The sequence below is a fragment of the Orbicella franksi genome, chromosome 1 (genome assembly GCF_964199315.1).
Source record: "Orbicella franksi chromosome 1, jaOrbFran1.1, whole genome shotgun sequence".
Classification (NCBI taxonomy): Eukaryota; Metazoa; Cnidaria; class Anthozoa; order Scleractinia; family Merulinidae; genus Orbicella; species Orbicella franksi.
In genome coordinates this window covers 2,047,684-2,119,557 of record NC_138145.1, presented here as the reverse complement: position 1 = coordinate 2,119,557, position 71,874 = coordinate 2,047,684, and the positions used below count along the sequence as shown (strand labels likewise).

Sequence of the window (71,874 nt, the reverse complement as noted above, 5' to 3'; positions counted from 1 at the left end):
TTTTTGTGAGTTTTGAGCTTGTGGGCCGAAATAGAGCCCCACTTCACTTTAAGACTGAAGGAGTAGCCGACACCGCCTTAAGCGCACCGTGATTTTGACCAACTTCGGCTCAATTTGCCGGAACTTGGGGGATATTTTCCAGTCCCGGGGATTCTAAACTAACTCCTGATTGTCTTGGTTTTCAGTGAAATGGACACAGCGAAACTTTTTGAACGCTCACTCTCGAGCTTCTGGACCGAAATATAGCCCCACTTTTCTTTAAGACTGAAAGAGTAGCCGAGACCGTCTTGCGCAAATCGTGATTTTGACCAACTTCGGGTCGGTTTCCCGGAACTTGGGGGATATATTCCATTTCCGTGGGCTCTAAACTAACTCCTGATGGCCTTGGTTTTCAGTGAAATGGACAAAGGAAAGCTTTTTGATCACTCTCTTTGTAGCTTCTGGGTCGAAATAGAATCCCACTTCACTTTCAGACTGAAATAGTAGCCGAGACTGCCTCACGCGCATGGTGAGTTAGACCAAGTTCAGCTCGATTTCACGCAACTTTTGGGATATTTTACAGTCCGGGGGACTCTAAACTAACTCTGGATGGCCTTGGTTTGCACTGAAATGCGCACAGCATAACTTTTTGAACGCCCACTTTGGAGCTTCTGAGCCGAAATATAGCCCCACTTCACTTTAAGACTGAAAGAGTAGCCGAGATCGCCTTACGCGCATCGTGATTTTGACCATTTTCGGATCGATTTCTCGGAACTTGCGGGATGTTTTCTAGTCCCGGGGACTCTAAAATAACTCCTGATCGCCTTGCTTTGCATTGAAATGGACAGAGCAAAACTTTTTGAACGCTCACTTTCGAGCTTTTGGGCCGAAATATAGCCACACTTAACTTTAACACTGAAACAGTAGCCGAGACCGCATTTCGCGCATCGTGATTTTGATCAACTTCGGCTCGCTTTCCCGGAACTTGGGGAGTGTTTTCCAGTCCCGGGGACCCGAAACTAACTTTTGATAGCTTTGGTTTGCAGTGAAATGCACACAGCAAAACTTTTTGAACGCTCACTTTGGAGCTTCTGGGCCGAAATATAGCCCCACTTCACTTTAAGACTGAAAGAGTAGCCGAGATCGCTTTACGCGCATCGTGATTTTGACCATTTTGGGATCGATTTCTCGGAACTTGGGGGATATTTTCTAGTCCCAGGGACTCTAAACTAACTCCTGATCGCCTTGCTTTGCATTGAAATAAACACAGGGAAACTTTTTGAACGCTTACTTTCAAGCTCCTGGGCAGGAATAAAGCCTCACTTCACTTTAAGACTAAAACAGTTAGCGAGACCGCCTAACGCGCACCGTGATTTTGACCAACTTCGGCTAAATTTCCCTGAATTTGCGGGATATTTTCCAGTCCCGAGGACTCTTAAGTAACCCATGATGGCCTTCGTTTGCATTGAAATGGATACAGCAAAACTTTTTGAACGCTCACTTTTGAGCTTCTGGGCCGAAATATAGCCCCACTTCACTTTAAGACTGAAAGACTAGCCAAGACCGTCTTGCGCGCATCGTGATTTTGACCAACGTCTTCTCGATTTTCCGGAACTTGGGAAATATATTGCAGTCCCGCGGACTCTAAACTAACTCCTGATGGCCTTGGTTTGCAGTGAAATGGACACAGCAAATTTTTTGCAGCGCTCACTTTGGAGCTTCTGGGCCGAAATAGAGCCCCACTTCACTTTAAGACTGAAAGAGTAGCCGAGGTCGCCTTAGGCGCATCGTGATTTTGAGCAACTTCGGCTTGAGTTGCCAGAACTTAAAAGATATTTTTGCAGTCCCGGGGACTCTAAACTAACTCATGATGGCCTTGGGTTTCAGTGAAATTCAGAGAGGAAAACTTTTTGAACGCTCACTTTCGAGCTTCTGGACCGAAATATAGCCCCACTTCACTTTAAGACTGAAAGAGTAGCCCAGACCACCTTACGCGAATCGTTATTTTGACCAACTTCGTCTCGATTTCGCGGAACTTGGGGGATATTTTCCAGTTCCGGGCACTGTAAACTACTTCCTGAGGGCCTTACTTTGCAGTGAAATGGGCACAGCATAACTTTTTGAACGCTCACTTTCGAGCTTCTGGGCCGAAATATACAGCCACGTCACTTTAAGACTAAAAGAGTAGCCGAGACTGCTCTACGCGCATCGTGATTTTGAAAAACTTTGGCTCGATTTCCCGGAACTTGGGGGATATTTTGATGTCCCGGAGACTTTAAACTATCTCCTGATGTGGCTTGGTTCGCGGTGAAATGGACAAAGCAAAACTTTTTGAACTTTCACTTTCGAGCTTCTGGGCCGAAATATACAGCCACGTCACTTTAAGACTGAAAGAGTAGCCGAGACTGCTTTACGCGCATCGTGATTTTGACAAACTTTGGCTCGATTTCCCGGAACTTGGGGGATATTTTGATGTCCCGGCGACTTTAAACTATCTCCTGATGTGGCTTGGTTCGCGGTGAAATGGACAAAGCAAAACTTTTTCAACTTTCACTTTCGAGCTTCTGGGCCGAAATATAGCCCGAGTTCACTTTAAGAATGAAAGAATAGCCGAGACCGCCTTACAAGCATCGTGATGTTGACGAACTTTGGCTCGATTTCCCGGGAAATGGGTAATATTTTCCGGTACCGGGGACTCTAAACTAACTCCTGATTGCCTTGGTTTGCATTGAAATGGAGAATGCAAAACTTCTTCAACGCTCCCCTTCGGGCTTCTGAACCGAAATATAGCCCCACTTCAGTTTAAGACTGAAAGAGTAGCCGACACCGTCTTACGCGCATGGTGATTTTGACCAACTTCGGCTCGATTTCCCGAAACTTCGGGGATATATTCAAGTCCCAAGGACTCTAAACTAACCCCTGATGGCCTTGGTCTGCAGTGAAATGGACACAGCAAATTTCTTTGAACGCTTACTTTCGAAATTCTGGGCCGAAATATAGCCCCACTTCACTTTAAGACTGAAATAGTAGCCGAGACCGCCTTAGACGCATCGTGATTTTGACCAACTTCGGCTTGAGTTGGCAGAACTTAAGGGATATTTTCCAGTCACGTGGACTCTAAACTAACTCATGATGGCCTTGCTTTTCAGTTAAATTCAGAGAGCAAAACTTTTTGAACGCCTCACTTTCGAGCTTCTGGGCCGAAATATACAGCCACGTCACTTTGAGACTAAAAGAGTAGCCGAGACTCCTTTACGCGCATCGTGATTTTGACAAACTTCGGCTCGATTTCCCGGGACTTGGGGGATATTTTGATGTCCCGGACACTGTAAACAATCTGCTGATGTGGCTTGGTTTGCGGTGAAATGGACACAGCAAAACTCTTTGAACTTTCACTTTCTAGCTTCTCGGCCGAAATATAGCCCCAGTTCACTTTAAGAATGAAAGAGTGGCCGAGACCGCCTTACGCGCATCGTGATTTTGACAAAATTCGGCTCAATTTCCCCGAACTTGGGCGATATTTTCCAGTCCCGAGGAGTCTAAAGTAACTCCTAATGGCCTTGGTTTGCAGTGAAATGAACACAGCAAAACTTTTCGAACTTTCACTTTCTAGGTTCTGGGCCGAAATATAGCCCTACTTCACTTTAAGACTCAAAGAGTAGCCGAGACCGCCTTACGCGCATCGTGATTTTGACAAAATTCGGCTCGATTTCCCCGAACTTGGGCGATATTTTCCAGTCCCGAGGAGTCTAAACTAACTCCTGATGGCCTTGGTTTGCAGTGAAATGAACACAGTAACACTTTTTGAAGGCTTATTTTCGAGCTTCTGGGATGAAATATAGCCCCACTTCACTTTAAGACTGAAAGAGTAGGCGAGACCGCCTTACGCGCATCGTGATTTTGAGCAATTTCCGCTGGATTTTCTAGAATTTTGGCGATATTTTCAAGTCCCGGGGAGTCTAAATTAACTCCAGATGGCCTTGGTTTGCAGTGAAATGGACGCAGGAAAGCTTTTTGAACGCTCAATTTCGACCTTTTGGGACGAAATACAACCGTACTTCACTTTAAGACTGAAATAGTAGCCGAGACCGCCTTACGAGCATCGTGATTTTGACCAAGTTCACCTCGATTTCCCGGAACTTGGGGGATCTTTTCCAGTCCGGGGGACTTTAAACTAACTCCTTTTGGCCTTGGTTTGCAGTTAAATGCAGAAAGCGTAACTTTTTAAAGGGTCACTTTCGAGCTTCTGGGCCGAAATATAGCCCCACTTTACTTTAAGACTGAAAGAGTAGCCCAGACCGTCTTACGCGCATCGTGATTTTGACAAACTTCCGTTCGATTTCCCGGAACTTCGGGGATATATTCCAGTCCCGGAGACTCTAAACTAACTGCTGATGGCCTTGGTTTGCAGTGAAATAGACACAGTAATTTTTTTGGAGCTTTGAGCTTGTGGGCCGAAATATAGGCCTACTTCACTTTAAGACTGAAAGAGTAGCCGAGACCGCCTTACGCGCACCGTAATTTTGACCAACCTCGGCTCGATTTCTCGGAAGTTGACGAACATTTTCAATTCCCGGGGAAGCTAAAATTACTTCCGATGGCCTTAGTTTGCAGTTAAATGGACACAGCAAAACTTTTTGAACGCTCACTTTCGAGCTTATGGGTCGAAATATAGCCCCACTTAACTTTAAGACTGAAAGAGTAGCCGAGACCGCCTTACGCGCATCGTGATTTTGGGATACTTCGGCTCGATTTCCCGCAAATAGGGGGATATTTTCCAGTCCCGGGGACTCTAAACTAACTCCTGATTGCCTTGGTTCCTAGTGAAATGGACACAGGAACACTTTTTGAACGCGCACTTTCGAGCTTGCTGGCCGAAATATAGCCCTACTTCTTTTTAAGACTGAAAGAGTAGGCGGGAGCGCCTTACGCGCATTGTGATTTGAGGATCTTCGACTGGATCTTGCGAGACTTGGGAGATATTTTCCAGTCCCAGAGTCTCTAAACTCACTCCTGATTGTCTTAGATGTGAGTGAAATAGAGACAAAAATTTTTGAAACCTTACTTTCGAGCTTCTGGAGTTAAATCTAAGCCCACTTTACCTTAAGACTGAAAGAGTAGCCGCGACCCCCTTAAGCGCATCGTGATTTTGACTACCTTCGGTTGGATTTGCCGTAACTTGGGGGATATTTCCAGTCCCTTGGACGCTAAACTAAGTCGTGATGGCCTTGTTTTGCAGTGAAATAGACACAGCAAAACTTTTTAAGCACTCAGTTTGGAGCTTCTGGGCCGAAATATTGCCCCACTTCACTTTAAGACTGAAAGAGTAACCGAGACGGCCGTATGGGCGTCGCGATTTTCATCAACTTCGGTTAAATTTTCCGGAGCTTGGAGGATATTTTCCAGTCCCGGGGACTCTAAACTGACCCCCGACGTCCTTGGTCTGCAGTAAAATGGACACAGCAAAACTTTTTAAAAGCTCACTTTTGAGCTTGTGGGCGGAAATATTGCCCCAGTTCACTTTAAGAATGAAAGAGTAACAAGGACCACCTTACGCGCATAGTGATTTTGACCAACTTTGGCTCGATTTCCCGGGAAATGGGGGATATTTTCCGGTACCGGAGACTCTAAACTAACTCCTGATTGCCTTGGTTTGCAGTGAAGTTGACACAGCACAACTTTTTGAACGCTCAGGTTTGAGCTTCTGGGCCGAAGCATAGCCCTACTTCACTTTAAGACTGAAAGACTAGCCGAGACCGCCTTACGCGCATCGTGATTTTGGGCTACTTCGGCTCGATTTCCCGGAACTTGGGAGATAATTCCCAGTCCCGGGCACTCTAAACTAATTCCTGATGGCCTTGGTTTTCAGTGAAATGGACACAGCCAAACTTTTTGAACGTTCACTTTCGAGCTTCTGCGCCGAAATATAGCCCCACTTCACTTTAAGACTGAAAGCGTAGCCGAGACCGCCTTACGCGCATGGTAATTTTGTCGAAATTCGGCTTGATTTCCTGGGACTTGGGGGATATTTTTTCCAGTCCCGGAAGCTCTAAACTAACTCCTGAATGCCTTGGTTTTTAGTGAAATGGACACAGGTAAAAGGGGCGCACGCTAGGTTTCCAGGTTGTAGGCCGAAATATAGCCCCACTCTATTTTAAGACTGAAAGTGTACACGAAACCGCCTTAAGCGCATCGACATTTTTAGCCACTATGGCTCGATCTGCCAAAACTTGGGGGATATTTTCCAGTCCCGGGGACTCTACCCTAACTCTTGATGGCCTTAGTTTTCAGTAAAATGGTCACAGGTAACAGGAGCGCACGCTCGGTGTCGAGCTTCCAGGCCGAAATGTAGTCCCAGTTCATTTTAAGACTGAAAGAGTAAACGAAACTGCCGTACGCTTATCGTAGTTTTAAGAAAGTATGGCTCAATTTGCCGAAACTTGGAGGATAGCTTCCAGTCTCGAGGATTCTAAACTATCTCCTGATGGACTTAGTTCTTAGTGAAATGGACACAGGTAAAAGGAGAGCACGCTCGGTGTCGAGCTTGGAGAACCGAAATGTAGCCCCACTCCATTTTCGGAGTAAACGAGTAGCCGAGACCGCCTTACGGGCATCGTGATTTTGAGCATCTTTGGCTCGATTTGCCGGAATTCGGGCAATATTTTCCAGTCCCGAGGACTCTATGCTAACTCCTGATGAACTTAGTTTTCAGTGATATGTACACAGGCAAAAGGAGCGCACGCTCGGTGTTGAGCTTCTCGGCCGAAATATAGCCCCACCTCATTTTAAGACTGAAAGAGTAGCCGAGACCGCCTTACGCGCATCGTGATTTTGAGCAACTTTGGCTCGATCTGCCAGAATTTGGGAAATATTTTCCAGTCCCAAGGACTCTAAAGTAACTCCTGATGGCCTAAGATGTCAGTGAAATGGACACAGGTAAAATTAGCGCACGCCCGGTCTCGGGCTTCTAGGTCGAAATATAGCCCCCCTTAATTTTAAGACTGAAAGAGTAGCCGAGAGCGCCTTACGCGCATCGTGATTTTGGGCCACTTTTGCTCGATTTCCCGGAAGTTGGCGAATAATTTAAAGTCCCGGGGACGCTAAACTAACTCCCGATGACCTTGGTTTGCAGTTTAATGAACACAGCAAAACATTCTGAACGCTCATCTTCGAGCTTCAGGGCCGAAATATAGCCTTACTTAAATTTAAGACTGAAAGAATAGCCGAGAGCCCGTTACGCGCATCGTAATTTTGATCAACTTCGGCGCCATTTCCTGGAACTTGGGGAATATTTTCCAGTCCCGGGGACTCCAAACTAACTCCTGATGGCCCTGGTTTTCAGTGAAATGGACACAGCAAAACTTTTTGAACGTTCACTTTCGAGCTTGTGGGCCTAACTATAGCCACACTTCACTTAAAGACTGAAACTGTAGCCGAGACCGCGTTACGCGCATCGTGATTTTGATGAACTTCTGCTCGCTTTCCTAGAACTTGGGGAATATTTTCCCGTCCCGGCGACTCTAAACTAACTCTTGATGGCCATGGTTTGCAGTGAAATTCCCACAGTTTTTGAACGCACAGTTTCGAGCTTCTAGGCCGAAATATAGTCCCACATCACTTACGACTTAAAGAGTAGCCGAGACCGGCGTGCGCGCATCGTGATTTTGACCAACTTTGGGGTCGATATTCCGGAACTTGGGGGATATTTTCCAGTCCCAGGGACTCTAAATTAACTCTTGATGGCCTTGGTTTGCAGTGAAATGGAGACAGCAAAACTTTTTGAACGCTCACCTTCAAGCTTCTGGGCCGAAATATAGCCCACTTTACTTTAATACTGAAAAAGTAGCCGAGACCGCCTTACGCGCATCGTGATTTTGACAAACTTCGGGTGGATTTCCCGGAACTTGGGGGATATTTTCCAGTCCCTTGGACGCTAAACTAGGTGCCGATGGCCTTGTTTTGCAGTGAAATGGACACAGCAAAGCTTTTTGAACGCTCACTTTCGAGCTTGTGGGCCGAAATATAGCCATACTTTACTTTAAGACTGAAACAGTAGCCGAGACCACGTTTCGCGCATCGTGATTTTGATCAACTTCGGCTCGATTTCCCGGAACTTGCCAAATATTTTCCAGTCCCGGGCACTCTAAACTAACTCGTGCTGGTCTTGGTTTGCAGTGAAACGGAAACAGAAAAAGTTTTTGAACGCATACTTTCGAGCTTCTGGACCGAAATAGAACCTCACTTCACTTGAAGACTGAAGGAGTAGCCGAGACCGCCTTACGTGCATCGTGATTTTGAGCAACTTCGGCTGGATTTGCCGGAACTAAGGGGATATATTCCAGTTCTGAGGACTCTAAACTAATTCCTGATGGCCTTGGTTTGCAGTAAAATGGACCCAGCAAAACTTTTTGAACGCTCAATTTCGAGCTTCTGGGCCAAAATATAGCCCCCCATTAATTTAACACTGAAAGAGTAGCCGAGACTGCCTTACGCGCATCGTGATTTTGACAAACTTCGGGTTGATTTCCCGGAACTGGGGGGATATTTACCAGTCCCGGGGACTCTCACCTAACTCCTGCTTGTCTTGCTTTGCAATGAAATGGACACAGCGAAAGTTTTTGAACGCTCACTTTCGAGGTTGTGGGACGAAATAGAGCCCCATTTTACTTTAAGACTGAAAGAGTAGGCGAGACCGTCTTGAGCGAATCGTGATTTTGACCAATTTCCCGTTTATATCCCGAAACTTGGGGGATATATTCCAGTCAAAGGGACTCTAAAGTAACTCCTGCTGGCCTTGGTTTTCAGTGAAATGGACAGAGCACAACTTTGGAGCTTCTGGGCAGAAATATAGCCCCACTTTACTTTAAGATTGAAAGAGTAGATGAAACCGCCTTACGCGCATCGTATTTTTGACGAACTTTGAATGGATTTCCCGGAACTTGGGGGATATTTTGCAGTCCCTTGGACGCTAAACTAAGTCCTGATGCCCTTGTTTTGAAGTAAAATGGACACAACAAAACTTTTTGAACGCTCACTTTCGAGCTTGTGGGCCGAAATATAGCCACACTTTACTTTAAAACTGAAACAGTAGCCGAGACCACGTTACGCGCATCATGAATTTGATCAACTTCGGCTCGATTTGCCGGGACTTGGAGGATATTCTCCAGTCCCGGGGACTCTAAACTAACTTCTGATGGCCTTGGTTTGCAGTGAAATGGACAGAGCAAAACTTTTTAAACGCTCACTTTTGAGCTTCTGGGCCGAAATATTGCCCCACTTCACTTTAAGACTGAAAGAGTAGCCGAGACGGTCTTACGCGCATCGTGATTTTGACCAACGTCTTCTCGATTTTCCGGAACTTGGTAAATACATTCCACTCCCGGGGACTCTAAACTAACTCCTGATAGCCTTGGTTTGCAGTGAAATAGACACAGTAATTTTTTTTGAGCTGTGAGCTTGTGGGCCGAAATAGAGTCCCACTTCACTTTAAGACTGAAGGAGTAGCCGACACCGCCTTAAGCGCACCGTGATTTTGACCAACTTCGGCTCGATTTGCCGGAACTTGGGGGATATTTTCCAGTCCCGGGGACTCTAAACTAACTCCTGATTGTCTTGGTTTTCAGTGAAATGGACACAGCGAAACTTTCTGAACGCTCACTCTCGAGCTTCTGGACCGAAATATAGCCCCACTTTACTTTAAGACTGAAAAAGTAGCCGAGACGACCTTACGCGCATTGTAATTTTGACAAACTTCGGGTGGATCTCCCGGAACTCTGGGAACATTTTCCAGTCCCTTGGAGGCTAAACTAAGTCCTGATGGCCTTGTTTTGCAGTGAAATGGACAGAGCAAAACTTTTTGAACGCTCACTTTCGAGCTTGTGGGCCGAAATATAGCCACACTTTACTTTAAGACTGAAACAGTAGCCGAGTCCGCGTTTAGCGCATCGTGATTTAGATCAACTTCGGCTCGCTTTCCCGGAACTTGGGGAATATTTTCCAGTCTCGGGGACGCTAAAATAACATTTCATCGCTTTGATTTCCAGTGAAATGCACACAGCAAAATTTTTTGAACGCTCACTTTCGAGCTTCTGGACAGAAATATAGCCCCACTTCACGTTAAGACTGAAAGGGTAGCCGAGACCGCTTTGGGAGCATCGTGATTTTGACCAACTTCAGCTCGATTTACCGGAACTTGGGGAATATTTTCCAGTCCCGGACACTCTAAACGAACCCCTGATGGCCTTGTTTTGCAGTGAAATGGACACAGCAAAACTTTTTGAATGCTCACTTTCGAGCTTGTGGGCCGAAATATAGCCAGACTTTACTTTAAGACTGAAACAGTAGCCGAGACCGCATTTCGCGCATCGTGATTTTCATCAACTTCGGCTCGCTTTCCCGGAACTTGGGGAATATTTTCCTCTCCCGGGGACCCTAAACTAACTTTTGATCGCTTTCGTTTGCAATAAAATGCACACAGCAAACACTGAAAGTGTAGCCGAGACCGCTTTGGGAGCATCCTAATTTTGACCAACTTCAGCTCGATTTACCGGAACTTGGGGAATATTTTCCAGTCCCAGGGACGCTAAACTAAGTCGTGATGGCCTTGTTTTTCCGTCAAAGAACACAGAAACTTTATGAACGCTCACTTTCGGGCTTCTGGCCCGAAATATAGCCCCACTTCACTTTAAGACAGAAAGAGTAGCCGAGACCACTTTAGGGGCATCGTGATTTTGACCAACCTCGGCTAAATTTCCCGGACCTTGGGGCATATTTTCTTCTCCCGGGGACAATAAACTGACTCCTGATGGCCTTGGTTTGCAGTAAAATGAACACAGCAAAACGTTTTGAACGCTCACTTTCGGGCTTCTGGCCCGAAATATAGCCCCACTTCACTTTAAGACTGAAAGAGTAGCCGAGACTACCTTACGCAAATCGTGATTTTGACCAACTTCGGCTCGATTTCTTGGAAATTGGGGGATATTTTCCAGTCCCGGGGACTCTAAACTAACTCCTGATGGCTTTGCTTTGCAGTGAAATAAACACAGGGAATTTTTTTGAACGCTCACTTTCAAGCTCCTGGGCAGGAATAAAGCCTCACTTCACTTTAAGACTGAAACAGTAAGCGAGACCGCCTAACGCGCACCGTGATTTTGACCATTTTCGGCTAAATTTCAGTGAACTTGGGGGATATTTTCCAGTCCCGAGGACCCTAAAGTAACCCCTGATGGCCTTCGTTTGCATTGAAATGGATACAGCAAAACTTTTTGAACGCTCACTTTTGAGCTTCTGGGCCGAAATATAGCGCCACTTCAATTTAAGACTGAAAGAGTAGCCAAGACCGTCTTGCGCGCATCGTCTTCTCGATTTTCCGGAACTTGGGAAATATATTGCAGTCCCGGGGACTCTAAACTAACTCCTGATGGCCTTGGTTTGCAGTGAACTGGACACAGCAAATTTTGTGGAACGCTCACTTTGGAGCTTCTGTGCCGAAATAGAGCCCCACTTCACTTTAAGACTGAAAGAGTAGCCGAGGCCGCCTTAGGCGCATCGTGATTTTGACCAACTTCGGCTTGAGTTGCCAGAACTTAAAAGATATTTTCCAGTCCCGGGGACTCTAAACTAACTCATGATTGCCTTGGTTTTCAGTGAAATTCAGAGAGGAAAACTTTTTGAACGCTCACTTTCGAGCTTCTGGACCGAAATATAGCCCTACTTCACTTTAAGACTGAAAGAGTAGGCGAGACCACCCTACGCCAATCGTTATTTTGACCAACTTCGTCTCGATTTCGCGGAACTTGGGGGATATTTTCCAGTTCCGGGGACTGTAAACTACTTCCTGAGGGCCTTGCTTTGCAGTGAAATGGGCACAGCATAACGTTTTGAACGCTCACTTTCGAGCTTCTGGGCCGAAATATACAGCCACGTCACTTTAAGACTGAAAGAGTAGCCGAGACTGCTTTACGCGCATCGTGATTTTGACAAACTTCGGCTCGATTTCCCGGAACTTGGGGGATATTTTGATGTCCCGGAGACTTTAAACTATCTCCTGATGTGGCTTGGTTCGCGGTGAAATGGACACAGCAAAACGTTTTGAACTTTCACTTTCGAGCTTCTGGACCGAAATAGTGCCCGAGTTCACTTTAAGAATGAAAGAGTAGCCGAGACCGCCTTACGCGCACCGTGATTTTGACCAACTTTGGCTCGATTTTCCGGGAAATGGGGAATATTTTCCGGTACCGGGGACTCTAAAGTAACTCCTGATTGCCTTGGTTTGCATTGAAATGGAGAATGCAAAACTTTCTCAACGCTCCCCTTCGGGCTTCTGAGCCGAAATATAGCCCCACTTCAGTTTAAGACTGAAAGAGTAGCCGACACCGTCTTACGCGCATGGTGATTTTGACCAACTTCGGCTCGATTTCCCGAAACTTCGGGGATATATTCAAGTCCCAAGGACTCTAAACTAACCCCTGATGGTCTTGGTCTGCAGTGAAATGGACACAGCAAATTTTTTGAACGCGTACTTTCGAAATTCTGGGCCGAAATATAGCCCCACTTCACTTTAAGACTGAAATAGTAGCCGAGACCGCCTTACACGCATCGTGATTTTGACCAACTTCGGCTTGAGTTGGCAGAACTTAAGGGATATTTTCCAGTCCCGTGGACTCTAAACTAACTGATGATGGCCTTGGTTTTCAGTTAAATTGAGAGAGCAAACCTTTTTGAAAGCTCACTTTCGAGCTTCTGGGCCGAAATATGCAGCCACGTCACTTTAAGACTAAAAGAGTAGGCGAGACTGCTTTACGCGCATCGTGATTTTGACAAACTTCGGCTCGATTTCCCGGGACTTGGGGGATATTTTGATGTCCCGGACACTGTAAACAATCTGCTGATGTGGCTTGGTTTGCGGTGAAATGGACACAGCAAAACTTTTTGAACTTTCACTTTCTAGCTTCTGGCCCGAAATATAGCCCCAGTTCACTTTAAGAATGAAAGAGTAGCCGAGACCGCCTTACGCACATCGTGATTTTGACAAAATTCGGCTCGATTTCCCCGAACTTGGGCGATATTTTCCATTCCCGAGGAGTCTAAACTAACTCCTGATGGCCTTGGTTTGCAGTGAAATGAAAACAGGAAAACTTTTTGAACTTTCACTTTCTAGCTTCTCGGCCGAAATATAGCCCCAGTTCACTTTAAGAATGAAAGAGTAGCCGAGACCGTCTTACGCGCATCGTGATTTTGACAAAATTCGGCTCGATTTCCCCGAACTTGGGCGATATTTTTAAGTACCGAGGAGTCTAAACTAACTCCTGATGGCCTTGGTTTGCAGTGAAATGAACACAGTAACACTTTTTCAACGCTTATTTTCGAGCTTCTGGGATGAAATATAGCCCTACTTCACTTTAAGACTGAAAGAGTAGCCGAGACCGCCTTACGCGCATCGTGATTTTGAGCAACTTCTGCTCAATTTTCTAGAATTTTGGCGATATTTTCAAGTCCCGGGGACTCTAAACTAACTCCTGATGGCCTTTGTTTGCAGTGAAATGGACGCAGGAAAACTTTTTGAACGCTGAGTTTCGAGCTTCTGGGCCGAAATACAACCGTATTTCACTTTAAGACTGAAATAGTAGGCGAGACGGTCTTACGAGCATCGTAATTTTGACCAAGTTCACCTCGATTTCCCGGAATTTGGGGGATATTTTCCAGTCCGGGGGACTTTAAACTAACTCCTGAAGCGTAACTTTTTAAAGGGTCACTTTCGAGCTTCTGGGCCGAAATATAGCCCCACTTTACTTTAAGACTGAAAGAGTAGCCGAGACCGTCTTACGCGTATCGTGATTTTGCCCAACTTCCGTTTGATTTCCCGGAACTTCGGGGATATATTCCAGTCCCGGGGACTCTAAACTAACTGCTGATGGCCTTGGTTTGCAGTGAAATGGACACAGCAAAACTTTTTGAACGCTCACTTTTGAGCTTCTGGGTCGAAATATAGCCCCACTTAACTTTAAGACTGAAAGAGTAGCCGAGACCGTGTTACGCCCATCGTAATTTTGACGAACGTCTTCTCAATTTTCCGGAACTTGGAAAATACATTCCACTCCCGGGGACTCTAAACTAACTCCTGATAGCCTTGGTTTGCAGTGAAATAGACACAGTAATCTTTTTTGAGCTTTGAGATTGTGGGCCGAAATAGAGCCCCACTTCACTTTAAGACTGAAGGAGTAGCGGACACCGCCTTAAGCGCACCGTGATTTTGACCAACTTCGGCTCGCTTTCCCGGAACTTGGGGAATATTTTCCAGTCCCGGGGACTCTAAACTAACTTTTGATAGCTTTGGTTTGCAGTGAAATGCACACAGCAAAACTTTTTGAACGCTCACTTTGTAGCTTGTGGGCCGAAATATAGGCACACTTGACTTTAAGACTGAAACAGTAGCCGAGACCACGTTACGCGCATCATGAATTTGATCAACTTCGGCTCGATTTCCCGGGACTTGAGGGATATTTTCCAGTCCCGGGGACTCTAAACTAACTCCTGATGGCTTTGGTTTGCAGTGAAATGCACACAGCAAAACTTTTTGAACGCTCACTTTCTAGCTACTGGACAGAAATATAGCCCGACTTTACTTTAAGACTGAAAGAGTAGCCGAAACCAACTTACGTATATCGTAATTTTGACGAACTTCGAATGGATTTCCCGGAACTTGGGGTATATTTTCCAGTCCCTTGAACGCTAAACTACGTCCTGATGGCCTTGTTTTGAAGTGAAATGGACACAGCAAAACTTTTTGAACGCTCACTTTGTAGCTTGTGGGCCGAAATATAGGCACACTTGACTTTAAGACTGAAACAGTAGCCGAGACCACGTTACGCGCATCATGAATTTGATCAACTTCGGCTCGATTTCCCGGGACTTGGGGGATATTTTCCAGTCCCGGGGACTCTAAACTAACTCCTGATGGCTTTGGTTTGCATTGAAATGGACACAGCACAATTTTTTGAACGCACACTTTCGAGATTCTGGGCCGAAATATAGCCCCACTTCACTTAAGACTGAAAGAGTAGCCGAGACCGCCTTGCTCGCATCGTGAGTTTGACAAACTTCGGGTCGATATTCCGGAACTTGGGGGATATTTTCCAGTCCCAGGAACTCTAAACTAACTCCTGATGGCCTTGGTTTGCAGTGAAATGGACAGAGCAAAACTTTTTGAACGCTCACCTTCGAGCTTCCTGGCCGAAATAAAGCTCCACTTAACTTTAAGACTTAAAGAGTAACCGAGACCACCTTACGCGCATTGTGATTTTGAAAAACTTCGGGTGGATCTCCCGGAACTTGGTGAACATTTTCCAGTGCCTTGGACGCTAAACTACGTCCTGATGGCCTTGGTTTGCAGTGAAATGGACACAGCAAAACTTTTTGAATGCTCACTTTCGAGCTTGTGGGCCGAAATAGAGCCACACTTTACTTTAAGACTGAAACAGTAACCGAGACCGCATCTCGCGCATCGTGATTTTCATCAACTTCGGCTCGCTTTCCCGGAACTTGGGGAATATTTTCCACTCCCGGGGACCCTAAACTAACTTTGGAACGCTTTCGTTTGCAGTGAAATGCACACAGCAAAACTTTTTGAACGCTCACTTTCGAGCTTCTGGACAGATATATAGCGCCACTTCACTTTAAGACTGAAAGGGTACCCGAGACCGCTTTGGGAGCATCGTGATTTTGACCAACTTCAGCTCGATTTACCGGAACTTGGGGAATATTTTCCAGTCCCAGGGACGCTAGACTAACTCGTGATGGCCTTGTTTTTCAGTCAAAGAACACAGCAAAACTTTTTGAACGCTCACTTTCGGGCTTCTGGCCCGAAATATTGCCCCACTTCACTTTAAGACTGAAAGAGTAGCCGAGACTACCTTACGCAAATCGTGATTTTGACCGACTTCGGCTCGATTTCCCGGAAGTTGGGGGATATTTTCCAGTCCCGGGGACTCTAAACTAGCTCCTGATGGCTTTGGTTTGCAGTGAAATAAACACAGGGAAACTTTTTGAACGCTCACTTTTAAGCTCCTGCTCAGGAATAAAGCCTCACTTCACTTTAAGACTGAAACAGTAAGCGAGACCGCCTAACGCGCACCGTGATTTTGACCAACTTTGGCTCGATTTCCCGGGAAATGGGGAATATTTTCCGGTACCGGGGACTCTAAAATAACTCCTGTTTGCCTTGGTTTGCATTGATATGGAGAGAGCAAAACTTTCTCAACGCTCCCCTTCGGGCTTCTGAGCCGAAATATAGCCCCACTTCAGTTTCAGACTGAAAGAGTAGCCGACACCGTCTTACGCGCATGGTGATTTTGACCAACTTCGGCTCGATTTCCCGAAACTTCGGGGATATATTCAAGTCCCAAGGACTCTAAACTAACCCCTGATGGTCTTGGTCTGCAGTGAAATGGACACAGCTAATTTTTTTGAACGCTTACTTTCGAAATTCTGGGCCGAAATATAGCCCCACTTCACTTTAAGACTGAAATAGTAGCCGAGACCCACTTAGACGCATCGTGATTTTGACCAACTTCGGCTTGAGTTGCCAGAACTTAAGGGATATTTTCCAGACCCATGGACCCTAAACTAACTTATGATGGCCTTGGTTTTCAGTTAAATTGAGAGAGCAAACCTTTTTGAAAGCTCACTTTCGAGCTTCTGGGCCGAAATATACAGCCACGTCACTTTGAGACTAAAAGAGTAGCCGAGAATGCTCTACGCGCATCGTGATTTTGACAAACTTCGGCCCGATTTCCCGGGACTTGGGGGATATTTTGATGTCCCGGACACTGTTAGGAATCTGCTGATGAGGCTTGGTTTGCGGTGAAATGGACACAGCAAAACTTTTTGAACTTTCACTTTCTAGCTTCTGGCCCGAAATATAGCCCCAGTTAACTTTAAGAATGAAAGAGTAGCCGAGACCGCCTTACGCGCATCGTGATTTTGACAAAATTCGACTCGATTTCCCCAAACTTGGGCGATATTTTCCAGTCCCGAGGAGTCTAAACTAACTCCTGATGGCCTTGGTTTGCAGTGAAATGGACACAGTAACACTTTTTGAACGCTTACTTTCGAGCTTCTGGATGAAATATAGCCCCACTTCACTTTAAGACTGAAAGAGTAGCCAAGACCGCCTTACGAGCATCGTGATTTTGACCAAGTTCAGCTCGATTTCCCGGAACTTGGGGGATATTTTCCAGTCCGGGGGACTTTAAACTAACTCCTGATGGCCTTGGTTTGCAGTTAAATGAACAAAGCGTAACTTTTTAAAGGGTCACTTTCGAGCTTCTGGGCCGAAATAAAGCCCCACTTTACTTTAAGACTGAAAGAGTAGCCGAGACCGTCTGACGCGCATCGTGATTTTGACCAACTTCCGTTCGATTTCCCGGAACTTCGGGGATATATTCCAGTCCCGGGGACTCTAAACTAACTGCTGATGGCCTTGGTTTGCAGTGAAATGGACACAGCACATTTTTTTGAACGCTCACTTTCGAGCTTCTCGGCCGAAATATAGCCCTACTTCACTTTAAGACTGAAAGAGTAGCCGAGACCGCCTTACGCGCATCGTAATTTTGACCAACTTCGGCTCGATTTGCCGGAAGTTGGCGAATATTTTCAATTCCCGGGGAAGCTAAACTAACTTGCGATGGCCTTAGTTTGCAGCTAAATGGACACAGCAAAACTTTTTGAACGCTCACTTTCGAGCTTATGGGTCGAAATATAGGCCCAGTTAACTTTAAGACTGAAAGAGTAGCCGAGACCGCCTTACGCGTATCGTGATTTTGGGATACTTCGGCTCGTTTTCCCGCAAATAGGGGGATATTTTCCAGTCCCGGGGACTCTAAACTAACTCCTGATGGCCTTGGTTTCCAGTGAAATGGACACAGGAACACTTTTTGAACGCGCACTTTCGAGCTTGCTGGCCGAAATATAGCCCTACTTCTTTTTAAGACTGAAAGAGTAGGCGGGAGCGCCTTACGCGCATTGTGATTTTGAGGATCTTCGGCTCGATCTGGCGAAACTTGGGAGATATTTTCCAGTCCCAAAGTCTCTAAACTCACTCCTGATTGTCTAAGATGTGAGTGAAATGCAGACAAAATTTTTGAAGCCTTACTTTCGAGCTTCTGGAGTTAAATCTAAGCACACTTTACCTTAAGACTTAAAGAGTAGCCGGGACCCCCTTAAGCGCATCGTGATTTTGACTAACTTCGGTTGGATTTGCCGTAACTTGGGGGATATTTCCAGTCCCTTGGACGCTAAACTAAGTCGTGATGGCCTTGTTTTGCAGTGAAATGGACACAGCAAAACTTTTTAAACACTCAGTTTGGAGCTTCTGGGCCGAAATATTGCCCCACTTCACTTTAAGACTGAAAGAGTAGCCGAGACCGCCGTACGCGCGTCGTGATTTTGACCACCTTCGGTTAAAGTTCCCGGAGCTTGGGGATATTTTATAGTCCCGGGGACTCTAAACTGACCCCCGACGTCCTTTGTCTGCTGTAAAATGGACACAGCAAAACTTTTTGAACGCTCACTTTTGAGCTTCTGGGCCGAAATATAGCCCCACTTAACTTTAAGACTGAAAGAGTAGCCGAGACCGTCTTACGCGCATCGTGATTTTGACCAACGTCTTCTCGATTTTCCGGAACTTGCGAAATATATTGCAGTCCCGGGGACTCTAAACTAACTCCTGATGGCCTTGGTTTGCAGTGAAATAAACAAAGCAAAACTTTTTGAACTTTCACTTTCTAGCTTCTCGGCCGAAATATAGCCCCAGTTCACTTTAAGAATGAAAGAGTAGCCGAGACCGCCGTACGCGCGTCGTGATTTTGACCACCTTCGGTTAAAGTTCCCGGAGCTTGGGGGATATTTTCTAGTCCCGGGGACTCTAAACTGACCCCCGACGTCCTTTGTCTGCTGTAAAATGGACACAGCAAAACTTTTTGAACGCTCACTTTTGAGCTTCTGGGCCGAAATATAGCTCCACTTCACTTTAAGAGTGAAAGAGTAGCCGAGACCGCCTTACGCCCATCGTAATTTTGACCAACTTCGGCTCGATTTCCCGGAACTTGGGGGATATTTTCCAGTCCCGTGGACTCTAAAGTAACTCCTGATGGCCTTGCTCTGGAGTGAAATGGACACAGCACAACTTTTTGAACGCTCACTTTTGAGCTTCTGGGCCGAAATATAGCTCCACTTCACTTTAAGAGTGAAAGAGTAGCCGAGACCGCCTTACGCCCATCGTAATTTTGACCAACTTCGGCTCGATTTCCCGGAACTTGGGGGATATTTTCCAGTCCCGTGGACTCTAAAGTAACTCCTAATGGCCTTGCTCTGGAGTGAAATGGACACAGCACAACTTTTTGAACGCTCTCTTTCGAGCTTCTGGGCGGAAATATTGCCCCAGTTGACTTTAAGAATGAAAGAGTAACCGGGACCGCCTTACGCGCATTGTGATTTTGACCAACTTTGGCTCGATTTCCCGGGATATGGGGGATATTTTCCGGTACCGGGGACTCTAAACTAACTCCTGATTGGCTTGGTTTGCAGTGAAGTGGACACAGCACAACTTTTTGAACGCTCACGTTTGAGCTTCTGGGCCGAAGCATAGCCCTACTTCACTTTAAGACTGAAAGACTAGCCGAGAGCGCCTTACGCGCATCGTGATTTTGGGCTACTTCGGCTCGATTTCCCGGAACTTGGGAGATAATTCCCAGTCCCGGGCACTCTAAACTAATTCCTGATGGCCTTGGTTTTCAGTGAAATGGACACAGCCAAACTCTTTGAACGTTCACTTTCGAGCTCCTGGGCCGAAATATAGCCCCACTTGACTTTAAGACTGAAAGCGTAGCCGGGACCGCCTTACGCGCATGGTAATTTTGTCGAACTTCGGCTTTATCTCCTGGGACTTGGGGGATATTTTCCAGTCCCGGAAGCTCTAAACTAACTCCTGAATGCCTTGGTTTTTAGTGAAATGGACACAGTTGAAAGGGGCGCATGCTAGGTTTCCAGGTTGTAGGCCGAAATATAGCCCCACTTTATTTTAAGACTGAAAGTGTACACGAAACCGCCTTAAGCGCATCGAAATTTTTAGCCACTATGGCTCGATCTTGATGGCCTTAGTTTTCAGTAAAATGGTCACAGGTAACAGGAGCGCACGCTCGGTGTCGAGCTTCTAGGCCGAAATGTAGCCCCAGTTCATTTTAAGACTGAAAGAGTAAACGAAACTGCCGTACGCTTATCGTAATTTTAAGAAAGTATGGCTCAATTTGCCGAAACTTGGAGGATAGCTTGCAGTCTCGAGGATTCTAAACTATCTCCTGATGGACTTAGTTCTTAGTGAAATGGACACAGGTAAAAGGAGAGCACGCTCGGTGTCGAGCTTGTAGAACCGAAATATAGCCCCACTTCATTTTCGGAGTAAACGAGTAGCCGAGACCGCCTTACGGGCATCGTGATTTTGAGCATCTTTGGCTCGATTTGCCGGAATTCGGAGAACATTTTCCAGTCCCGAGGACTCTATGCTAACTCCTGATGAACTTAGTTTTCAGTGATATGTACACAGGCAAAAGGAGCGCACGCTCGGTGTTGAGCTTCTTGGCCGAAATATAGCCTCACTTCATTTTAAGACTGAAAGAGTAGCCGAGACCGCCTTACGCGCATCGTGATTTCGAGCAACTTTGGTTCGATCTGCCAGAATTTGGGAAATATTTTCCAGTCCCAAGGACTCTAAAGTAACTCCTGATGGCCTAAGATGTCAGTGAAATGGACACAGATAAAATTAGCGCACGCCCGGTCTCGAGCTTCTAGGTCGAAATATAGCCCCCCTTAATTTTAAGACTGAAAGAGTAGCCGAGACTGCCTTACGGGCATCGTGATTTTGGGCCACTTTTGCTCGATTTCCCGGAGGTTGGTGAATAATTTAAAGTCCGGGGGACGCTAAACTAACTCCCGATGACCTTGGTTTGCAGTTTAATGAACACAGCAAAACATTCTGAACGTTCATCTTCGAGTTTCACGGCCGTAATATAGCCCTACTTAAATTTAAGACTGAAAGAATAGCCGAGAGTTCGTTACGTGCATCGTAATTTTCATCAACTTCGGCGCCATTTCCTGGAATTTGGAGAATATTTTCCAGTCCCGGGGACTCTAAACTAACTCCTGATGGCCTTGGTTTGCAGTGAAATGGACACAGCAAAACTTTTTGAACGCTCACTTTCGAGCTTGTGGGCGTAAATATAGCCACACTTCACTTTAAGACTGAAACTGTAGCCGAGACCGCGTTACGCGCATCGTGATTTTGATTAACTTCTGCTCGCTTTCCTGGAACTTGGGGAATATTTTCTAGTCCCGGGGACTCTAAAATAACTCCTGATGGCCATGGTTTGCAGTGAAATTCACACAGCACAAGTTTTTGAATGCACACTTTCGCGGTTCTAGGCCGAAATATATTCCCACATCACTTACGACTTAAAGGGTAGCCGAGACCGGCGTGCGCGCATCGTGATTTTCACCAACTTCGGCTCGATATTCCGGAACTTGGGGGATATTTTCCAGTCCCAGGGACTCTAAACTAACTCTTGATGGCCTTGGTTTGCAGTGAAATGGAGACAGCAAAACGTTTTGAACGGTCACCTTCAAGCTTCTGGGCCGAAATATAGCCCACTTTACTTTAATACTGAAAAAGTAGCCGAGACTGCCTTACGCGCATCGTGATTTTGACAAACTTCGGGTGGATTTCCTGGAACTTGGGGGATATTTTCCAGTCCCGGGGACTCTCAACTAACTCCTGCTTGTCTTGGTTTGCAGTGAAATGGACACAGCGAAAGTTTTTGAACGCTCACTCTCGAGCTTCTGGGCCGAAATAGAGCCCCATTTTACTTTAAGACTGAAAGAGTAGGCGAGACCGTCTTGAGCGAATCGTGATTTTGACCAATTTGGCGTTTATTTCCCGAAACTTGGGGGATATATTCCAGTCAAAGGGACTCTAAAGTAACTCCTGATGGCCTTGGTTTTCAGTGAAATGGACAGAGCACAACTTTGGAGCTTCTGGACAGAAATATAGCCCCACTTTACTTTAAGACTGAAAGAGTAGATGAGACCGCCTTACGCGCATCGTAATTTTGACGAGCTTCGAATGGATTTTCCGGAACTTGGGGGATATTTTACAGTCCCTTCGACGCTAAACTAAGTCCTGATGGCCTTGTTTTAAAGTAAAATGGAGACAACAAAACTTTTCGAATAGTCAGTTTCGAGCTTGTGGGCCGAAATATAGCCACACTTTACTTTAAAACTGAAACAGTAGCCGAGACCACGTTACGCCCATCATGAATTTGATCAACTTCGGCTCGATTTCCCAGGACTTCGGGGATATTCTTCAGTCCCGGAGACTCTAAACTAACATCTGATGGCCCTGATTTGCACTAAAAGTGAGAGAGCAAAACATTTTAAACACTCACTTTCGAGCTTCTGGGCCGAAATATTGCCCCACTTCACTTTAAGACTGAAAGAGTAGCCGAGACCACCTTACGCACATCGTGATTTTGACCAACTTCGGCTCGATTTACCGGAACTTGGGGGATATTTTCCAGTCCCGAAGACTCTTAAGTAACCCCTGATGGCCTTGGTTTGCATTGAAATGGATACAGCAAAACTTTTTGAACGCTCACTTTTGAGCTTCTGGGCCGAAATATAGCCCCACTTCACTTTAAGACTGAAAGAGTAGCCGAGACCGTCTTACGCGCATCGTGATTTTGACCAACGTCTTCTCGATTTTCCGAAACTTGGGAAATACATTCCACTCCCGGGGACTGTAAACTAGCTCCTGATAGCCTTGGTTTGCAGTGAAATAGACAGAATTTTTTTTGAGCTTTGAGCTTGTGGGCCGAAATAGAGCCCCACTTCACCTTAAGACTGAAGGAGTAGCCGATACCGCCTTAAGCGCACCGTGATTTTGAACAACTTCGGCTCGATTTGCCGGAACTTGGGGGATGTTTTCCAGTCCCGGGGACTCTAAACTAACTTCTGATTGTCTTGGTTTTCAGTGAAATGGACACAGCGAAACTTTTTGAACGCTCACTCTCGAGCTTCTGGACCGAAATATAGCCCCACTTTACTTTAAGACTGAAAGAGTAGCCGAGGCCGTCTTGCGCAAATCGTGATTTTGACCAACTTCGGGTCGGTTTCCCGGAACTTGGGGGATATATTCCATTTCCGCGAGCTCTAAACTAACTCCTGATGGCCTTGGTTTTCAGTGAAATGGACAAAGGAAAGCTTTTTGAACACTCTCTTTGTAGCTTCTGGGCCGAAATAGAATCCCACTTCACTTTCAGACTGAAATAGTAGCCGAGACCGCCTCACGCGCATCGTGAGTTAGACCAAGTTCAGCTCGATTTCACGCAACTTTTGGGATATTTTCCAGTCCGGGGGACTCTAAACTAACTCCTGATGGCCTTGGTTTGCAGTGAAATGGACAGAGCAAAACTTTTTGAACGCCCACTTTGGAGCTTCTGGGCCGAAATAAAGCCCCACTTTACTTTAAGACTTAAAGAGTAACCGAGACCACCTTACGCGCATTGTGATTTTGACAAACTTCGGGTGGATCTCCCGGAACTTGGGGAACATTTTCCAGTCCCTTGGACGCTAACGTATGTCCTGATGGCCTTGTTTTGCAGTGAAATGGACACAGCAAAACTTTTTGAACACTCACTTTCGAGCTTGTGGGCCGAAATCTAGCCATACTTTACTTTAAGACTGAAACAGTAGCCGAGACCGCATTTCGCGCATCGTGATTTTGATCAACTTCGGCTCGCTTTCCCGGAACTTGGGGAATATTTTCCAGTCCCGGGGACTCTAAACTAAGTTTCGATCGCTTTGGTTTGCAGTGAAATGCACACAGCAAAACTTTTTGAACGCTCACTTTCGAGCTTCTGGACAGATATATAGCGCCACTTCACTTTAAGACTGAAAGGGTACCCGAGACCGCTTTGGGAGCATCGTGATTTTGACCAACTTCAGCTCGATTTACCGGAACTTGGGGAATATTTTCCAGTCCCAGGGACGCTAGACTAACTCGTGATGGCCTTGTTTTTCAGTCAAAGAACACAGCAAAACTTTTTGAACGCTCACTTTCGGGCTTCTGGCCCGAAATATTGCCCCACTTCACTTTAAGACTGAAAGAGTAGCCGAGACTACCTTACGCAAATCGTGATTTTGACCGACTTCGGCTCGATTTCCCGGAAGTTGGGGGATATTTTCCAGTCCCGGGGACTCTAAACTAGCTCCTGATGGCTTTGGTTTGCAGTGAAATAAACACAGGGAAACTTTTTGAACGCTCACTTTTAAGCTCCTGCTCAGGAATAAAGCCTCACTTCACTTTAAGACTGAAACAGTAAGCGAGACCGCCTAACGCGCACCGTGATTTTGACCAACTTTGGCTCGATTTCCCGGGAAATGGGGAATATTTTCCGGTACCGGGGACTCTAAAATAACTCCTGTTTGCCTTGGTTTGCATTGATATGGAGAGAGCAAAACTTTCTCAACGCTCCCCTTCGGGCTTCTGAGCCGAAATATAGCCCCACTTCAGTTTAAGACTGAAAGAGTAGCCGACACCGTCTTACGCGCATGGTGATTTTGACCAACTTCGGCTCGATTTCCCGAAACTTCGGGGATATATTCAAGTCCCAAGGACTCTAAACTAACCCCTGATGGTCTTGGTCTGCAGTGAAATGGACACAGCTAATTTTTTTGAACGTTTACTTTCGAAATTCTGGGCCGAAATATAGCCCCACTTCACTTTAAGACTGAAATAGTAGCCGAGACCCACTTAGACGCATCGTGATTTTGACCAACTTCGGCTTGAGTTGCCAGAACTTAAGGGATATTTTCCAGACCCATGGACCCTAAACTAACTTATGATGGCCTTGGTTTTCAGTTAAATTGAGAGAGCAAACCTTTTTGAAAGCTCACTTTCGAGCTTCTGGGCCGAAATATACAGCCACGTCACTTTGAGACTAAAAGAGTAGCCGAGAATGCTCTACGCGCATCGTGATTTTGACAAACTTCGGCCCGATTTCCCGGGACTTGGGGGATATTTTGATGTCCCGGACACTGTTAGGAATCTGCTGATGAGGCTTGGTTTGCGGTGAAATGGACACAGCAAAACTTTTTGAACTTTCACTTTCTAGCTTCTGGCCCGAAATATAGCCCCAGTTAACTTTAAGAATGAAAGAGTAGCCGAGACCGCCTTACGCGCATCGTGATTTTGACAAAATTCGACTCGATTTCCCCAAACTTGGGCGATATTTTCCAGTCCCGAGGAGTCTAAACTAACTCCTGATGGCCTTGGTTTGCAGTGAAATGGACACAGTAACACTTTTTGAACGCTTACTTTCGAGCTTCTGGATGAAATATAGCCCCACTTCACTTTAAGACTGAAAGAGTAGCCAAGACCGCCTTACGAGCATCGTGATTTTGACCAAGTTCAGCTCGATTTCCCGGAACTTGGGGAATATTTTCCAGTCCGGGGGACTTTAAACTAACTCCTGATGGCCTTGGTTTGCAGTTAAATGCACAAAGCGTAACTTTTTAAAGGGTCACTTTCGAGCTTCTGGGCCGAAATAAAGCCCCACTTTACTTTAAGACTGAAAGAGTAGCCGAGACCGTCTGACGCGCATCGTGATTTTGACCAACTTCCGTTCGATTTCCCGGAACTTCGGGGATATATTCCAGTCCCGGGGACTCTAAACTAACTGCTGATGGCCTTGGTTTGCAGTGAAATGGACACAGCACATTTTTTTGAACGCTCACTTTCGAGCTTCTCGGCCGAAATATAGCCCTACTTCACTTTAAGACTGAAAGAGTAGCCGAGACCGCCTTACGCGCATCGTAATTTTGACCAACTTCGGCTCGATTTGCCGGAAGTTGGCGAATATTTTCAATTCCCGGGGAAGCTAAACTAACTTGCGATGGCCTTAGTTTGCAGCTAAATGGACACAGCAAAACTTTTTGAACGCTCACTTTCAAGCTTATGGGTCGAAATATAGGCCCAGTTAACTTTAAGACTGAAAGAGTAGCCGAGACCGCCTTACGCGTATCGTGATTTTGGGATACTTCGGCTCGTTTTCCCGCAAATAGGGGGATATTTTCCAGTCCCGGGGACTCTAAACTAACTCCTGATGGCCTTGGTTTCCAGTGAAATGGACACAGGAACACTTTTTGAACGCGCACTTTCGAGCTTGCTGGCCGAAATATAGCCCTACTTCTTTTTAAGACTGAAAGAGTAGGCGGGAGCGCCTTACGCGCATTGTGATTTTGAGGATCTTCGGCTCGATCTGGCGAAACTTGGGAGATATTTTCCAGTCCCAAAGTCTCTAAACTCACTCCTGATTGTCTAAGATGTGAGTGAAATGCAGACAAAATTTTTGAAGCCTTACTTTCGAGCTTCTGGAGTTAAATCTAAGCACACTTTACCTTAAGACTTAAAGAGTAGCCGGGACCCCCTTAAGCGCATCGTGATTTTGACTAACTTCGGTTGGATTTGCCGTAACTTGGGGGATATTTCCAGTCCCTTGGACGCTAAACTAAGTCGTGATGGCCTTGTTTTGCAGTGAAATGGACACAGCAAAACTTTTTAAACACTCAGTTTGGAGCTTCTGGGCCGAAATATTGCCCCACTTCACTTTAAGACTGAAAGAGTAGCCGAGACCGCCGTACGCGCGTCGTGATTTTGACCACCTTCGGTTAAAGTTCCCGGAGCTTGGGGATATTTTATAGTCCCGGGGACTCTAAACTGACCCCCGACGTCCTTTGTCTGCTGTAAAATGGACACAGCAAAACTTTTTGAACGCTCACTTTTGAGCTTCTGGGCCGAAATATAGCCCCACTTAACTTTAAGACTGAAAGAGTAGCCGAGACCGTCTTACGCGCATCGTGATTTTGGCCAACTTTGGCTCGATTTCCCGGGAGATGGAGGATATTTTCCGGTACCGGGGACTCTAAACTAACTCCTGATTGCCTTGGTTTGCAGTGAAGTGGACACAGCACAACTTTTTGAACCCTCACGTTTGAGCTTCTGGGCCGAAGCATAGCCCTACTTCACTTTCAGACTGAAAGACTAGACGAGACCGCCTTATGCGCCTCGTGATTTTGGGCTACTTCGGCTCGATTTCCCGGAACTTGGGAGATAATTCCCAGTCCCGGGCACTCTAAACTAATTCCTGATGGCCTTGGTTTTCAGTGAAATGGACACAGCCAAACTCTTTGAACGTTCACTTTCGAGCTTCTGGGCCGAAATATAGCCCCCCTTAATTTTAAGACTGAAAGCGTAGCCGAGACCGCCTTACGCGCATCGTAATTTTGGGCCACTTTTGCTCGATTTCCCGGAAGTAGTATAGGGGAGCGGTTTGAGACCCAACCAATCCGAGCGCGTTATTTGGGACACGTGACGCGTCTAGACCAATCAGCGTGCAGGATTTTCGGCTCAGGTCAGCGGTTGCACTAATGCTTTTTAGCGAGGTCTGGGGCGAGCTCGGTCAAAAGGTGGCCGTGCGGGGTTGGTTGCGAGGACGTGAGGATCTGGGGACTGGAAGTGCTAGGCCGTGAGGGTCTGGGGAGCGGAAGTGACGACAGACCACGTGATCATATTTTCTAATTTTATTTTTACAATGCAGATTGTGTCCAGGTTAATCCGCTGGTGTAGGGTGCGTCTGGGTAGTATTCGGGTGACCAAAATGGCGTCATACGAATGTTCGTGACGGTGACTTCGTTTCTGTTAAAAGCGTACCTTCGTCCTTCCCGTTCGTTGTCGGCAATATGAGTAAAGTGTTCTCGGTGCACGACTTCTTGCAGGCAGGGATACACGGCGCCGGGAATGAGTTTGTTGACCAATTGGTAAAAGGTTTTTCTGACTTCTGGGGTGGGTTCGTTGGGGGTGTTGACGGAGGCGTGAATGAACATGGGGTTTCTACCATCGGGCGAAGTGGAGATGAACCAATCCAGTTGGACCCAGAAGATGTACCACACAAGAGGATCAATGGGAAAAGGCAGAGTGTCCCAGGAGCTGGTCCCTTCTTGGTGAAGGGTGTGAGCCGTGGCGCTGGCTCGTGTATCAGCGATGGCGTTTCGGGCGCGTTCCAAGGGCGTGAGACCTACGAGTTCGTGAGGTGGCACCCAAATCGGGTGATTGTCGGGACTGGCATTCAACTGTTTGTTGGTTCGGAGATCGTCCTCGTCATCGACGCTAATGGTGTCGTTACTATCCTCGGGGCAGGGACGTCGACAATGACCGCATTGGAAGCTTCGTTCGTTGGCCTTTTGGAAACAGCGTTTGTGTAGAAATTTACCGCAACAGGGCATGACGCGACAACGTGTGACGGATTGGATATCTAATTCCAATAAACAGATAAAGCAGGCATCTTTGAACGGAGAGAGTTCGGGTCCCATACCTTGCAATCGTAGACTTTGTCGGGAAGCCATGATAATTACAGCATGTGCTCTGGCTCGCTTCTTTTAAATAGGAGCGGGTCATGTGATTTTTTATGGGTCCGGTAGAGTGGGATGGGGGTATCCCCCTCTGGTGACATCATGAGAAAGAAGGGTGTTGATTGGTGGAGGTGTGGATTAAAAGAGGAGGGCGCGCGATGCTTGGTTTTGTTTCAAAATGCCGATTACGCGAGGTTTCCTGACGATTGTAGCGGAGGTAGACATGACGTTGGAGCAGCTAAGTGACGAGTGGGAACGCGTGCAGTCGAAGAGGCGACGCGCTAGGAGTACGGAGGCGCAGGAGTTGTTGAAGAGAAAGTCAAGGTTGATATTGAGAGTGATCCTGAGATTGCAGAAGTGTCGAGGGGAATTGATCCGGATCGACGAAGAGTATGGGAACAGTGAGGAGAGACAGAGAGCCAAAGAAAAAATGGAAGTGCGCCTGTCGAACATGGACAAATTATTTGAATACTTCAGTCAATTTTGAAAGAGACAATTTGTAAAAGAAACTTTTTATTGAACAATGTTTGTGAACCAAAACCAGAAAGCGTGACTGGACAATGATGAATGCTCTCGTCTTGATGAAATCCGCAGCTAGGTAATAAACGTTCGTTTGAAATGACGTGTCTGAGTTTGTCGTATTTGGGACAGCCCAATGTTTCCAGATCGATCGAGGGAATGTTCAGTGTCTTTAATAAATGTTTTTCCACGTGTCCTCCCTTGTACCCCACCACGTTTCTCTGCCCTTGTTTGTACCTGGCGTAGAGGCTCAGGATCAGGTCTTTGAGTTCTTCGGGTTTGTGGTAGTATTCGGCCTTGAGGGGTTGATAGCTCAATCCGTGGATCTTCTTTATCACGAAATTCACGGTTCGTTTGTCTTTGTCGCTCAACTCTTTGTAAGGGATGGGGATGCTGAAAGCGTGTCTTCCATTCTCTCGGTTCCAAGCGTAATAACCCAGTTCTCTGACTTGAAAGGTCTTGTTGACGAAAAAACCTTCTAAATCCAAAATGAAGCAAAGTTTGTGCTGTAACCCTTCCATGTTTGAAACTGAATGACTGTGTTTTTTATGCACTGTCTCTTATAGGTGGAGGCAAACCTCTTCGTTCCAGGTACAAACGTTCTTTGGGTGTGAATTCGTCGTAGAGGTACTGGTCATGAAATCGTTGGGGCGTATTCTCTCGGAGTATTCGGTCTAGGCTGGACTTGGTCCGCGGGCTCAAATCAGCTCGATCCCAGTTCCCTTCGAAGGGACCCAGAGCTTCTGCACTGGGTTGAAGGGGGTGGGGTTCCAACCAAACTTTTCTTCCCTCTTCTAACCAGAATCTGACCTTGCTTTGGGGGTATTCATCGGCCCATTGAAAGAGGTCGCATTGGCGCCTGGCACACCTGAAGTAAAACTTGCCCGGGTTCTTTTCTGATTTGGACATGCTCATGATGAGAGGTCTTTGGCAATAGCATTTCATTTTTTCCACGGTTAGTTGGACATAGTAGTCGTTCAGCATACGTTGGCCGGAAGTCACATAACATTGGATGTTGTCAACGCCTGCACAGACAAAACATTCGGGCACAGGGCATTTGTAATAGGACCAACGTCCGTAGGCCGTGGTGGTCTCCCGCTTCTTTAATTCTTGCTTGGGGTGTCTAGGGCAAGGAAGAGTGTGGGGTGGTGAAGGGTTCCTGTAGTTCCATTCTTGTTTCATACCTTCGAGGAAAGCATCGGGATCGAATTCGTTTGGCTTGACGTCATCTTTGACTTCCCAGAAGGTGTGGATGGCGGGGAGTTTGTCTGCATATGAGAAACAGAGGACAAGTTATTTGCTTTTTCTAACCGCTCGAGTATACGCCTACGTCTAGGACCGAAAGGGCGTCGTTGGTGTTGAAGTTTGAGGATGAGTTTTTGTTCTTGACGTTTTAAAGCGAAGTCACTGTTTCTTAAGGGACAATCGTCTTCACAGGTTAATGCTAGTTCTTGCATGGAGTAGTGAGTTTTATCCTGAATGAGTTTGACCGTGACTTTGGCATGGAAATGAACTTGTTTACCTGGTTCCTGTTTGAGTTTCTTGTTCTTCTTCTTTTTGTCCGTTTTCTTTCTCTTCTTGATACTAAGGGGATATTTGGCGGGCGAATGAGGATTGAGACTATAATCCACCAAACCTTTACCCTCCTCCTGGTCTGGTAACCTATAGCGCGTGGGGGATTCTTCTAGACTGGGTGGCGGTGGCTCCATTTGCTTCCGATGCCTAATCGCGACTGATTGGAGATCGGAGGCTGTCCTTGTATTTATAGGGTTCTACTTTGGACCAATCAAGAGTCAGTACTTTCCCATGACGTGGTCCGTACTTTTCCCATCACGTGCGCAATACGTTTCCATCACGAAAGTGATTTTACTTGATGGACGGCTCTATGTGTATAAAAACGCGCTTGGCTGTTGGGAGTTCATTTGACACGATGGATTGCAGCGAAGAGACTCCCCTGGTTGAAGACAAGACCACCTTGAGGAAAAGGAGGAAAACCAAACCACCTACCAAGCAGCAAATCCCTGTTGTTAAGATGGAGGTGGAAGAGAAGACAGAAGAGAAGAAAGAAGAACCTGATGCTTTGCTTTTGTTGATCAAAAAGACCATTGATACCATCATGTTGGAGGAAGCCGTTGAAATAGGGACCAAGATGGATAAGTACCGAGGCATTTTGTCTGGAGGCATTTTGAAAGTGGCAGACAAGATGGATGCCGCGGGAAGTCGCGTCAAGTTGCCTAAGCTGGTGGATGGTTTGCGAACAGGGTGGAAAGAGTGGAAGACGACTGTTGACGAGAAAGCGACCCTTGACACCTTCATGAGGGTCATGGACAATGAACATTGGTTTACCTCGTGATTCAGTACTTTTACTTTGGGTGGTGTGTTGCGCTATCGACCAATGAGCGTCTGGCTTTTTTTTACTATAAAACATTGCGTTGCAGTTCTTTTATCATTTGATTCGAGATGTTGACCGTGTTGTACAGTAACAGCAACGAGATCGTGGATTTGATCGAGTCGGTGTGCGGCTTTCAGGTCTCGCCTTTGGGTTGCATCGATGAAGACGAAGGGGTCGATGATATGTTGGTGTTTGACATTTTGTTTTATGGCAAACCCGAGCACGAGTGGACCATTCCTGAACTCCTCCGTCGACGTCCTGAATGGGGATGGCAGGTTCTCCCTTTACTGAAATCTCAAGGGCGTCGAACCTTTCTATTCACCATCGATTGGTACTCCATGGTCTACATCAAGGAATTGGATGTCATTCGTTTTGTGCCAGCCATCGTTCCACCGGTCCGAATGAAGAACCGATTCTGTCTGATGGCTACGTCTTGTTTAACTTTCATGATGAGACAGAAGATCAAGAAGATGGTGGAGCCCCTGACTTATGCCCGAGATATCTCTGTGAGACTGAGCGACAAACTGAAACGCCCGATTTCATTGGGGACTCCCGCGTATTTCAGAGAACTGACTGAAAAGATGGAGGACTTGCTAGTGGACTTGATGACGGAGAGAGACCTTGTAAATAGTTTGAATCACTGTTTGATGAACGAGGATGACTAAATGGTGTAGTGGTCAGCGCGTTGGGCTCATAACCCAAAGGTCCCAGGTTCGAATCCTGGTTTAGTCCTTTTTTGTATAAAAACAGTGATGTGAAAAATAAAAAATCATTTTTTGTCAGCATGGCGAGTGCGTGGTATAGCCTGTGCGAGCGCTGCGAGCTTTTATATGCCCAGTATGAAAGGAACGATCCCATTCCCTCGTTGATGGCGTTTGACCCCGAACAGGTGTTTTTGGAGACGCATGTCGAAGAGAACGTCTGGCGTTTCGTGGTCTTCATATTGTGGTTGAAACGACAACCCATGTCAATCCAGTGGTACTCCATCATAAGACGAGAACACCCCGAGCTGATTAGACAAGCGCTGTGCCGATTGTCGACATTATGAGTAAGAAAAAGAAGAAGGTGGATCGGTATGCCAATTTGCTGCGGGCCTACGAGGATCCCAGCGTCCCGGGAAGTCTGGGTGGCGTGACGCGTTTCGCCAAAGCCCGAGGCTTACCCATTGGACCGGTACGCCAGCGGTTGGAAGCCAGTTTGGGCTACACGCTTCACAAACCCACCCGTCGTCGTTTTCGTACGGTACCGGTCATGGTCTACGGTATGGACGAACAATGGGTGGCGGATCTCATCGAAGTGGGGAACATTGCCAAATCGAATCGAGGGTACAAGTACCTGTTGACGGTGATGGACGTGTTGTCCAAGTACGCTTGGGTGGAACCGGTCAAGTCCAAGACTGGTAAGGACGTGACAGCGGCCTTCGAAAAAAATTCTGAAACGCAGTGGTGGTAGGATCCCTCGCAAGTTGCAAACCGATGACGGGAAAGAATTTTACAACAGAACCTTTCAAGCCTTGATGACGCGAAAAGGCATTCGTCATTTTTCCACCAGCGGCGATACCAAAGCCAGTGTGATCGAACGATTCAATCGCACGTTGAAGAAACGCATGTACCGCTATTTTACGATCAAGAACACGTTCAGTTATTTACCCGTCTTGAAGGATTTGGTGTTGGGATACAACCGTTCCTACCACCGCAGTATCAAGATGGCACCCGAGAAAGTCGACCTGGGGAACGAAGAGCATGTGTGGAAGACGCTGTACGCGGATCGACTGCAAGCCAAACGCGTACCGCCCGAGTTGAAAGTGGGGGACCGGGTGCGATTGAATAAGAAATATCGCCTGTTCAAGAAAGGGTATTTACCCGGTTGGACTGAAGAAGTGTTCGTGGTGGCTCGTGTGGTGCCGGGTGTCATTCCTACCTATAAGATTAAAGAGTGGGACGGAACGCCTCTGAGTGGTACGTTTTACGCCCAGGATTTGCAGAAAGTGACGGTGAAGAGCGACGATCTGTTTCGTGTGGAAAAGATCGTCAAACGCAAAGGGAATAAAGTCTTGGTTCGGTGGAAAGGGTGGCCAAACAAATACGACACGTGGATTGAAAAAGGAGCCTTGGTCAAGGCGAGATGAAAGAGTTTTATGTCCAATTGATCAGCAGTTCCAGTACCACGGAATTCCCGTCCGATCAAGCCAACAGTTTCAAGAACCGTTTGCCTTACCAGATCCAATTGAAAGAGGAAGGATGGAAAGTGGGTTTGAGCAGTATTTCTTACCCACCCCCACCTTTACGACGTTATGAACAGTTGACTCACCGACCCCACCTCTTCGAAGACGATGACATCCTGTTACAATTTAAATGGAGCATGGAAACACAAACACAGAGTTCCGATGGTAGCTGGTTTCAACGACCCTACCGTAACAATTTTACTGTCAGGGGGTCTGATCTGCATGAGGACCGAGTCAAAGTCACGAGTGGAAAATCGCTCATGCGATATCTGGTGGCTCGTTACCAAGATCGTCTGACGCACTTCCTGGAAAATGAAAAAGAAAGTCTACGCGCTCCAGACGGGAAAAAGTACTACGTTGTGTTTCGTTGGGAAGGGAATTCCTTAATCATTGACAACAGCGATACCTTCCTCGATGAAACGGCTGCTGACACGGTGAGATTGCGTCCCAAAATATGGTTTGGACCTGAATTGGTCAAGAAACTCAAGTGGGTGGAAAAGACTGGAATTGCCGATTACAAATTGAGTCATCACGTGATTAAATTCTTCAAAGACGATGTGGTACCCGCTTTCGAACTCGATTGGAAGGATCAACACAACGCGCATTCCACGAATTTTTGGAACATCACGAGCAGAGGGTCCTTACAGCTCAGTCCCTACTGCAATTGGCGCTTCGACTATCTGGACGAGCTCTATGATCAGCACTATGGTGGTGACGTGACCGTCAGTGAGACGCTTCGTACGCCCCTGTATGTCTATTGCAACGTGGCGCAAAGTACTGTGATGGGGAATCAAGTCACCGATCTCTTGAGAGAAGTGCCGCACGATCCGAACCGCATGACCTTTGAACCCAAACACATTCAATATCTACCGGTTCGCAGCGATGTGTTTGACATTATCGAGACGCAGGTGGCCGAGAACGACGGAGAGTTGGTGAAATTTCCTGAGGGAGTGACGACGGTCACTTTGCATTTTAAACATGACGGATTTTTACGTGAGTCTACCGAGCCACAGTAGCAAGACCGAGTATCCCGAGAACAAATCCAATCATTTCAAGATTCGACTCCCTCATCCTTTGAAAATGGAAGGCGCCAATTGGAAAGTGGGACTCAGCAGTATCTCGTTACCAGACCCCAAGAGTCAAGTCCCTCCCTTGTTGCAAGGGGATGAGGTGATGTTTGAAGGCTATTGGTATGTGAGAGACACCGCACAACTGAACAACCGACACAATATCGATGGGGGGGATTTCAAGCCCGAACACCTTCGCGCGGACGATTTGTCGAATCTGTCAGGAGTGGAATTCATGAAGACCGTCAAGACTTTTTTTGACACCACCGTGATAGAAAAGAGGCTTCGAGCGGGTTACCTCTTCTCGGATCCAACGACCCATAAAAGCAATGTTTTGAATTTCCGATTCGAAGGCGACGATTTTGTCTTCGATAACACGGATATCAACAGGAGGATCCACAACGGTCATTCTTACCCCCAATTCTATGTCAACCTGGAACTGGGTATTGACATGGGATGGTTCAAGATGAATGGTAGAATTGTGGAGATTGGTCCCAATTTGTCCATGGAACTGAACACCAAAGAACTGAAAGTGCCAGCAGCCATCGACATCAGCCCACCACAGGGAACCCTATTGGGAATTGCATGGAAATGGCAAGAGAGTTAAATTGACCACCACCCTTAACTGGCGGTTCATCAACCTCAACACCTCGTTCAAGAACGTGACGGGCTCCACCTCGCGTTCGTTGATGGTGTATTCGGATGTGGGGACCAGTGGGGTGGTGGGGAATCAAGTCACGGATTTGTTACGAGAAGTGAACTACCAACGAGAGGGCAAAGGCTTCCAGTATTTTGAACCCCTCCATGTTCAATATATTCCGGTACGCAAAGATTACATCGACATTATCGAGACACAAGTCGCGGAGACCACTGGGGAATTGACGAAATCCGGAGCAGGTAATACCATCGTCACGCTACACTTCAAACAAGAATGAGAGGCGGTGCTTTGACGCGTTTCAAACCCGACGGTCAAATGGGACGGGGTTTCTTGCGAGACTTTTCAGGATCCAGTTTACGAGAAGGATGGCAAGGTTTAAAAAAGGGTGGACCCATGGGATTGCCTAACATTGCAGGTGGTATTCGAGGCGTGAAGGCTGGTGGGAGACGAGCCATTAAACGCAAAGCCTTGAGCGAAATCAACCGAGCCGCCAAACGCAAGTTGGACGACATTTTTGGAAAATGAATATGAATCCGATTTATTCGAGACGCGTTCGACGCATTCCTCCCATCGTCAGTGGGTTGACGCGAGGCAGAAGACTACAAAAGGGAGGCGCCTTCTTACCCCACCGCAGACGAGGTCTAGACCCCACTTGGGTACGGAGCGCTCTCAAGAGAAGACACCGACGAGGACCTAAACGACGACCATGACGGACATTGTCCCTCTCCCTGGTTCGGCGGGGGTTAAGAACCCCATGTTGAATTTGTTTCGGGTACCTCCCACGGATCTGAGTATCTCTAGCTATCGGATGGTACCCGTTCATCCTTTCACCACAGGTATCAACCCCATCGATTTTCAGATCGATCCTCAAGAAGATTACATCGATTTGTCTCGCAGTTACTTCGAACTGGAATGGAAATTGCAGAAAGCAGCGGGAGGCGATGCCGTGGCCGCCGAAAACACGTTTTTGGTCAACAACATTGCCCACTCCCTCTTCAAACAGATCAGTGTGCGACTCAATGGTACGCTCATCAGTCCTCAGACAGACACGTACCATTACAAAGCCTACATTGAAACCTTACTGAATTTTGACAGAGACGATGGAGACACCATCTTGAGACCTCAAGGCTGGTTCAATCACGTTGATGTGCCCGACACTTTGACAGCCACTCAACTGAATCTTGCACACAATGATTTCAAAGCGATGACCCCGGATAGACAAGACCTGGTGCGTGAACTCCGAGCCCAAGCCGTTGGCACTGACAGACAGACACGCGTTTACAGCTTCGTACCCCACATCGAAGTGTTTCACCTCAGCAAACTCTTGATACCCAATGTGCAGATTGGGATCCAAATGTACTTCAATTCACCGGCTGTATGGAGTTGGAAAATGGAGGGTGCTGTGGCCTTCCGTATTGATTCACGAGACATCAAAGTGAAATTGTATCTTTGCCAAGTCAGACTCAACCCGTCCGTCTACCGAGAATTGATGAATGACATGGGTAGTGGAAGAAATGTGGTGAGCTATCCCACGGTCAGAAGCGAGATCCGGACCTACAACATCACGCAAAACGAGTTACACTATGAAATCACCAACCCGTTCCAGAACCGGTTACCCAACATGCTAGTGGTGGGATTGGTGGCTTCCACAGCCTTCAACGGTGCCGCCGACGAGTATCCCTTCACCTTCCAGCAATTTAATCTGACCAGCATCAAACAATTGGTGAGAGGAGAAGCCTATCCCTATGAAGTCTTGGAATTGCTCCATACCAATGGAAGCAGAGACATGAGAGGCTATAGACAATTTCTACAAGCCACGGGAAGTTTGTGCAAGAGCAAAGGAAACATGGTGAGAGCCAAAGATTGGGGACGAGGGAAAGGATGTACGCTGTTTGTATTTGAGAACGCCGCCAACGGTTGCCTCAACAGTCCAGTGTTGAACCCCAAGCTGAGCGGTGAGTTGCGGTTGGTGTTCGACTTTGGAGCCGATCAAGGTGCCAACGTCACGGCCATCCTCTACGCCGAATTTGAAAATCTCTTGGAGATCAATAGCAACAAGACCGTGCAATACGACGTGTACCAAGTGTGATGGAAAAAGTCAGTTTGAACAATGTGCAGTTGGACGTGTTGGCTAGGAGTCAACCCAGTTTGAAACCCTATTTTTACGGTACGGTGGCTTGCGATCGTTTACCCGAGAAACCCCACAAGAAGGGACCCATGGGTTACATCGTCAACACGGATCCTCAAGGTCAACCGGGTCGGCATTGGATTGCACTATGGACGTGTCAGGACGTTTGCGAAATCATGGACAGTTACGCCCTACCCTTGGATACCTACCTGACCACGGAACCTTTACAGAGGTGGTTGGATCAACATTGGAGGTTTAACGTCCACAATGGCAAGAGTCTGCAATCGCTGTACAGTCAGAGTTGCGGCGATTACGCGTTGATGTTTTTGATCGATCGATCCAAAGGACATGACATGAACACGTTTCTACGTCGTTTCAGTCCACACGATTACGTACAAAATGATCATAAAGTGGGTCAAATGTTAAAAAAATTGATACACAAAGAGCTGAATTGGGAGCAAGTCTGTCGCTGTGATTACGAGCAAGACACGTGTACCTCTCGTTGCGGTGTAAGACATTTATTGTAATTAAAGTTTGAAAAAAATGTGAAGTCAAGGTGTCAAGACAAGTGCGTGTTGATTTATGGCTCCCGCGCCCAGGAAAGGGAATCCTGTCTGTCCGGACCTCACGCTTTTCCATAAGGGACCCATGCGGTTTATATATGAAACGCACTCCTTTTGTCTCATCCATATGGGACTCGACCATGGAACGACGTCAAGCCTTTCGATTCAACACGCCTTCCAGCATGATGGTGGTGGGTCCGTCGGGATCGGGTAAAACGGCGTTCACCACCTATTTATTGATGGACAATCTCGATCTGTTCGAGACCCCACCCAAACGCATTTATTACTGTTACGGTTCATGGCAAGACGGATTCAAACCCATGAAAGAGTATGGAGTGAAATTCCATCACGGCATTCCCGACTCGGATCTCTTACCCATCTGGTTTCCTAAGGGTGGCTTACTGGTGCTGGACGATTTGATGGAAGAAGGAGGGAACGACAAACGGGTCTTGGATCTCTTCACCAAAGATTCCCACCATCGCAACATCACAGTGATCTATTTATCGCAAGACATGTTTCCACCCGGTAAATTTTCCAAGAGCATCTCTAGAAATGCCCATTACATCGTGGGATTCAAGAACCCAAGAGATCAATTGGGGATGCGAAATTTACTGTTACAAGCCTTTCCGTCGCGATGGCAAGATGTGCAAGAGACCTTTCGAAAGGTGACCGACCGTCCGTTTGGGTATCTCTTGTTGGATTTACATCCCAAAAGCCGCGACGATGAGCGGATTCTAAGTCATGTGCTAAAAGAAGAGGGCTGCATGCGAATGCATCAGTTGAAGTGAAGATGCTGCGCAGTGAAGTCGAGTGGTTCCCGCGATTCCTAGCGATTTGCGAATCGCAATTGAAATACATGCATGAGCGCAATGTCGAGTGCGAACCCATGAGACAGATCTTACAGTGCAGCGGTAAACGCGATGTGCAAGCCGTTTTAAACGCATATAACCAAGAGAATTTCACCGATCACATTCAATATAAACTGCTGTTGGCCCAAAGACTGGTGGCTCGAGAAAAGAAATATACCGACCTTCTACAATGAGTACCTCTCCAGCTGGCGTGGGCACCTCACCCAGTCTCATCGCTCAAGCCTTACCTTCCCCTCTTTCACCACTGGAAGCCATCGACTTGAACTACGCTTACAACGACGACTTTTTGAGTCAGTACATTCAAAGTTTGAGTCCGGGCGTGGGTACGTCCACTAGGTCACCCCTACGGAATGCACCCCCCGCTGGTGCAGGGACCGCAGGACCCGTGGCTACCAGTACGCCACGACGCAGTCCCACAGCGAGTGTAGCAGGCGTCGGGGCGAGTCCTCCCCCAGCCCGAGCGGGGCCTTCGGGTCTAGACACGCGTCGAGACGTACCCGGTCGAGCTCCTACACCGCCTGGACGAGGGTATCTGGCTAGCACAACCACCGGTAGAGCCACCGTGGGATACAAGACACCAGCCGGACGAGGTCGAGGTGGTAAGGAACCCAGACGGGGTCGAGGTAGGAAGCAACCCAGACGGGGTCTAGGTGGTAGAGGTGGTAGAGGTGGCAGAGGTGGTAGAGCCGGTGCCGGAGGCGGTGGTGGTGGAGACGATGATGATGACGATGACGATGATGAAAGCAGTGCCGTTTCCACCCCCAGATCACGCATGGATCAAGACAGTTTACAACGTCAATTGCAAATGTTATTGAACGATCAGCGACAAACGGCTCGAGGACGACGTATCGCCGGTATCACCACCACCAACACCATCACGACCACCTACAAAGACGGAGGAAGACCCCAAGTGACCCGCAATTCGAGCAGTGTTTCGAACTGAATAGCCATGACCATCGATGTGAGTTTACTCAACGGGGCTTACAGAAACAGTGTGGAAGAGGAATCCTTGTCGCGATTGGATGGATTGTACAAATATTATCATCGACAATGGTGGTATCGGAAACAAATGTTTTATCATTTCAAAACGTGGTTCTGTTTTCTCAATGGACTGGCTTTACTCATGATGGCCTTGAGCATGATCATCGGCGTGCTTTGGGAACAACAACATGTCGTCGTGGCCATCTTGACCGCTTTAGGGACCTTGGTCAAGGGTTGGAATGATTTCAAGAATTTTTCCATCAAGATGGACATGAGTCGTTTTGCGTTCACCACGCATGAAACGACCTTGATCGAATTGAGAACCTACGTGCGCGGCTTTCCCTTGGACGAGTTCGAAAGCTTCCTCATCAAATTGCAAACCATGGACGATACCATCACCGATCTGACTCAACCCATCAAGGACACCTACGTCAAACGGTACGACCTGAAATTTCGTTACATTCCTTACCAAAAAGAGCATAAATTAGACGACCAAAGTCCATGAGGGTTCATTGTTCACCATGAAACAGAAGGGAGGTAACCTACCCACAGCCCTGCTCACCGCCGCGGGGACCGCGCTCATGATGAGAAGACGACGTCGGAAGAAGAAACAGAAGGGCGGTGTCCTACCTTTGGCTGCGTTGGTGCCGGCTGGCATTGCCCTGGGTAAAGCCGTGAGTTTGGGGGCGGCTTCCGGCGCAGCCAGTTACGGCGCCAAACGAGCCTTGCAAGCCGTCACCAAGAAGAAGCGAAAGAAACGACAAGGTGGAGGCAACATCTTTGCCAGTGCGGCCAAAATGGGCTACACTTTGGGAAAACGCAAGGATTACCAACGCATGGGTTTGACCGGCGCGGCTCAAAGCACCTATCGTCATCGCAAACAACCATGGCTCTATAAAAAGCGATGAATGAAAACCCCAAGTCATTCAATACCATGAATGTCTAATTGGAAGTACTCTACCAACACGTCATGGATCTTCAGTTTCGAGGGCAGAGACATTTGGACGACGTCATAGCCAGGTTAGAAAAACGCTACGGAAAATCGGGTCAAAAGACGCCTCAACCGACTGCATTCAAGAAAAACCCACCACCAACTATGGGAAGAAGACGGATCGCTCTTCAACCGGCTCCAACCGCTGTCCTTGACACCGGTGAGTTACCAGCCACGGTCACAACGCGCAGGAAACGCAAGAAAGCGCCCGCTATGCCCGCCCTTTCAGCCAAAGAAGATAGGAAAAGAAGAATGAAAAAGAGGCATTGGTACGAAGACAAGTTCGGAGATTTGAGTAAATTCGCCAAGACACCTCGAAAGAAAGCCAAGAGTCGAACCAAACCACCTGTCTGTTTTAATCGTAGAACCACCCTCTTGAGTTTATTGAAACGCATCCCAGCCGTCAAGACACCCTTGGCCAAGATGATAAAAGCTGGGTCTTGACTCCACTCACCATTCAAAACGATGGCAAGACGTCGACGTAAGCTCTCCAGGCTCTCACGGCGCAAGATACTGCAACGAGGTGGCGACATCTTCAGAGCAGCTGGCCCTATAGGTGGTATCACCAAGTTCATAGACAAGCAGGTTCAAAAGCACCGACCCAAGTTGGAACGCGCCATTCGGAAAATACCCTATCAATCTGCCCTCAAACCCGTCAAGAAAAAACGCAAGACCCCGTTCCGTGTTCCAGCGGGTGTCAAAGTGGTGGAGTCGATTCAGGGCATAAAAGACTTCACCCCTTCCTACCGACTCAGAAAGAGACGATGAATCGATTACGGCGACAACGCCCGTTCTTGACCAGCATTCTCCAAGAAGCCAATCGTTTCAAACGTCAAGAGATGTTGGAACACGCCAACGCCGACCAGATCAACGCGGTCAGTGAAATGGTCTTGAATCTGTTGAAAAAGAGAATTCCCGTCGAGCCTCAGACGCTTCGAAAACTTCAACGCCATAAGAACGTGTTGCGCGAAGTGGGGAAGCGCAGAAATTCCCTGAAGAGGAGGCGTCAACATCTGTTGGCTCAGACAGGGAGTGGATTCTGGCGAGGTTTGAATGAGTGTTACGAACATGTCGGGTCGAGACGCTGACGGTTACCCCTTGCAGGGCATCGACGTGGTGCCTGAACGCGTGAGCGAGAACCGAAAACTAGCCGAGATCAAAGACAACATGACCAAGCTCATTGGATTGTTACAAGAAGCCAATCACAGAGAAGAACAACTCAAGCTAGTTCAAGAGCGTCAGCATCGAAAATACAGAGCTCTCGAACAGGAATATTTGGCTTTAAAATACGGCAACGGGTGTGACGATTGCATACGAGTCCAAGACGACGTGGAAGACGTGATCATCCCCTGCCAGACCTGTGCCAAACCCAACGAGACCATCCAGAGTCTGCAATTGAAATTGGAAAAAGCCCGTCAAGAAGCAAGTTACTGGCAAGACTGTTTTGAAACCGCGTTGCAGTATGACGGAAGAAGTCATGATGGTGCCGGTCAGTGAATTCGAACGTTTGCAAGATTACTACAAAGGTCAGATTTCACAAAGCGCCGTGTTGAACAAAGCAGGGCGATTGGCGGCCGAAAAACAATTGATCTTGGGGAATCCCACCATTCCTGACGGGATGGCCGTCAAGATGGTCAAACCCTTGGCGCGTGAACAGACTCGATTGACCAAACGGATTCGGACAGGTAGTGCCCCACGGGCTGGCGTGGGTGCCCCTGCACCGGATGAAGAAGCCCTGGACAGTCCCTTGGAAAACTTGTTGAAACAAGTCATCCAAGGGCAAACCCCCGCCAGGATCAAGCAAGAAGTGTCCACACCCGCGGGTCCGTCGGGGATCAAACCCAAACCACGCAGACTCTTACCCGAAACACCCAAGACCATGAAAAAGCCTGCCTCCAGTGCTGGACCGAGTCGCATACCGCGACCCATATCCAGTGGCAAAAAGCCTAAATCGGGTGGTTTGAAACAAAGCGTGTTGAGCGGAGCCAAGAAAGGCTTTTTAAAGAGCATCGGTCTGGATCCTAAATCAATTGACACTGACGACGAAGAGGGTGGCTACAGCCCCAAGAAAGTCACCAAGAAACCTAAGAAGCGCAAACCCACAGCGGCCGAACGCCTGAAGCCTTGGGAAGAGTGGAAAAACCCCAGTAAACGACGTCTCAGCTATGGCAAGAACTAGAGCCAACAGGACCAGGACTCGCAAAAAGCAACGCGGTTATGGCTTCGACATTCAGAAACTGTTGGGCAAGACGGGCATCGAATTTCATTGGCCGGGCTATCAGTACATGGGACCGGGCACCAAACTGAAAAAACGACTGGCCCGAGGAGATCCTGGGATCAATCGTTTGGACCGACTCGCCAAACAACACGACATTGATTACAGTCGTGCTAAGAATCTGCAGGACAAGTGGAAGGCCGACACCAAGATGATCAAGGCCATTGACAGGTTACCCGGTAGGAAGACCATGACGGAAAGGGTGGTGAAACGAATCATGCAAGCCAAGAAACGTTTGAAACTGTAACTTTATTGAATCATGTTGAAATTAAAAGATACATGTGTTTTGACTTATGGTTTATTCTTCTTTTCGGCACGATAATAAACCATCCTGAAATTATTATAGATCCCCTTCTCCACGCGATCGTAAAAATAACTGCGGTTGGCAAGGGCCACTATGTTGGAAGTACGCTCTTTCCCAAACATAGAGGCAAAGCCTTGACACTCTGGGCAGTGGGGACAGCGGCAGGTCTTAACCAGACAAGACCGTCTGACCACCTCCCCATCCTGGATGGCACACTCCAGCAAGTGATCCAAAAAGTGGTGGAAGGCATCCCCTTTCTGATCCCTCTCCACGCGCAGATCATAGCGGGAACGCATCTCGGAGAGGTTGTTGTAGGTTAGACCCAGGGACAAGCGGGCAGCCACATCCTCCCACTCGCAGAACACGCTTTTCTCCAGAGGCACCCAAAAGGCCAGACCCGTCAAAAAGACGCGATGACTCACATGACGTAGGGCGTTCAACCCGGGCACGTTGGCAGCCACGCGTAGCCAATGGATCTCCTTCTGGGTCATGGGAATGCGCGAGACCACCTGATGTTTCAGGAAACACAGATCAACGAGATCCATGTCCTTCTCCGTGAAGTGATCCTTCTGTACGATGTGATTATGGGCAAAGGTCTCAATACGGCATTTGGGACACACCAAGTGCGTTCCATTGGGTGGTCTCACTAGACATGAGTTATGTACCCCCTCTTTGCAACATTCCAACATGAAGAGCTTTTCACCGTCTTTCATCTCGGAACTGGAACACACCACACATTTGATCGAATGATCGACAGGATTAAAGGCAGCCATTTTGTTCTGCAAAAAACATTTTATTTTACATTATCGCCTTTTACAAGTGGGACATGTGTCCATTCCCCTGGTGGGAAGACGCCCTATCAACCAGGATAAATAAAGGATTTAATATGATTACAGCGCTTGATGGCTACATCCAATTCAAAGGCCAAAAAGACACTCAACTCACGACCTTCTACATTCACATATCTCCCAAACCATCTCTTACATCCATGCGGGCATGGAACGAGTAAAGGTTTGCTGTACACCCAACCTAGTCCCCATGTTGTTTTCAAGGTATGGAACTGTCTAATCTCCTCGCATAGTTCCTTTCTTTTACTACTCCTCTCCTCATCCAAATATTCTTGTCTGATTTTCAAGTTCAAAATTTTCAAACTAATGTGCCAGGGTAATATATCCCAATAGCTGTCAACGTCTTCACTTAATTTCACTTTAGCCTTCACATCCATTTGCTAAGGAAAAAGAGGGTTAAATTTCGTTTAATTTCACGCAAGTACACTTGTTGCAAACAATTACCCACTAACACCGATCGACCGTTATAATAGACGAACACTTTTTCATGATAGATGACGTCAAATGTGACACGCCCATCCTTCCAATTCATTCCGTTACAAATATGACAACGAAAAGGTTGACATCGCACGTGACCTAGGTCCCATTCACGTTTGACGCGATGATAGGTTCGAATCATTTCACACAACTCTTTTTGTCGGTCCGACACCATGTCCAATCGTTCCTGCCCCAGCCTCAAATCAAGAATGTACGATTGAATTTCGGGTGGTAGATAATCCCAATGACTTGTCATTCTAGAACAAAAACAAAATAACCTCTCTCATTCAATATGTTGCGCCTAGCAACCGTCAAGTTACTTGCCGCCTGTTTCAAGGAGTAACCTAACAACACCCTATGTTCGCGATAATGTCCATATACTCTCGCATGAAAAGCCATACATAGACTACAATAGTGAGGCTCACACCTCAAATGTCCTATACTCCATTTCTCTTTCAAATAATGGTATAATCTCATTTCTTCGCATAATCTCTTTCGCGGCGCCGTCAAGACATCCATTCGTTCCCGTTTATATTTTAAGTCCACAATGTAACATTGGATTTCAGGTGGAAGACGATCCCAATGACTGATCATAGCTAAAAAAACAAACGTTTATAGCCTTTAAGAGCACAGTTCACATTCATTCGCAACTCTTTCAAATGCATCTCCCTCAAAAAGCCCAACTGCTCTTCCGCAAACAAACAGTCAATGTCCCGCAGCACCGCATCAATAAAACCTGACAGATTCCGCAAGTCATTGTATAATAAACTCGCGCCATTTTCTTTCTCACGCTCCTTCCACTCATTCACCCACTGCATCAAAGTAGTCATCTTTCGATGGCATCGATTCAACGTATCCATTGTTAACTCACCTATTTCTTTAAATGGTGGCAAACTTCAATCACGACAATACCAATCACAGTCAGCGCAAGTAGGTCCACCTCCAAAGTAATCTTCGTCAACGGTAAACTCACTTCAAGCTTCATCAGTCGAGGCACCACCGTCAAGGCGCCCCATTTTTATACACGCGGAATTAAGACACGTGATGTGACGTCACCAGAGGGGGATGGGGGTATCCCCCCACTCCTACGTCATTAAAAAAGGTGGGAACCACCACCCTATAAAACGGTGATCCCTCCCACTCATGCTTCGATGGTCTAGCGGTTAAGACGTCGCGTTGTGGCCGCGAAGACTCAGGTTCGATTCCTGGTCGGGGCAATTTTTTTCACGTGTTGAAAAAGTACTTTTTTCCCATTGGTGGACTCACACCATTAAAACCAATGAGACTTTGATCCTCCCATCAGTCTCACCATGTTTCGCTTCCCGAGAGACGATTTCGACCTGGATGATGAAGAAGACAACGCCCTCTTAGCCCAACATTTGGATGACATTGAACAAGGTTTTGATTTTCTCTTAACGCCTCACTTGGATCGACGCGTTCGCCATTTAGGCGTCAGACATCGAAATTATGTGGGACGGTTAATGCAGCGCGGCGGTGCTGCACCTCTCCCGACACGCTCACGACAACTCTTACCGCGTCAAATAGAACAAGCCCTCCAACGCGCCATACGAGACCAAATCATCCAAGATCCCGAAGTCGATCGCAACGATCACTTTCTCATCAACATCAATTCCAACCGATTGAGACACTCCTATCACTCGGCTCGCATGCGTGTCCGAGAATGGATGGACAATGATCTCAGAGCCCAAGAAATCATGCAACAAATTTCCAAGATGTTAAACTCCAACGAACAGTTCCGATTGGATGACACCTTCTCGTTACACATTTCACATATCCGAGATCCCGGCCGAGGTAGCGGTAAACAGCGACTTCGAAAAGCCAGCTTAGCCCTCGACAAGCTACTCGATCACAAAAAGTGCGTCATCCAAATCAACAACGAGGACGAACTCTGTTGTGCACGTGCCCTGGTCACCATGCAAGCCTACTGCGATGTAGGTAGTCGACATCCCCACTACGTCAACCTACGGCGAGGTAAACCCGCTCAAGCCAGAAAGGCCAAGGCACTCCATCAAGCTGCGGGTGTCCCCGAAGGACCTTGTGGCATCACCGAACTCCACACCTTCCAGCGCCATCTCACTGATTATCAGATCGTGGTGCTTTCCCTGGATCATAATTATCAAATCATTTTCAAAGGTCCGCCACGCGAGAAACAACTCATCCTCATCAAAGTGGGTGAACATTACCACGGCTGTCATTCCATTTCCGCCTTCTTAGGACAAAATAACTTTTGCATCGAGTGTGAGAAAAGCTACCAGACCAATGACATCCATCATCATCCCTGCCGCGGTAAGAAATGTCCCGCCTGCTGTCAAACTTAGTGTGAAGATCATCGTCGCGCCAGCGATACCACACACACCTGCCCTCGTTGTCACCGTACCTTCTTCGGAGAACAGTGCTTGACCAATCATCACACTTACTCCAAGACGGACGGCACCAAAGCCAACGCCGCCAAAAAAAATCAAAAATGTCTGCAGTTCCCTACGCAAGTGTCCTCGGTGCAACAGATTACTCAGACCTCGCGAAATGGAAACGCGTCACGTGTGTGGCACCGCCGAATGTCCCTCTTGCAAGGAGTATCACAATCTCTACCGACACCAATGCTTCATTCAGAATCCCACCAAGTTAGAAGAAAAGCGAACATTACTGAAATCCAGAAAACGCAAAGTGGACGGTTCGCAGAGCGTACACACCAAAGACCATCTCTTCGTCTACTGGGACAGCGAAACCATGCAAGACACGGGTGTCCACGTCCCCAACCTAGTGTGCGCCGCCACCTCCAACCGCGAGGAACTCTTTCATTTTGAAGGCACCACCTGCATTCGAGATTTCCTGGATTGGTTGAGAGCTTTAGCACAGGATTGTACCCTCACCGTCCTAGCCCACAATTCCCAAGGGTTCGATTCTTACTTGATACTGAATGAACTCTACCAACAATACGTCGTGCCCGAGCAAGTGGTCAACGGCGCCAAGATTATGTCTTTGTCCATCAATGCAGGAGACATTGTTTTCAAAGATTCTCTCTGCTTCTTTCAAATGCCATTGGCCAATTTTCCCAAAGCCTTCGGACTGGTTGAACAAAAGAAAGGTTTCTTCCCCCACTTCTTTAACACCCCAGACCATCAGGATTACGTGGGACCTCTACCCGACAAAGAACATTACGACCCCCAAGGCATGTCCACCGAACGCGCGCAAGAGTTCGAACGCTGGTATGCCCAACAACTCGCCGAGCCCGACTTGATCTTCGATTTCCAAGCAGAACTCGTGGCCTACTGCGAATCCGACGTGCTCCTCCTCAAAGGGGCCTGCGAAGTGTTCTGCCAAGAATTCGAAGCCATCAGCGGCTTCAATCCTCTCCAACACTGTCTCACCATCGCCTCCGCCTGCAATCTCCTCTACCGCACCAAACACATGCCAGAACGCACCATCGCTTCGGAACCCATCAGTGGATGGCATAGACAAGGCAAACAGCATTCCCTCGCGTCCCTGGAATGGTTAACCTACATGAACCGACAACCCGATCACCACATTCGACACGCCCTTAACGGAGGGGAACACGTGATCCTACGCGGAGACAAAACCTTCTTCGTGGATGGGTACGATGACGTCACTCGTACCGTGTACGAATTTCACGGTTGCTTCTGGCACGGGTGTCCCAAGTGTTACCCGGACCGCGACCGCACGCGTCACAAAATGTGCGATCAGACCATGCGCGATGTTTACGAAGCCACTAAACTCAAAGAAGCGAGTCTCTTGGCCGCGGGCTACCATGTCGTGGTCATGTGGCAATGCGAATGGGACCAACTCAAGCAAGACGATGAATACCTGCGGAACCTTGTAAAATCTTTCGACCTGGTCCCCAGACTCAAACCCAGAGACGCGTTCTACGGCGGACGCACCAACGCCATCAAACTTTACCATCAAGCGGAACACGGAGAAAAGGTACATTACCTGGATTTCACCTCCCTCTACCCCTGGACCAACAAAAACTGTCCCTACCCCGTGGGTCATCCTGCCATCATCAGTCAACCCGAAGGCACCGACATCTCCAGTTACTTTGGTCTGGTCAAATGCAAGATCCTACCACCCTTTGGGTTGTATCATCCCGTCTTACCCCACCGCAGTGGGGGTAAACTCACCTTTCCACTGTGCAGAACGTGCGTGGAAACCGAGCAACCCAAACCGCTGACCGAACGCAGTCATCGCTGCGTCCACAACGAGCAAGAGCGATGTCTGGTGGGCACGTGGCCCACCCCCGAATTGCAAGAAGCCCTTCATCAAGGGTACGTTATCCAATACGTCTACGAAATTTGGCACTTCCCGCGCAATTCCAACGACTTGTTCTCTTCCTACGTGAACACCTTTCTCAAGATCAAGCAAGAAGCCAGCGGCTGGCCCGATTGGGTGGGTGACGATGCGGTCAAACGTCAGCAGTACCTCGACGACTACCTAGCCAAAGAAGGTATTCAACTCGAAGCGGACAAAATTCAAAAAAATCCCGGTCGGCGGTCTCTGGCCAAAATGATGCTCAACAGCTTCTGGGGCAAGTACGGGCAACAAGGGAACAAGAGTCAAGTCGAAGCCATTTCGTCGTCCGCCAGGCTTCATGCCCTCCTGACCGATGACAGTCGAGAAATTCAAACCCTTCGTGTCATGAACGATGAGATGATCGAATTGGTGTACAAACACGTCCAAGACGAAGAAGCCGTTCAAGTCAACATCAACATTTTCGTGGCCTGCTTCACCACCTGTTGGGTCAGACTCAAACTCTACCGAGAAGGACTCAGTCAACTCCAACCCCACCAAGTCCTGTACTTCGACACAGACTCCATCATCTTCTCGCATCGAGAAGGGCAACCCATGCCACCCTTAGGCGATCATCTCGGTCAATTCACCAGCGAATTCAAACCAGATACTCACATCGTGGAGTTTGCGGCCGCTGGCCCTAAGAATTACGGTTACCAAACCAACGACGGTAAAGTCGAATGCAAGGTACGCGGTTTCACTCTCAACACACGTGGGCAAGCCCAATTGAACTTTGACCTGTTAAAAGAAAACGTCATCCGCGAAGTCACCGAACCCCGCGAAGAACCACGGGAAATCAGCGTACACAATCCACACAAGATTAAACGCAATGTCCAAACCAAAACATTAGAAACGATCGAAGAAACCAAACGATAAAAAGTCGTCTTCGACAAACGCGTCGTGGATCCACACACTTTCCTCTCGTATCCTTACGGATACACCCGAGCCCACATCGACGACACCGACATGGATAATGTCAATCATTTACTAGAATTGTAAATAAAATTTGAAAATATGATCACGTGGTCTGTCGTCACTTCCGCTCCCCAGACCCTCACGGCCTACCACTTCCGGTCCCCAGACCCTCACGTCCTCGCGTCCAACCCCGCGCGGCCACCTTTTGGCCGAGCTCACCCCAGACCTCGCTAAAAAGCATTAGTGCAACCGCTGACCTGAGCCGAAAATCCTGCACGCTGATTGGTCTAGACGCGTCACGTGTCCCAAATAACGCGCTCTGATTGGTTGGGTCTCAAACCGCTCCCCTATACTACTCCCGGAGGTTGGCGAATAATTTAAAAACCCGGGGACGTTAAACTAACTCCCGATGACCTTGGTTTGCAGTTTAATGAACACAGCAAAACATTCTGAACGCTCATCTTCGAGCTTCAGGGCCGAAATATAGCCCTACTTAAATTTAAGACTGAAAGAATAGCCGAGAGCCCGTTACGCGCATCGTGATTTTCATCAACTTCGGCGCCATTTCCTGGAATTTGGAGAATATTTTCCAGTGCCGGGGACTCTAAACTAACTCCTAATGGCCTTGGTTTGCAGTGAAAGGGACACAGCAAAGCTTTTTGAACGCTCACTTTCGAGCTTGTGGGCCTAAATATAGCCACACTTCACTTTAAGACTGAAACAGTAGCCGAGACCGCGTTACGCGCATCGTGATTTTGATCAACTTCTGCTCGCTTTCCTGGAACTTAGGGAATATTTTCCAGTCCCGGGAACTCTAAAATAACTCCTGATGCCCATGGTTTGCAGTGAAATTCACACAGCACAAGTTTTTTAACGCACACTTTCGAGCTTCTAGGCCGAAATATAGTCCCACATCACTTACGACTTAAAGAGTAGCCGAGACCGGCGTGCGCGCATCGTGATTTTGACCAACTTCGGGTCGATATTTCGGAACTTGGGGGATATTTTCCAGTCCCAGGGACTCTAAACTAACTCTTGATGGCCTTGGTTTGCAGTGAAATGGAGACAGCAAAACTTTTTGAACACTCACCTTCAAGCTTCTGGGCCGAAATATAGCCCCCCTTTTGTTTTATTACTGAAAAAGTAGCCGAGACCGCCTTACGCGCATCGTGATTTTGACAAACTTCGGGTGGATTTCCCGGAACTTGGGGAATATTTTCCAGTCCCTTGGACGCTAAACTAGGTGCCGATGGCCTTGTTTTGCAGTGAAATGGACACAGCAAAGCTTTTTGAACGCTCACTTTCGAGCTTGTGGGCCGAAATATAGCCATACTTCACTTTAAGACTGAAACAGTAGCCGAGACCACGTTACGCGCATCGTGATTTTGATCAACTTCGGCTCGATTTCCCGGAACTTGCCAAATATTTTCCAGTCCCGGGGACTCTAAACTAACTCGTGCTGGTCTTGGTTTGCAGTGAAACGGAAACAGAAAAAGTTTTTGAACGCATACTTTCGAGCTTCTGGACCGAAATAGAAGCCCACTTCACTTGAAGACTGAAAGAGTAAACGAGACCGCCTTACCTGCATCGTGATTTTGAGCAACTTCGGCTCGATTTGCCGGAACTAAGGGGATATATTCCAGTTCTGAGGACTCTAAACTAATTTCTGATGGCCTTGGTTTGCAGTAAAATGGACCCAGGAAAACTTTTTGAACATTCAATTTCGAGCATCTGGGCCAAAATATAGCCCCCCATTACTTTAACACTGAAAGAGTAGCCGAGACTGCCTTACGCGGATCGTGATTTGGACAAACTTCGGGTTGATTTCCCGGAACTTGGGCGATATTTTTCCAGTCCCGGGGACTCTCAACTAACTCCTGCTTGTCTTTGTTTTCAGTGAAATGGACACAGCGAAAGTTTTTGAAGGCTCACTCTCGAGCTTCTGGGCCGAAATAGAGCCTCATTTTACTTTAAGACTGAAGGAGTAGGCGAGACCGTCTTGAGCGAATCGTGATTTTGACCAATTTCGCGTTTATATCCCGAAACTTGGGGGATATATTCCAGTCAAAGGGACTCTAAAGTATCTCCTGATGGCCTTGGTTTTCAGTGAAATGGACAGAGCACTACTTTGGAGGTTTTGGACCGAAATATAGCCCCACTTTACTTTAAGACTGAAAGAGTAGCCGAGACCGCCTTAAGCGCACCGTTATTTTGACCAACTTCGGCTCGATTGGCCGGAACTTGGGGGATATTTTCCAGTCCCGGGGACTCTAAACTAACTCCTGATTGTCTTGGTTTTCAGTGAAATGGACACAGCGAAACTTTTTGAACGCTCACTCTCGAGCTTCTGGACCGAAATATAGCCCCACTTCACTTTAAGACTGAAAGAGTAGCCGAGACCGTCTTGCGCAAATCGTGATTTTGACCAACTTCGGGTCGGTTTCCGGAACTTGAGCGATATATTCCATTTCCGCGGGCTCTAAACTAACTCCTGATGACCTTGGTTTTCAGTGAAATGGACAAAGGAAAGCTTTTTGAACACTCTCTTTGTAGCTTCTGGGCCGAAATAGAATCCCACTTCACTTTCAGACTGAAATAGAAGCCGAGACCGCCTCACGCGCATCGTGAGTTAGACCAAGTTCAGCTCGATTTCACGCAACTTTTGGGATATTTTACAGTCCCGGGGACTCTAAACTAACTTCTGATGGCCTTGGTTTGCACTGAAAGTGACAGAGCAAAACTTTTTAAACACTCACTTTGGAGCTTCTGGGCCGAAATATTGCCCCACTTCACTTTAAGACTGAAAGAATAGCCGAGAGCACATTACGCACATCGTGATTTTGACCCACTTCGGCTCGATTTACCGGAACTTGGGGGATATTTTCCAGTCCCGAGGACTCTTAAGTAACCCGTGATGGCCTTGGTTTGCATTGAAATGGATACAGCAAAACTTTTTGAACGCCCACTTTGGAGCTTCTAGGCCGAAATATAGCCCCAATCACTTAAAGACTGAAAGAGTAGCCGAGATCGCCTTACGCGCATCGTGATTTTGACCATTTTCGGATCGATTTCTCGGAACTTGTGGGATATTTTCCAGTCCCGGGGACTCTAAACTAACTCCTGCTCGCCTTGCTTTGCATTGAAATGGACAGAGAAAAACTTTTTGAACGCTCACTTTCGAGCTTGTGGGCCGAAATATAGCCACACTTTACTTTAAGACTGAAACAGTAGCCGAGACCGCATTTCGCGCATCGTGATTTTGATCAACTTCGGCTCGCTTTCCCGGAACTTGGGGAATATTTTCTTGTCCCGGGGACCCTAAACTAACTTTTGATAGCTTTGGTTTGCAGTGAAATGCACACAGCAAAACTTTTAGAACGCTCACTTTCGAGCTTCTGGACAGAAATATAGCCCAACTTCACTTTAAGACTGAAAGGGTAGCCGAGACCGCTTTGGGAGCATCGTGATTTTGTCCAACCTCAGCTCGATACCCCGGAACTTGGGCAATATTTTTCAGTCCCGGGGACTCTAAACTAACTCCTGATGGCCTTGGTTTGCAGTGAAATGGACACAGCAAAACTTTTTGAACGTTCACTTTCAGGCTTCTGGCCCGAAATATAGCCCCACTTCACTTTAAGACAGAAAGAGTAGCCGAGACCACTTTAGGGGCATTGTGATTTTGACCAACCTCGGCTCAATTTCCCGGACGTTGGGTTATATTTTCTTGTCCCGGGGACGCTAAACTAACTCCTGATGGCCTTGATTTGCAGTGAAATGAACACAGCAAAACTTTTAGAACGCTCATTTTCGGGCTTCTGGCCCGAAATATAGCCCCACTTCACTTAAAGACCGAAAGAGTAGCCGAGACTACCTTACGCAAATCGTGATTTTCACCAACTTCGGCTCGATTTCCCGGAAGTTGGGGCATATTTTCCAGTCCCGGGGACTCTAAACTAGCTCCTGATGGCTTTGGTTTGCAGTGACATAAACACAGGGAACCTTTTTGAACGCTCACTTTCAAGCTCCTGGGCAGGAATAAAGCCTCACTTCACTTTAAGACTGAAACAGTACGCGAGACCGCCTAACGCGCACCGTGATTTTGACCAACTTCGGCTAAATTTCCCTGAACTTGGGGGATATTTTCCAGTCCCGAAGACTCTTAAGTAACCCCTGATGGCCTTCGTTTGCATTGAAATGAATACAGCAAGACTTTTTGAAGCTCACTTTTGAGCTTCTGGGCCGAAATATAGCCCCAATTCACTTTAAGACTGAAAGACTAGCCAAGACCGTCTTGCGCGCATCGTGATTTTGACCAACGTCTTCTCGATTTTCCGGAACTTGGGAAATATATTGCAGTCCCGGGGACTCTAAACTAACTCCTGATGGCCTTGGTTTGCAGTGAAATGGACACAGCAAATTTTTTGCAGCGCTCACTTTGGAGCTTCTTGGCCGAAATAGAGCTCCACTTTACTTTAAGACTGAAAGAGTAGCCGAGGCCGCCTTGGGCGCATCGTGATTTTGACCAACTTCGGCTTGAGTTACCAGAACTTAAAAGATATTTTCCAGTCCCGGGGACTCTAAATTAACTCACGATGGCCTTGGTTTTCAGTGAAATTCAGAGAGGAAAACTTTTTGAACGCTCACTTTCGAGCTTCTGGACCGAAATATAGCCCCACTTCACTTTAAGACTGAAAGAGTAGCCGAGACCGCCTTACGCGAATCATTATTTTGACCAACTTCGTCTCGATTTCGCGGAACTGGGGGGATATTTTAAAGTTCCGGGGACTGTAAACTACTTCCTGAGGGTCTTGCTTTGCAGTGAAATAGGCACAGCATAACTTTTTGAACGCTCATTTTCGAGCTTCTGGGCCGAAATATAGCCCCACTTCACTTTAAGACTGAAACACTAGCCAAGACCGTCTTGCGCGCATCGTGATTTTGAGCAACTTCGCCTTGAGTTGCCAGAAGTTAAAAGATATTTTCCAGTCCCGGGGAGTCTAAACTAACTCATGATGGCCTTGGTTTTCAGTGAAATTCAGGGAGGAAAACTTTTTGAACGCTCACTTTCGAGCTTCTGGACCGAAATATAGCCCTACTTCACTTTAAGACTGAAAGAGTAGCCGAGACCGCCTTACGCGAATCGTTATTTTGACCAACTTCGTCTCGATTTCGCGGAACTTGGGGGATGTTTTCCAGTTGCGGGGACTGTAAACTACTTCCTGAGGGTCTGGCTTTGCAGTGAAATGGTCACAGCATAACTTTTTGAACGCGTACTTTCGAAATTCTGGGCCGAAATATAGCCCCACTTCACTTTAAGACTGAAATAGTAGCCGAGACCGGCTTACGCGTATCGTGATTTTGGGATACTTCGGCTCGATTTCCCGCAAATAGGGGGATATTTTCCAGTCGCGGGGACTCTAAACTAACTCCTGATGGCCTTGGTTTCCAGTGAAATGGACACAGGAACACTTTTTGAACGCGCACTTTCGAGCTTGCTGGCCGATATATAGCCCTACTTCTTTTTAAGACTGAAAGAGTAGACGGGAGCGCCTTAGGCGCATTGTGATTTTGAGGATCTTCGGCTCGATCTGGCAAAACTTGGGAGATGTTTTCCAGTCCCAAAGTCTCTAAACTCACTCCTGATTGTCTAAGATGTGAGAGAAATAGAGACAAAAATTTTTGAAGCCTTACTTTCGAGCTTCTGGAGTTAAATCTAAGCCACTTTACATTAAGACTGAAAGAGTAGCCGAGACCCCCTTAAGCGCATCGTGATTTTGACTAACTTCGGGTGGATTTGCCGTAACTTGGGGGATATTTCCAGTCCCGGGGACTCTAAAGTGACCCCCGACGTCCTTGGTCTGCAGTAAAATGGACACAGCAAAACTTTTTGAACGCTCACTTTTGAGCTTCTGGACCGAAATATAGCTCCACTTCACTTTAAGAGTGAAAGAGTAGCCGAGACCGCCTTACGCCCATCGTAATGTTGACCAACTTCGGCTCGATTTCCCGGAACTTGGGGGATATTTTCCAGTCCCGCGGACTCTAAAGTAACTCCTGATGGCCTTGCTGTGGAGTGAAATGGACACAGCACAACTTTTTGAACGCTCACTTTCGAGCTTCTGGGCGGAAATATTGCCCAAGTTGACTTTAAGAATGAAAGAGTAACCGGGACCGCCTTACGCGCATCGTCATTTTGACCAACTTCTCCTCGCTTTCCTGGAACTTGGGGAATATTTTCCAGTCCCTGAGACTCTAAACTAACTCCTGATTGCCATGGTTTGTAGTGAAATTCACACAGCACAAGTTTTTGAAGGTACACTTTCGAGCTTCTAGGCCGAAATATAGTCTCACATCACTTACGAGTTAAAGAGTAGCCGAGACCGGCGTGCACGCATCGTGATTTTGACCAACTTCGGGTCAATATTCCGGAACTTGGGGGATATTTTCCAGTCCCTTGGACGCTAAACTAGGTGCCGATGGCCTTGTTTTGCAGTGAAATGGACACAGCAAATCTTTTATAACGCTCATTTTGGAGCTTGTGGGCCGAAATATAGCCACACTTCACTTTAAGACTGAAACAGTAGCCGAGACCGCGTTAGGCGCATCGTGATTTTGATCAACTTTTGCTCGCTTTCCTGGAACTTGGGAAATGTATTCCAGTCCCGGGGACTCTAAACTAACTCCTGATGGCCATGGTTTGCAGTGAAAATCACACAGCACAAGTTTTTGAACGCACACTTTCGAGCTTCTAGGCCGAAATATAGTCCCACATCACTTACGACTTAAAGAGTAGCCGAGACCGGCGTGCGAGCATCGTGATTTTGACCAACTTCGGGTCGATATTCCGGAACTGGGGGGATACTTTCCAGTCACAAGGACTCTAAACTAACTCTTGATGGTTTTGGTTTGCAGTGAAATGGAGACAGCAAAACTTTGTGAACGCTCAACTTCAAGCTTCTGGGCGAAAATATAGCCCACTTTACTTTAATACTGAAAAAGTAGCCGAGACCGCCTTACGCGCATCGTGATTTTGACAAACTTCGGGTGGATTTCCCGGAACTTGGGGGATATTTTCCAGTCCCTTGGACGCTAAACTAGGTGCCGATGGCCTTGTTTTGCAGTGAAATGGACACAGCAAAGCTGTTTTAACGCTCACCTTCCAGCTTGTGGGCCGAAATATAGCCATACTTCACTTTAAGACTGAAACAGTAGCCGAGACCACGTTTCGCGCATCGTGATTTTGATCAACTTCGGCTCGATTTCCCGGAACTTGCCAAATATTTTCCAGTCCCGGGGACTCTAAACTAACTCGTGCTGGTCTTGGTTTGCAGTGAAACGGAAACAGAAAAAGTTTTTGAACGCATACTTTCGAGCTTCTGGACCGAAATAGAAGCCCACTCCACTTGAAGACTGAAAGAGTAAACGAGACCGCCTTACCTGCATCGTGATTTTGAGCAACTTCGGCTCGATTTGCCGGAACTAAGGGGATATATTCCAGTTCTGAGGACTCTAAACTAATTCCTGATGGCCTTGGTTTGCAGTAAAATGGACCCAGCAAAAGTTTTTGAACGCTCAATTTCGAGCATCTGGGCCAAAATATAGCCCCCCACTAGTTTAACACTGAAAGAGTACCCGAGACCGCCTTACGCGCATCGTGATTTTGACCAACGTCTTCTCGATTTTCCGGAACTTGGGAAATACATTCCACTCCCGGGGACTCTAAACTAACTCCTGATAGCCTAGGTTTGCAGTGAAATAGACCCAGTAATTTTTTTTGAGCTTTGAGCTTGTGGGCCGAAATAGAGCCCCACTTCACTTTAAGACTGAAGGAGTAGCCGACACCGCCTTAAGCGCACCGTGATTTTGACCAACTTCGGCTCGATTTGCCGGAACTTGGGGGATATTTTCCAGTCCTGGGGACTCTAAACTAACTTCTGATTGTCTTGGTTTTCAGTGAAATGGACACAGCGAAACTTTTTGAACGCTCACTCTCGAGTTTCTGGACCAAAATATAGCCCCACTTTACTTTAAGACTGAAAGAGTAGCCGAGACCGTCTTGCGCAAATCGTGATTTTGACCAAGTTCGGGTCGGTTTCCCGGAACTTGGGGGATATATTCCATTTCCGCGAGCTCTAAACTAACTCGTGATGGCCTTGGTTTTCAGTGAAATGGACAAAGGAAAGCTTTTTGATCACTCTCTTTGTAGCTTCTGGGCCGCAATAGAATCCCACCTCACTTTCAGACTGAAATAGAAGCCGAGACCGCCTCACGCGCATCGTGAGTTGGACCAAGTTCAGCTCGATTTCACGCAACTTTTGGGATATTTTACAGTCCGGGGGACTCTAAACTAACCCCGGATGGCCTTGGTTTGCACTGAAATACGCACAGCATTTACTTTTTGAACGCCCACTTTAGAGCTTCTGGGCCGAAATAGAGCCCCACTTCACTATAAGACTGAAAGAGTAGCCGAGATCGCCTTACGCGCATCGTGATTTTGACCATTTCGGATCGATTTTTCGGAGCTTGGGGGATATTTTCCAGTCCCGGGGACTCTAAACTAACTCCTGATCGCCTTGCTTTGCATTGAAATGGATAGAGCAAAACTTTTTGAACGCTCACTTTCGAGGTTGTGGGCCGAAATATACCCATACTTTACTTTAAGACTGAAACAGTAGCCGAGACCGCATTTCGCGCATCGTGATTTTGACCAACTTCGGCTCCCTTTCCCGGAACTTTTGGAGTATTTTCCAGTCCCGGGGACCCTAAACTAACTTTTGATAGCTTTGGTTTGCAGTGAAATGCACACAGCAAAACTTTTTGAACGCTCACTTTCGAGCTTCTGGACAGAAATATAGCCCGACTTTACTTTAAGACTGAAAGAGTAGCCGAAACCGCCATTTTGACGAACTTCGAATGGATTTCCCGGAACTTGGAGGATATTTTCCAGTCCCTTTGACGCTAAACTAAGTCCTGGTGGCCTTGATTTGAAGTGAAATGGACACAGCAAAACTTTTTGAACGCTCACTTTCTAGCTTGTGGGCCGAAATATAGGCACACTTGACTTTAAGACTGTAACAGTAGCCGAGACCACGTTACGCGCATCATGAATTTGATCAGCTTCGGCTCCAATTCCCGGGACTTGGGGGATATTTTCCAGTCCCGGGGACTCTAAACTAACTCCTTATGGCCTTGGTTTGCATTGAAATGGACACAGCACAATTTTTCGAAAGCACACTTTCGAGATTCTGGGCCGAAATATAGTTCCACTTCACTTAAGACTGAAAGAGTAGCCGAGACCGCCTTGCTCGCATCGTGAGTTTGACAAACTTCGGGTCGATATTCCGGAACTTGGGGGATATTTTCCAGTCCCAGGAACTCTAAACTAACTCCTGATGGCCTTGGTTTGCAGTGAAATTGACAGAGCAAAACTTTTTGAACGCTCACCTTCGGGCTTCCTGGCCCAAATAAAGCCCCACTTTACTTTAAGACTTAAAGAGTAATCGAGACCACCTTACGCGCATTGTGATTTTGACAAACTTGGGGTGGATCTCCCGGAACTTGGGGAACATTTTCCAGTACCTTGGACGCTAAACTAAGTCCTGATGGCCTTCTTTTGCAGTGAAATGGACACAGCAAAACTTTTTGAAGGCTCACTTTCGAGCTTGTGGGCCGAAATATAGCCACACTTTACTTTAAGACTGAAACAGTAGCCGAGACCGCATTTCGCGCATCGTGATTTTGATCAACTTCGGCTCGATTTCCCGGAAGTTGGGGCATATTTTCCAGTCCGGGGACTCTAAACTAGCTCCTGATGGCTTTGGTTTGCAGTGAAATAAACACAGGGAAACTTTTTGAACGCTCACTTTCAAGCTCCTGGACAGGAATAAAGCCTCACTTCACTTTAAGACTGAAACAGTACGCGAGACCGCCTAACGCGCACCGTGATTTTGACCAACTTCGGCTAAATTTCCCTGAACTTGGAGGTTATTTTCCAGTCCCGAAGACTCTTAAGTAACCCCTGATGGCCTTCGTTTGCATTGAAATGGATACAGCAAAACTTTTTGAAGCTCACTTTTTAGCTTCTGGGCCGAAATATAGCCCTACCTCACTTTAAGACTGAAAGAGTAGCCGAGACCACCTTACGCGAATCGTTATTTTGACCAACTTCGTCTCGATTTCGCGGAACTTGGGGGATATTTTCCAGTTCCGGGCACTGTAAACTACTTCCTGAGGGCCTTGCTTTGCAGTGAAGTGGGCACAGCATTACTTTTTGAAGGCTCACTTTCGAGCTTCTTGGCCGAAATATATAGCCACGTCACTTTAAGACTCAAAGAGGAGCCGAGACTGCTTTACGCGCATCGTGATTTTGACAAACTTCGGCTCGATTTCCCGGAACTTGGGAGATATTTTGATGTCCCGGAGACTGTAAACTATCTCCTGATGTGGCTTGGTTCGCGGTGAAATGGACACAGCAAAACTTTTTTAACTTTCACTTTCGAGCTTCTGGGCCGAAATATAGCCCGAGTTCACTTTAAGAATGAAAGAATAGCCGAGACCGCGTTACGCGCATCGTGATTTTGACCAACTTTGGCTCGATTTCCCGGGAAATGGGGAATATTTTCCGGTACCGGGGACTCTAAAGTAACTCCTGATTGCCTTGGTTTGCATTGAAATGGAGAGAGCAAAACTTTTCAACGCTCCCTTTCGGGCTTCTGAGCCGAAATATAGCCCCACTTCAGTTTAAGACTGAAAGAGTAGCCGACACCGTCTTACGTGCATCGTGATTTTGACCAACTTCGGCTCGATTTCCCGCAACTTCGGGGATATATTCAAGTCCCAAGGACTCTAAACTAACCCCTGATGGCCTTGGTCTGCAGTGAAATGGACACAGCAAATTTTTTTGAACGTTTACTTTCGAAATTCTGGGCCGAAATATAGCCCCACTTCACTTTAAGACTGAAATAGTAGCCGAGACCGCCTTGGACGCATCGTGATTTTGACCAACTTCGGCTTGAGTTGCCAGAAGTTAAGGGATATTTTCAAGTCCCGTGGACTCTAAACTAACTCATGATGGCCTTGGTTTTCAGTTAAATTGAGCGAGCAAAACTTTTTGAAAGCTCACTTTCGAGCTTCTGGGCCGAAATATGCAGCCACGTCACTTTGAGACTAAAAGAGTAGCCGAGACTACTTTCCGCGCATCGTGATTTTGACAAACTTCGGCTCGATTTCCCCGAACTTGGGCGATATTTTCCAGTACCGAGGAGTCTAAACTAACTCCTGATGGCCTTGGTTTGCAGTGAAATGAAAACAGCAAAACTTTTTGAACTTTCACTTTCTAGCTTCTCGGCCGAAATATAGTCCCAGTTCACTTTGAGACTGAAAGAGTAGCCGAGACCGCCCTACGCACATCGTGATTTTGACAAAATTCGGCTCGATTTCCCCGAACTTGCGCGATATTTTCCAGTCCCGAGGAGTCTAAACTAACTCCTGATGGCCTTGGTTTGCAGTGAAAGAAACACAGTACGACTTTTTGAACGCTTATTTTCGAACTTCTGGGATAAAATGTAGCCCCACTTCACTTTAAGACTGAAAGAGTAGGCGAGACCGCCGTACGCGCATCGTGATTTTGAGCAACTTCCGCTCGATTTTCTAGAAGTTTGGTGATATTTTCAAGTCCCACGGACTCTAAACTAACACCTGATGGCCTTGGTTTGCAGTGAAATGGACGCAGGAAAACTTTTTGAACGCTCAGTTTCAAGCTTCTGGGCCGAAATACAACCGTACTTCACTTTAAGACTGAAATAGTAGCCGAGACCGCCTTACGAGCATCGTGATTTTGACCAAGTCCAGCTCGATTTCCCGGAACTTCGGGGATATTTTCCAGTCCGGGGGACTTGAAACTAACTCCTGATTGCCTTGGTTTGCAGTTAAATGCACAAAGCGTAACTTTTTAAATGGTCACTTTCGAGCTTCTGCGCCGAAATATAGCCCCACTTTACTTTAAGACTGAAAGAGTAGCCGAGACCGTCTTTCGCGCATCGTGATTTTGACCAACTTCCGTTCGATTTCCCGGAACTTCGGGGATATATTCCAGTCCCGGGGACTCTAAACTAACTGCTGATGGCCTTGGTTTGCAGTGAAATGGACACAGCACATTTTTTTGAACGCTCACTTTCGAGCTTCTCGGCCGAAATATAGCCCTACTTCACTTTAAGACTGAAAGAGTAGCCGAGACCGCTTTACGCGCATCGTAATTTTGACCAAGTTCGGCTCGATTTCCCGGAAGTTGGCGAATATTTTCAATTCCCGGAGAAGCTAAACTAACTTCCGATGGCCTCAGTTTGCAGTTCAATGGACACAGCAAAACTTTTTGAACGCTCACTTTCGAGCTTATTGGTCGAAATATAGCCCCACTTAACTTCAAGACTGAAAGAGTAGCCGAGACCGCCTTACGCGCATCGTGATTTTGGGATACTTCGGCTCGATTTCCCGCAAATAGGGGGATATTTTCCAGTCCCGGGGACTCTAAACTAACTCCTGATGGCGTTGGTTTCCAGTGAAATGGACACAGGAACACTTTTTGAACGCGCACTTTCGAGCTTGCTGGCCGAAATATAGCCCTACTTCTTTTTAAGACTGAAAGAGTAGGCGGGAGCGCCTTAGGCGCATTGTGATTTTGAGGATCTTCGACTCGATCTGGCGAAACTTGGGAGATATTTTCCAGTCCCAAAGTCTCTAAACTCACTCCTGATTGTCTAAGATGTGAGTGAAATAGAGACAAAAATTTTTGAAGCCTTACTTTCGAGCTTCTGGAGTTAAATCTAAGCCCACTTTACCTTAAGACTGAAAGAGTAGCCGAGACCCCCTTAAGCGCATCGTGATTTTGACTAACTTCGGGTGGATTTGCCGTAACTTGGGAGATATTTCCAGTCCCTTGGACGCTAAAATAAGTCGTGATGGCCTTGTTTTGCAGTGAAATGGACACAGCAAAACTTTTTAAACACTCAGTTTGGAGCTTCTGGGCCGAAATATTGCCCCACTTCACTTTAAGAGTGAAAGAGTAGCCGAGACCGCCGTCCGCGCGTCGTGATTTTGACCAACTTTGGTTAAATTTCCCGGAACTTGTGGGATATTTTCCAATCCCGGGGACTCTAAACTGACCCCCGACGTCCTTGCTCTGCAGTAAAATGGACACAGCACAACTTTTTGAGCGCTGGCTTTTGAGCTTGTGGGCGGAAATATATCCCCAGTTCACTTTAAGAATGAAAGAGTAACCGGGACCGCCTTACGCGCATCCTGATTTTGACCAACTTTGGCTCGATTTCCCGGGAAATGGGGGATATTTTCCGGTACCGGGGACTCTAAACTAACTCCTGATTGCCTTGGTTTGCAGTGAAATGGACACAGCACAACTTTTTGAACGCTCACGTTTGAGCTTCTGGGGCGAAGCATAGCCCTACTTCACTTTAAGACTGAAAGACTAGACGAGACCGCCTTACGTGCATCGTTATTTTGGGCTACTTCGGCTCAATTTCCCGGAACTTGGGAGATAATTCCCAGTCCGGGGCACTCTAAACTAATTCCTGATGGCCTTGGTTTTCAGTGAAATGGACACAGCCAAACTCTTTGAACGTTCACTTTCGAGCTTCTGGGCCGAAATATAGCCCCACTTCACTTTAAGACAGAAAGAGTAGTCGGGACCGCCTTACGCGCATGGTAATTTTGTCGAAATTCGGCTCTATTTCCTGGGACTTGGGGGATATTTTCCAGTCTCGGAAGCTCTAAACTAACTCCTGAATGCCTTGGTTTTTACTGAATTGGACACAGGTAAAAGGGGCGCACGCCAGGTGTCCACGTTGTAGCCCGAATTATAGCCCCACTTTATTTTAAGACTGAAAGTGTACACGAAACCGCCTTAAGCGCATCGAAATTTTTAGCCACTATGGCTCGATCTTGATGGCCTTAGTTTTCAGTAAAATGGTCACAGGTAACAGGAGTGCACGCTCGGTGTCGAGCTTCTAGGCCGAAATGTAGCCCCAGGTCATTCTAAGACTAAAAGAGTAAACGAAACTGCGGCACGCTTATCGTAATTTTAAGAAAGTATGGCTCAATTTGCCGAAACTTGGAGGATAGCTTCCAGTCTCGAGGATTCTAAACTATCTCCTGATGGACTTAGTTCTTAGTGAAATGGACACGGGTAAAAGGAGAGCACGCTCGGTGTCGAGCTTGTAGAACCGAAATATAGCCCCACTTCATTTTCGGAGCAAACGAGTAGCCGAGACCGCCTTACGCGCATCGTGATTTTGAGCATCTTTGACTCGATTTGCCAGAATGCGGGGAATATTTTCCAGTCCCGAGGACTCTATGCTAACTCCTGATGAACTTAGTTTTCAGTGATATGTACACAGGCAAAAGGAGCGCACGCTCGGTGTTGACCTTCTCGGCCGAAATATAGCCTCACTTCATTTTAAGACTGAAAGAGTAGCCGAGACCGCCTTACGCGCATCGTGATTTTGAGCAACTTTGGCTCGATCTGCCAGAATTTGGGAAATATTTTCCAGTCCCAAGGACTCTAAACTAACTCCTGATGGCCTAAGATGTCAGTGAAATGGACACAGATAAAATTAGCGCACGCCCGGTCTCGAGCTTCTAGGTCGAAATATAGCCCCCCTTAATTTTAAGACTGAAAGAGTAGCCGAGACCGCGTTACGCGCATCGTGATTTTGGGCCACTTTTGCTCGATTTCCCGGAGGTTGGCGAATAATTTAAAGTCCCGGGGACGCTAAACTAATTTCCGATGACCTTGGTTTGCAGTTTAATGAACACAGCAAAACATTCTGAACGCTCACCTTCGAGCTTCAGGGCCGAAATATAGCCCTACTTAAATTTAAGACTGAAAGAATAGCCGAGAGCCCGTTACGCGCATCGTAATTTTCATCAACTTCGGCGCCATTTCCTGGAGCTTGGAGAATATTTTCCAGGCCCGGGGACTCTAAACTAACTCCTGATGGCCTTGGTTTGCAGTGAAATGGACACAGCAAAGCTTTTTGAACGCTCACTTTCGAGCTTGTGGGCCTAAATATAGCCACACTTCACTTTAAGACTGAAACAGTAGCTGAGACCACGTTACGCGCATCGTGATTTTGATCAACTTCTGCTCGCTTTCCTGGAACTTTGGGAATATTTTCCAGTCCCGGGGGCACTAAAATAACTCCTGATGCCCATGGTTTGCAGTGAAATTCACAGAGCACGAGTTTTTGAACGCACACGTTCGAGCTTCTAGGCCGAAATATGGTCCCACATCACTTACGACTTAAAGAGTAGCCGAGACCGACGTGCGAGCATCGTGATTTTGACCACCTTCGGGTCGATATTCCGGAAATTTCGGGATATTTTCCTGTCCCAGGGACTCTAAACTTACTCTTGATGGCCTTGGTTTGCAGTGAAATGGAGACAGCAAAACTTTTTGAACGCTCACCTTCAAGCTTCTGGGCCGAAATATAGCCCACTTTACTTTAATAATGAAAAAGTAGCCGAGACCGACTTACGCGCATCGTGATTTTGACAAACTTCGGGTGGATTTCCCGGAACTTGGGGGATATTTTCCAGTCCGTTGGACGCTAAACTAGGTGCCGATGGCCTTGTTTTGCAGTGAAATGGACACAGCAAAGCTTTTTGAACGCTCACTTTCGAGCTTGTGGGCCGAAATATAGCCATACTTCACTTTAAGACTGAAACAGTAGCCGAGACCACGTTTCGCGCATCGTGATTTTGATCAACTTCGGCTTAATTTCCCGGAACTTGCGAAATATTTTCCAGTCCCGGGGACTCTAAACTAACTCGTGCTGGTCTTGGTTTGCAGTGAAACGGAAACAGAAAAAGTTTTTGAACGCATACTTTCGAGCTTCTGGACCGAAATAGAAGCCCACTTCACTTGAAGACTGAAAGAGTAGCCGAGACCGCCTTACGTGCATCGTGGTTTTGAGCAACTTCGGCTCGATTTGCCAGAACTAAGGGGATATATTCCAGTTCTGAGGACTCTAAACTAATTCCTGATGGCCTTGGTTTGCAGTAAAATGGACCCAGCAAAAGTTTTTGAACGCTCAATTTCGAGCTTCTGGGCCAAAATATAGCCCCGATTACTTTAACACTGAAAGAGTAGCCGAGACCGCCTTACGCGCATCGTGATTTTGACAAACTTCGGGTTGATTTTCCGGAACTTGGGGGATATTTTCCAGCCCCGGGGACTCTCAACTAACTCCTGCTTGTCTTGGTTTGCAGTGAAATGGACACAGCCAAAGCTTTTGAAGGCTCACTCTCGAGCTTCTGGGCCGAAATAGAGCCCCATTTTACTTTAAGACTGAAAGAGTAGGCGAGAGCGTCTTGAGCGAATCGTGATTTTGACCAATTTCGCGTTTATTTCCCGAAACTTGGGGGATATATTCCAGTCAAAGGGACTCTAAAGTAACTCCTGATGGCCTTGGTTTTCAGTGAAATGGACAGAGCAGAACTTTGGAGCTTCTGGGCAGAAATATAGCCCCACTTTCCTTTAAGACTGAAAGAGTAGATGAGACCGCCCTACGCGCATCGTAATTTTGACGAACTTCAAATGGATTTCCCGGAACTTGGGGGATATTTTGCAGTCCCTTGGACGCTAAACTAAGTCCTGATTGCAGTCCTTTTTGAACGTTCACTTTCTAGCTTGCGGGCCGAAATATAGCCACACTTCACTTTAGGACTGACACAGTAGCCGAGACCACGTTACGCGCATCATGAATTTGATCAACTTCGGCTCGATTTGCCGGAACTTGGGGGATATTCTCCAGTTCCGGGGACTCTAAAGTAACTTCTGATGGCCTTGGTTTGCACTGAAAGTGACAGAGCAAAACTTTTTAAACACTCACTTTGGAGCTTCTGGGCCGAAATATTGCCCCACTTCACTTTTAGACTGAAAGAGTAGCCGAGACCACCTTACCCACATCGTGATTTTGACCAACTTCGGCTCGATTTACCGCAACTTGGGGGTTATTTTCGAGTCCCGGGGACTCTAAACTAACTCCTGATAGCCTTGGTTTGCAGTGAAATAGACACAGTAATCTTTTTTGAGCCTTGAGCTTCTGGGCCGAAATAGAGCTCCACTTCACTTTAAGACTGAAGGAGTAGCCGACACCGCCTTAAGCGCACCGTGATTTTGATCAACTTCAGCTCGATTTGCCGGAACTTGGGGGATATTTTCCAGTCTCGGGGACTCTAAACTAACTCTTGATTGTCTTGGTTTTCAGTGAAATGGACACAGCGAAACTTTTTGAACGCTCACTCTCGAGCTTCTGGACCGAAATATAGCCCCACTTTACTTTAAGACTGAAAGAGTAGCCGAGACCGTCTTGCGCAAATCGTGATTTTGACCAAGTTCGGGTCGGTTTCCCGGAACTTGGGGGATATATTCCATTTCCGCGAGCTCTAAACTAACTCCTGATGGCCTTGGTTTTTAGTGAAATGGACAAAGGAAAGCTTTTTGAACACTCTCTTTGTAGCTTCTGGGCCGAAATAGAATCCCACTTCACTTTCAGACTGAATTAGTAGCCGAGACCGCCTCACGCGCATCGTGAGTTAGACCAAGTTAAGCTCGATTTCACGCAATTTTTGGGATATTTTCCAGTCCGGGGGACTCTAAACTAACTCCGGATGGCCTTGGTTTGCACTGAAATACGCACATCATAACTTTTTGAACGCCCACTTTAGAGCTTCTGGGCCGAAATATAGCCCCACTTCACTTTAAGACTGAAAGAGTAGCAGAGATCGCCTGACGCGCATCGTGATTTTGACCATTTTCGGATCGATTTCTCGGAACTTGGGGGATATTTTCCAGTCCCGGGGACTCTAAACTACCTCCGAATTGCCTTGGTTTGTACTGAAATGCGCACGCCATAACTTTTTGAACGCCCACTTTGGAGCTTCTGGGCCAAAATATAGCCCCACTGCACTTTAAGACTGAAAGAGTAGCCGAGATCGCCTTACGCGCATCGTGATTTTGACCATTTTCGGATCGATTTCTCGGAACTTGGGGGATATTTTCCAGTCCCGGGGACTCTAAACTACCTCCGAATTGCCTTGGTTTGTACTGAAATGCGCACGCCATAACTTTTTGAACGCCCACTTTGGAGCTTCTGGGCCGAAATATAGCCCCACTTCACTTTAAGACTGAAAGAGTAGCCGAGATCGCCTTACGCGCATCGTGATTTTGACCATTTTCGGATCGATTTCTCGGAACTTGGGGGATATTTTCCAGTCCCGGGGACTCTAAACTACCTCCGAATTGCCTTGGTTTGTACTGAAATGCGCACGCCATAACTTTTTGAACGCCCACTTTGGAGCTTCTGGGCCGAAATATAGCCCCACTGCACTTTAAGACTGAAAGAGTAGCCGATATCGCCTTACGCGCATCGTGATTTTGACCATTTTCGATCGGTTTCTCGGAACTTGGGAAATATTTTCCAGTCCTGGGGACTCTAAACTAACTCCAAATCGCTTTGCTTTGCATTGAAATGGACAGAGCAAAACTTTTTGAACGCTCACTTTCGAGCTTGTGGGCCGAAATATAGCCACACTTTACTTTAAGACTGAAACAGTAGCCGAGACCGCATTTCGCGCATCGTGAGTTTGATCAACTTCGGCTTGAGTTGCCAGAACTTCAAAGATATTTTCCAGTCCCGGGGACTCTAAGCTAACTCATGATGGCCTTGGTTTTCAGTGAAATTCAGAGAAGAAAACTTTTTGAACGCTCACTTTCGAGCTTCTGGACAGAAATATAGCCCGACTTTACTTTAAGACTGAAAGAGTAGCCGAAACCGCCTTACGTATATCGTAATTTTGACGAACTTCGAATGGATTTCCCGGAACTTGGGGTATATTTTCCAGTCCCTTGGACGCTAAACTAAGTCCTGATGGCCTTGTTTTGAAGTGAAATGGACATAGCAAAACTTTTTGAGCGTTCACTTTCTAGCTTGTGGGCCCAAATATAGGCACACTTGACTTTTAGACTGAAACAGTAGCCGAGACCACGTTACGGGCATCATGAATTTGATCAACTTCGGCTGCAATTGCCGGGACTTGGGGGATATTTTCCAGTCCCTCGGACTCTAAACTAACTCCTGATGGCCATGGTTTGCAGTGAAATTCACACAGCACAAGTTTTTGAACGCACACTTTCGAGATTCTGGGCCGAAATATAGCTACACTTCACTTAAGACTGAAAGAGTAGCCGAGACCGCCTTGCTCGCATCATGAGTTTGACAAACTTCGGGTCGATATTCTGGAAGTTGGGGGATATTTTCTAGTCCCGGGGACCCTAAACTAGCTCCTGATGGCTTTGGTTTGCAGTGAAATAAACACAGGGAAACTTTTTGAACGCTCATTTTCAAGCTCCTGGGCAGGAATAAAGCCTCACTTCACTTTAAGACTGAAACAGTAAGCGAGACTGCCTAACGCGCACCGTGATTTTGACCAACTTCGGCTAAATTTCCCTGAACTTGGGGGATATTTTCCAGACTCTTAAGGAACCCTTGATGGCCATCGTTTGCATTGAAATGGATACGGGAAAACTTTTTGAAGCTCACTTTTGAGCTTCTGGGCCGAAATATAGCCCCACTTCACTTTAAGACTGAAAGACTAGCCAAGACCGTCTTGCGCGCATCGTGATTTTGACCAACGTCTTCTCGATTTTGCGGAACTTGGGAAATATATTGCAGTCCCGGGGACTCTAAACTAACTCCTGATGGCCTTGGTTTGCAGTGAAATGGACACAGCAATATTTTTGCAGCGCTCACTTTGAGCTTCTGGGCCGAAATAGAGCCCCACTTCACTTTAAGACTGGAATAGTAGCCGAGACCGCCTTAGACGCATCGTGATTTTGACCAACTTCGGCTTGAGTTGCTAGAACTAAAGGGATATTTTCCAGTGCCGTGGCCTCTAAACTAACTCATGATGGCCTTGGTTTTCAGTTAAATTGAGACAGCAAAACTTTTTGACTTTTTTCTCCGGTAGCGGGGACTCTAAAGTAACTCCTGATTGCCTTGGTTTGCATTGAAATGGAGAGAGCAAAACTTTTTCAACGCTCCCCTTCGGGCTTCTGGGCCGAAATATAGCCCCACTTCACATTCAGACTGAAATAGTTGCCGAGACCGCCTTAGACGCATCGTGATTTTGACCAACTTTGGCTCGATTTCCCGGTACCGGGGACTCTAAAGTGACTCCTGATTGCCTTGGTTTGCATTGAAAAGGAGAGAGCAAAACTTTCTCAACGCTCCCCTTCGGGCTTCTGAGCCGAAATATAGCCCCACTTCAGTTTAAGACTGAAAGAGTAGCCGACACCGTCTTACGCGCATCGTGATTTTGAGCAACTTCGGCTCGATTTCCCGAAACTTCGGGGATTTATTCAAGTCCCAAGGACTCTAAACTAACCCCTAATGGCCTTGGTCTGCAGTGAAATGGACAGAGCACATTTTTTGAACGCTCACTTTCGAGCTTCCCGGCCGAAATATAGCGCTACTTTACTTTAAGACTGAAGGAGTAGCCGAGACCGCCTTACGCGCATCGTAATTTTGACCAACTTCGGCTCGATTTCCCGGAAGTTGGCGAATATTTTCAATTCCCGGGGAAGCTAAACTAACTTCCAATGGCCTTAGTTTGCAGTTAAATGGACACAGCAAAACTGTTTGAACGCTCTCTTTCGAGCTTATTGGTCGAAATATAGCCCCACTTAACTTCAAGACTGAAATAGTAGCCGAGACCGCCTTACGCGCATCGTGATTTTCGGATACTTCAGCTTGATTTCCCGCAAATAGGGGGATATTTTCCAGTCCCAGGGACTTTAAACTAACTCCTCATGGCCTTGATTTCCAGTGAAATGGACAGAGGAACACTTTTTGAACGCGCACTTTCGAGCTTGCTGGCCGAAATATAGCCCTACTTCTTTTTAAGACTGAAAGAGTAGACGGGAGCGCCTTAGGCGCATTGTGATTTTGAGGATCTTCGACTCGATCTGGCGAAACTTGGGAGATCTTTTCCAGTCCCAAAGTCTCTAAACTCACTCCTGATTGTCTTAGATGTGGGTGAAATAGAGACAAAAATTTTTGAAGCCTTACTTTCGAGCTTCTGGAGTTAAATCTAAGCCCACTTTACCTTAAGACTGAAAGAGTAGCCGAGACCCCCTTAAGCGCATCGTGATTTTGACTAACTTCGGGTGGATTTGCCGTAACTTGGGGGATATTTCCAGTCCCTTGGACGCTAAAATAAGTCGTGATGGCCTTGTTTTGCAGTGAAATGGACACAGCAAAACTTTTTAAACACTCAGTTTGGAGCTTCTGGGCCGCAATATTGCCCCACTTCACTTTAAGACTGAAAGAGTAGCCGAGACCGCCGTACGCGCGTCGTGATTTTGACCAACTTCGGTTAAAGTTCCCGGAGCTTGGGGGATATTTTCCAGTCGCGGGGACTCTAAACTGACCCCCGACTTCCTTTGTCTGCAGTAAAATGGACACAGCAAAACTTTTTGAACGCTCACTTTTGAGCTTCTGGGCCGAAATATAGCTCCACTTCACTTGAAGAGTGAAAGAGTTGCCGAGACCGCCTTACGCCCATCGTAATTTTGACAAACTTCGGCTCCATTTCCCGGAACTTGGGGGATATTTTCCGGTATCGGGGACTCTAAAGTAACTCGTGATGGCCTTGCTCTGGAGTGAAATTGACACAGCACAACTTTTTGAACGCTCACTTTCGAGCTTCTGGGCGGAAATATTCCCACAGTTGACTTTAAGAATGAAAGAGTAACCGGGACCGCGTTACGCG

The 71,874-nt window shown here is 47.0% G+C and overlaps 3 protein-coding genes, 1 non-coding gene and 1 pseudogene across 4 annotated transcripts; all 5 read left to right on the top strand.

The window, feature by feature from the left end:
- Nucleotides 1–32,064: 32,064 nt before the first annotated feature.
- On the top strand, nt 32,065–32,137 carry Trnam-cau (transfer RNA methionine (anticodon CAU)). Its single transcript has one exon. It is a non-coding gene; the product is annotated as a tRNA-Met (tRNA).
- A 4,637-nt stretch (nt 32,138–36,774) lies between these two features.
- On the top strand, nt 36,775–37,443 carry LOC145482429 (uncharacterized protein F54H12.2-like). The gene has a single exon (XM_081461052.1). It carries the CDS (start codon nt 36,844–36,846, stop codon nt 37,441–37,443), a length of 600 nt encoding a protein of 199 aa, XP_081317178.1. The 5' UTR covers nt 36,775–36,843.
- A 700-nt stretch (nt 37,444–38,143) lies between these two features.
- On the top strand, nt 38,144–38,854 carry LOC145482422 (uncharacterized). Its single transcript, XM_081461048.1, has one exon. It carries the CDS (start codon nt 38,144–38,146, stop codon nt 38,831–38,833), a length of 690 nt encoding a protein of 229 aa, XP_081317174.1. The 3' UTR covers nt 38,834–38,854.
- Nucleotides 38,855–47,334: 8,480 nt separating this feature from the next.
- On the top strand, nt 47,335–49,261 carry LOC145464736 (uncharacterized). Its single transcript, XM_081448525.1, has 2 exons — nt 47,335–49,091; nt 49,180–49,261. The coding sequence occupies exons 1-2, from the start codon at nt 47,335–47,337 to the stop codon at nt 49,259–49,261; spliced, it is 1,839 nt and encodes a 612-aa protein (XP_081304651.1).
- On the top strand, nt 48,669–50,374 carry LOC145482415 (uncharacterized; annotated as a pseudogene).
- Nucleotides 50,375–71,874: the final 21,500 nt, after the last annotated feature.

Excerpts from the sequence above, each read along its gene's own strand:
- LOC145482429 (XM_081461052.1), top strand. The coding sequence starts at position 36,844 with ATGAATGACATGGGTAGTGGAAGAAATGTGGTGAGCTATCCCACGGTC.
- LOC145482422 (XM_081461048.1), top strand. The coding sequence starts at position 38,144 with ATGAAACGCACTCCTTTTGTCTCATCCATATGGGACTCGACCATGGAA.
- LOC145464736 (XM_081448525.1), top strand. The coding sequence starts at position 47,335 with ATGGAAACGCGTCACGTGTGTGGCACCGCCGAATGTCCCTCTTGCAAG. Across the intron at positions 49,092-49,179 it reads CAAGAAGCCCTTCATCAAGG|ATCAAGCAAGAAGCCAGCGG; the intron begins GTACGTTATCCA and ends ACCTTTCTCAAG.